The sequence below is a fragment of the Leucopleurus acutus genome (assembly GCF_964270905.1).
Source record: "Leucopleurus acutus genome assembly, chromosome: 6".
Classification (NCBI taxonomy): Eukaryota; Metazoa; Chordata; class Mammalia; order Artiodactyla; family Delphinidae; genus Leucopleurus; species Leucopleurus acutus.
In genome coordinates this window covers 979,968-1,051,500 of record NC_139149.1, presented here as the reverse complement: position 1 = coordinate 1,051,500, position 71,533 = coordinate 979,968, and positions in this window count along the sequence as shown.

Sequence of the window (71,533 nt, the reverse complement as noted above, 5' to 3'; positions counted from 1 at the left end):
CTGTAAAAACTGTTGGCTGTTTTCTTTAGAGAGAGCAATCTGGTGCCGTGGAAGAAATCTCCATTTTCTCACGTGAAAAATTTACTTGTCATGAAAAGAAGTAGAGTGATGTATGTTAACACTCTGAAGAGCGCACTGCACGGCAAAAGGCCCATTTTCTTTCGTTGTCTGGGGGCCCGGCAGCATGTCAGGACAGCTGTGGGTCCCTGATGGACTTTATCATCACACTCATGTGTGTGGTGCTGGTTAAAAGTACAGATTCCTGGGCCCAGTCCAGGGTCCTGAGTCAGGTGGTCTGCTCTGTACCTGGGCTCAGCCGCACACCGGCTGGATGACCTTGGGCAAGTCGCTTCCCCTCCTTCTTCCAACAAATGCGGACAGAACCGCCAACGTTGCGGGGCAGTTTATCGAGCGGGTGAAAGCGAAAGGATGCATGCAGTGTCTGGCACGGAGGCCCCGCAGCGCCCTTTGGAGCTCCCCGCGGTGATGAAGGGAATGAAAATAAAACCATTTTCCCAAAGGTGGCCGCTCAGCCCAGGTGCCCCTGGCTGGCTGGCAGCGGAGGGGTTAACGATGCCTGTGTCCAAGGAACAATAAGTGGCCGGTGGTGGAAACGCTGAACTGTGATGATGGGGCTGACAGGGACTATTTTCGGAGCCCAACCGCAGGGAGTAATAGGATTGGAGAGGAGGGAAGCGTGACCAGAGCTGATGTTCTCAGCTACCGAGGCAACGCCAGCCGCTGCACCAAACAAAACACTCGCAGCTTCTCCCCACCCCACTCCCAGCCCCCCATCGCGGGTTTTATCTTGACCTTCAGGCGAAGCCACCCTCGCAAGCAGCCAGAAGAGGGTTGCTTTAAGCAAAAAAAAATTTTATTATAGTTGATTTACAATGTTGTGTTAGTATCTGCTGTACAGCAAAGTGATTCAGTTATACACACACACACATTCTTTTCCATATTCTTTCCATTATGGTGTATCCCAGGATATTGAGTATAGTTCCCTGTGCTCTACAGGCAGACCTTGTTGCTTACCGTTCTGTATATGATAGTTTGCATCTGCTGACCCAAAACTCCCAATCCCTCCCCCACCCCCCTCCCCCTCGGCAACCACAAGTCTGTTCTCTATGTCCCTGAGTCTGTTTCTCTTTCGTAGATAAGTTCATTTGTATCATTTTCTAGATTCCCTATATAAGCGATATCATATGGTATTTGTCTTTCTCTGTTTGACTTACTTCACTTAGTTTGAGAATCTCTAGGTCCATCCATGTTGCTGTGAATGGCATTATTCCATTCTTTTTGATGGCTGAGTAGTATTCCATCGTACAAACGTGCCACAAGAAGAAGACTGCCTTTGGTTTCCTACCGGGGGTGCGCTGCAGACCCCCTGCTCCCCCAACCCTCTGGCCCCAGCTGGGTGTCCACCACACAGGGAGGAAGCTGAGGCGGGGGTGGGGCCCGTGCAGGGTGGCCTGGTGGCACGTGAGCACCAGTGTCTGCCTCCAGCGACTGGACTCGCGCGATTCTTCATCCTTCAAAGACTCCTGCTTTGGGAGGACTCCTTTCTGTCCTACACACCTGGGGACAGTGTCCCTCTGCCTCGGCATTGCCACCAAAGCTTACTTTCTGAGGGGCAGGCAGGGCAAACTACTGCCGTCAGGGCCCACGTGGTCTAGCTGGGCATTAAGATCCGCCCAAGGGGCAGCAAGACGAGGCGCATCTCCACGTGTGCCCAGGGGTAAGGGGGGGACACCCTCCTGAGGCCCCTAGTCTAGTTCAGGAGTTTCATCTCTCAATCCTCATACCTTGGTGACACCAGCCTTCTCATTCCCACTCGCTAAGTGGCAGGGCTCCTTTGTCCTCTAGATGCAAGGAGGTCCTTGGGCTCAGATGGGGCCACCTCCACACACTCCTGCGTCTGCCCCCTGCCCTCCCAGCCCCTCCCCCCAGGGCAGATCCACGTACATAAGGGGATCATTCGTCTAGAACAGCGGTGATGTGCAGGCTTTTTCTTCTTTGCTTCATATGAGACCTTCCCACTAGCCTGCCTGAGGCAGCCGGTGCCTCAGGGAGGACCCGGGCTGTAACAAGGCGCAGAGAGAAAGTGAGCGTGGATGCAGACTAGGATCTCCAAGCCGCAGCACGAGAGCTTCGGAAGCGGGCTCTGCAGCAGGAGAAGAGGTCTGCTGCGCTCTGAAAGCTGTCCTTCATGTACCAGGCCTGGAGGTCTGAGCCCTGAGGGCTACTCTAAGCTGGTGTGCGGCAGAGCGGACACAGAATGTGATGACAAGGTGAGCCGCAGCTGGGCAAGAGAGGAGTCAGGAGGGGGAAGACGCAGCTGAGGATGCTGCTGGGTTCCACGGGACCCGCTGCCTCTGGCAGCCCAGGCCGGATCCCAGGAGAGGGAGAAGAAAGAAAGTCCACAGGCTAAAGGGGACGCTGCACTTTCCCCTTCCCTGGCCCTGTGCTCCTGGAACCTGGGGCCAACCTTCACAGCAGGGCTTCCCTCCAGAGTGACACAGGTTCAGGAAACAAGGAAACATGAGAGGGGCTTGGACCGGCACCCCCAGGCTTCGTGGAAGGGAACCAGCAGGACGCTGACGAATGGCTGGTGAACTTGCCAAGGGGTCCGACGTCTAGCCAAGAACTGCAGAGCAGCCAGCCTTACCTAGGGTCCTTAGGGGTCATAGCTGGACCTCTGGGCAGCAGCCCCCAGAGCGGGGAACCCAGAAGCACAGCCCAGAGCAATCAATCCCCCCTGCATGGCTTAGGTGCAGCGAACAGACCCTGAGACCCCGGCCACAGGACTGCGGGGGGCTGAGAGTAAGATGGCCTGTCCCCTGCACCCCGGGGACCAGCAGCCTAGCAAAGAGGGAGAGGGAGGAGGGGTGCCCTCTGGAGAGTAGGAGACAAACTGGCAGCTGTTCTGACCTTTGAAAAGTCAGGTACTTAGCTAAAAGATGGAATGAACTTGAACCGGGGTGTTTAACTCTCCCTTGCCCTACAAGATAAGGGCTGGGGGGTGGTGTGTGTGTGTGTGTGTGTGTGTGTGTGTGTGTGTGTGTGTGTGTGTGTATCCAGCTGGGCGCTGTGTACATTTGGAGCCCCTGCCCCGCTTGTGCAAGCCAAGAGCAGCCCTGCCCCATGGGGTCTCAGGCCGCGTGGCAATCTCCACCAGCAGCTGGGCCCGAGTTTAGCCCAAAGCGATTTCCGAGGGTCAGGTTTGCTGAGCAAATGAAGAGTATAAACAGCATTGCAGGGGTATTGTTTAAGTGCTTTGGGCAAACAAAGTCCGCCCCCCCCCCCCCCCCCCCCCCCCCCCCCCCCCCCCCCCCCCGCCTTCCCAGCTCCCCTGGAAGCACCTATTGACTGGCAAACAAAGGATGCGCTAATTTATCCTTTCACAGAGGCCCCGCCCCTTGGGACACTTGTCCCTCTCCTGCGTCCTCCGCCAAGGTCACTCGGTGAGGGCGAGTTACTGAGGTGTCCACGTGACCCGCAGCCTCTTGTTTAATACACGGCAGAGGTCAGAGTCTCCGAAGAGCGGTCCGTGCCGTCTGGGCTTGTCCAGAGGGGGAAGAAGTGGCTGATGGGGGGTTTTCTGTTTCTATTAATACCCGAACACAAACGCACTGTGACTCAGCCTCGTTCTGTCCCGGTGCTCAGGAGCCTGCACCCCACCCCCGCCCAGCCTGGGATCTGGCCCGGGGGGTTGGGGGGTGGAGGGAGTCCACACAGGTCTGGCCCTGCCCACTGAGGCAGAACCTTGGGAGTGGGTCTGAAATTAGCGTTTTGACAGCATTCCAGGTGATGTTTGTGCTGGATCCTGGACTTTGGGAAACCCTGGCCCAGTTGGATATTGGGCATCTAGATTCAGTGACTGAACGTTGACTGAATAAATGGGAGAAGGAAAGACCCAGCCTACCAGTCTCGCTAAGTGGAGTCTGGAGGAGTGAGAGGACCTGTATATAAACAGCTGGGCGAATTCCCATGCAATGAAATTCACCTCCTTGAAATGTACAAGTCAAGGATGGCAATGTATTTTTGTTTATGACATACATGCAGTATTATGAGTCAGAGTAGCGTTGGTATTCATCTCCCTTCCCTCTGCTGAGGTTGTCCAAGCTGGGACCTACAGGAGCCAGGGCCCTGCTTGGCAAGGTTTGAACGCTCTTCCTAACACAAAGGACAGTGTGGCCCCCGAGTGCTGGCTTCTCCTGCCAGCCAGGTCCCTCATTCCTGCACCCTGGCCTCCCCCCAACTCCCGGCAGCCCTAGGACCACAGCAGTCAGCCAGGCACAGTGGGGACAGTGGGTCACCGTGTGCCTTTGCCCTGCGGTCCTCAGACGACTCCAGGGCTAAGTGGGCAACAGCAGGGCCCCTGAATGCTGGGCTCCCCCTACCTCCAGCTTTCCAGCCATCCCGCCCGCGCCCTGACACCGGGGCTGAGCTGGGGGCGTCCTGCCCTTTCACTGCGTCTCCTTCGCGTGGCATCTGGGCTGCATGAGCAAAGTCCTCTGAAGATCTTGGTTCGGAGGCTGGAGAGGTGGGTGTGCTGGGGTGTCGGGGCCACCGCTCTGCCCAGCGCCCCTCCGGGCAGGCCTGAGCTGGGCTATTTTTACTTTGGGATGTCCTTCAGCAGCTGGAAACATCTGCTCTTCCCTCCTTTCCTTGGGCCCTCGTCTCTGAGCTGAGCACACTCACTGGTCTGGCTCTGGGGTTTGTCAGCCTGCTTCTCTGTACCTGCATGTATGCCAGAGGCATGGGACCCCGTGTGTGCAAGTGTGTGTGTGTGTGTGTGTGTGTGTGCGTGCGCGCGCGTGGGGGCAGGGGTTTGCATGTGCATGTATACGGCCTGTGTCTGCAGGACTCTGTGTGTGCAATATACATGAGATGCGTGTGTGGCGTGGTGAATGTGTGCATGTATCTGGATGTGCAGGAGTGCATGCAAAGCCACTTCTGTAACAGAGTGTGGTTTCCGGTGTGCAGGCAGGCGTGCGCCCAGATGCAGGCTGATGCACCTGGATATGCAAGAGTGTGTGTGTGAGAGGATTCTGTTTGTGCAAATTCTTCAACCAGGACAGTAACCACAGCCATCAGATCAGTGTTCAGAAATACAGAGAGCCTATGATCCAGCAATCCCACTTCTGGGCAGATGTCTGGAAAAGATGAAAACTAGTTAGAAAAGACACATGCAACCCCCGTGTTCATTGCAGCACTATTTACAATAGCCAAGATGTGGAAACTCCCTAAATGTCCATCAATAGATGAATGGATAAAGAAGATGTGGTACATACATACAATGGAATACTATTCAGCCATAAAAAAGGATGAAATAATGCCATTTGCAGCAACATGGATGGACCTAGATATTAACATACTAAGTGAAGTAAGTCAGACAGAGAAAGAAAATACCATATGATATCACTTATATGTGGAATCTGAAAAAAATGTTACAAATGAACTTATTTACAAAACAGAAACAGACTCACAGACATAGAAAATAAACTTACAGTTACCAAAGGGGAAATGTTGGGGGGATGGATAAATTAGGAGTCTGGGATGAACATATACACGCTACTATAGATAAAGTAGATAATCAATAAGGACCTACTGTATAGCACAGGGAACTCTATTCAATATCTTTTAATAAACTATAATGGAAAAGAATCTGAAAAAGAATATATATATATATAAAACTGAATCACTTTGCTGAACACCTACAGCTAACACAATATTGTAAGTCAACTATACTTCAATTTAAAAAAAAAAAAAGGAAAAAATGCAGACTGCCAAAGGGGCCCAACTGAGTCAGTGGGACAGGCAGCTCCCACCTCCAGGGCCGCCCTATACCCTCTCGTTCCTCATGAATATGAATAAATTTATTGAGTCCAGATCAGACAGCAGACTAAGTGCTTTTCTGCACAATCTCATCTAATCATCACAACCTAAAGATGCATTGTTAGCCCATTTTACAGATGAGGAGTCCAAGGCTCGGGGAATAACTTGAAGTAACTGAACCAGATCTGACTAGTTCCAAAGCCTCTGCTTTGTGTGATGCCAGGCGGTCTGCCTATTGGAAATACACACACCCCACACACTTCACATTTTAATCGCTCAGACCCAGTGGCGGTGGGATGCTGTTGTCTGTGGGAACATCCGGAGTGAAGTCTTTGCTGGGGAGGTTGTTGAAGGACATACCTTGAGTGCAAACGCTCAACTTGGAAAACTTGTTGGAAAGAGTAGGCAGGCAGATGGGCGTCATGGCCCTGGCGGGACACCCTGTTGAGGTTCCCCAAGATGGGAATGGGCAGACATCTCCCTTCATTCACAAGCTTCTGCTTTGAGGACCCCCAATCTAGCCGGGGACCCTTGGCAAGAGAACAGCCTCACATGGGAGCCTCGCCCTGGCCTGCCAGCCTTGGAGCGGCCATGTCTTGCCCTGTCACACACTTGTTATCCAGACCCAGCAGCCGTGGGGAGGGAGGGCGGGCGGGATGGAGGGACCCTGCCTGGGAGAGCTGTGCTCTGCACCTGCCGAAGCCGAGACTTGTCAAGCCACTTCACCAAACTTCTCTCCTGCTGGTCATAAGAAGAACTAGCCCTGGAGGTGGTGGGACGATAAGCCGGCATCCAGAGACCCCGGAGAGGCCTCAGGTCACCCCAGTCATAAATCAGTGTGTGGGGAGCCGGCACGCAGGCCCCGGTGAGGCATGGTCAGAAGGTCCCAGCCCAGCCCCAGACGCCTGGCTGGGACCTCTGTACACTCCATCTCTTTGAAGACCGCCAATTCCCCTGCAAGGAAGGGGCTCTCTGCCCTCTGTGGATGAGAGAGGATGCCTCACTTGGCAAAGTCAATGCAGGGTCGGGGAGGGGCCTCCCCCTCCCACCCCCCACCTCTTGCTGCCCATCTATGCTCTGCCCCAGGAGATGCGGAGGTCTGGGGGGAGGACCTCAAAGGGTCCTTGCTGCTTCTGCCACTCAGGGGTGGGCCCGCAGCTTCCCAGCCTCCTGGTCTCCTCCCTCAGGGCTGCAGCTCCCGGTCAGTTTGGCCAGGCAGGAGGTCCAAACTCGGATGGGGCTCGGGGACCCGGGGCTGTGGCCTTGGCTCTGTCACTAAGCAGCTGGTGACCTTGGGCAAGGCCTTCACCGCTCCCATCCTCCGGCCCAGGTATCTTAGCTGCTCCCCCATCAGCCTAGGTGGAAGTGCCCCCCCACCCCCCCGCCCGGCACTCCAGGGCTCACACAGCCCAGCCCCACCTCTTGTCCTTCTGAAACCTCCAGCCTTTGCCCTCAAGGCCAAGCAGTGGTTGGAGCGGTGGCTGGAGCAGTGGTTGGAGCGATGGGTCCCTGGGGGAGGTCTTGGCTGCCCTGGGACTGGAGGCTCCTGTGTTCCCACAGCTGAACAACAGCTGAACAACAGGTTCTGAATTGAGAGCAGAGGGCAGAGGCATCTCCATGGCTGCCATGCTAGCTGTGTAACCCCTGGCCTGTACTTAACTGCTCTGAGCTCAGCCTTCTCAGTATGGACCAGGAACAGAGCCACCCTGGAAGGGTAGCTGGAAACCGTGTTTCCAAGGCCCCTAACACAGCACCTGCTACAGTATTATTATTGCCATATATATATATATATATATATATATATATATATATATATATATATATATATATATTTTTTTTTTTAATCATTATTGGTATGCTTCCTCCCCTGGCTGTTGAGATTTAAGCTCCTGGAGAGCTTTTCACTCCTGCCTTCTCTCACCCTGGACAGTTGGCCCAATAACACAGGAGTCTCACCAAGAACTCCTACTGTGGGGGAGGCTGGAGAAGGCAGTTTCCATGGCCTGGTGTCTATCTCCACCCCCAGGACCCAGCCTTGTGTGACAGAAAAGAATTCCACCAGTGTTACGAGAACCCCCCAAATTCATATGCTGAAGTCCTAACCTCTAGTACCTCAGACTGTGACTGTGTTTGGAGATAGGGCCTTTAAAAAGGTAATTAAACTAAGATGAGGTCATTAGGATGGACCCTGACCCAAGATGACTGGTGCCTGATAAGAAGAGGAAATTTGGACACAGACATGTACAGAGGGAATATGGTGTGATCACACGGGGAGAAGATGGACATCTTTAAGCCAAGGGGAGAGCCTGGAAGAGACCCTCCCCTCACCTGGCTCTCAGAAGGAACCAGTTCTGTCAAAACCTTAATCTTGAACTTCCAGCCTCCAGAACTGTGAGACAGTAAATTTCTGTTGTTTAAGCCCCCCAGTATGTGGTGCTTTGTCAATGTGACCCTAGGCAACTAACCTATGTGGTAAAGGATGTATCAGTTAGAGTGCTTTTAGCTGCAAGTGACAAGATATCCAACTAAGAATGGTTTGACCCTAGGAGACATTTAATGATCATAAGCATGGAGGTATGTGATTCTACCATGTTGTCAGGGCTTCTGCTTCTTCCCAATTCTGGGCTCTGCCTCCTGGGTTGAACTTTTGGTCTTTGGGCCACTTTAGATGGGTAGTCTGGGAGGACCTCACTGAGGCAATGACATTTGACTTTGACTTGCAGGTTGAGAAGATGCCAGCCTTGGGCGGAGCCAGAGAATGACCTGTTTTCAGGGCCAGGAAGCCAGCAACTGTGTCCCCCTCGGGGCTGGGGCTGGCGACCTATTGGCCATTGACTTTGACTCTGAGCCCAAGGCCACGTGGTCCGGTGCCTGCCTTCAGGCAGTGCCAGGCGTCCATCCAGCATAGACGCATTATTCTATTTGACTGTTTTTCATTCCTGGCAACATCCGTTGAAAGATATGCAAATAAGAAAATCAACTGAATTTCTTTCACAAAGAACGGCATTTAATCAGCACAATAAATACTTACAGACCGTCGTTGGCTGCATGAGATGACAGTTCGTGGAGAAAGAAAGGGTAGAAGGGAAATTTGAAGGGCAGAGAAATAGAAAAGAAGAAAAAGAGGGAGAGACCCTGGTGGTAATAGGGTGAATAAAGAGCCAAGGGGTCCGAAGACCTGAGGTTGTTCATCCATCCATCCATCCATCCATCCATTCATCCACCCAGCCATCCATTCATTTATCCATCCATCCAACCATCCATTCATTTAACCATCCATCCATCCATCCACCCATCCATCCATCCATCCATCCATTCATCCATCCATCCATCCAACCATCCATTCATCCACCCAGCCATCCATTCATTTATCCATCCATCCAACCATCCATTCATTTAACCATCCATCCATCCATCCATCCATCCATTCATCCATCCATCCATCCAACCATCCATCCATCCATCCATCCACTTGTTCATTCATTCAACAAATATTTATGGCGAGCCTAGTAGTTTGCAGGTACAATACTAGACACTGAAAATATGGGACTGATGAAAACAGATACTGCTTCTGCCTACAGGACACTTCCAGCGCAGTGAGAGGAAGAAGACAGACATGAAACAACCTCACAGATAAATATATAGCTACAGACTCTACTAAATGCTAGGAAGAGGGCAGGGGTGAAGAAGGGCCGAGGAAGTGGTAAGGTCAGGAGTTTGAGCAGGAATTAACGAGGCAGAGAGGTTGGAGTGGAAGGCTGATGCTTCCTACACTGGGAGCAGCCTCTGCGAAGGCCCCGAGGGAGGCCCGTGAGACAGGAGCACAGAGATGGAGCCGGAGGGAGAAGGCAGGGTGGCTGCAGAGGAGGGGCCAGATCACACCGGGTCTACTGGGCCCCGGGGAAGAGCTTGGGTCCGCACGGAAGTACAGTAGTAGGACTGATGTGTTAAAATGACTTTGGCTTCTGGGTAGAGAAGGGTCTGTCGGAGCAGACCCCAGATGGCGGCAGGAAGGCTGGTTGAGAGGCCCTTGAGCTTGTGCAGGCAAGAGGTGGTGGTGGCTTGGACCAGGGAAAGGTTTCTCAACCTCAGCATCGTTGACACTCTGGGCTGGATGTGGGGCCACCCTGTGCACTGTAGGATGCTTCCCCGCAGCCCTGGCCTCTACACGCCAGGTGCCAGTGCAACCCCCCCGACACCGTGATAACCAGAGATGTCTCCGGACATTGCCAAACGTCCTCTGCGGAAGAAAAATGCTCCTTGTTGAGCACCTTGGACCAGGAGGATGATGGAGAACTGGCTCGAGGGAAAGGTAAGGTGGAGGTGAACAGAACATAGCAATTGAATGTGCAGGGTGAGGGAGGGGAAGGTGGGGCGGGTGACTCCCAGGCAACCAGGCAGATGTCATTGTCACTCATTGATGTGGGGAACAAGGAGAGAGAATCAAGTTTGGGGTGGGCGTGGGGAGTGGGGCATACCTGGGTTTTACTATGAACTAGCAACGAGATCTCAGCATGCTCTTTTCTCCTCCTTTGGTCTGTTCTCCCACCCTCAGAATACACTGTTTGGGCTGGCTCTAGAACAGCAGACATCGAAAGAGGCCACTTGTCCTTCCTGCACCCCAGGCAGACATCACTAATCGATTGTGGTTCTCTGAGCCTGGATACTTCTTTCCATGGTGCCCTGGATGACTACCTATGGGGGCGGGGCATGAGAGAGGAAACCTGTTTGCCTTTCCTGACCTAGAGACTCACTTCAGTCCCTTCCGACTTTCCCAGTGTTGACATTCTCTTGACAAGTACCAAAGTATGCTTGGGAAATTCCAGGCAATGATGTCTGCAGCAGGAGTGGGGGCTGCCCAGCCTTCCGGCCACATCCTGTTCTTACAAAGTCACCACCCCGAGCACAGAGCAACAAAATGGGAGCTCCCCACTCATGCCCTTTGTTGCAGAGATTCAGCGGGGCTGTGGAGATCTCTAGTGGCGGGCCCATCCTCAGAGCCCTGGCCACTGTCTTCTGTCTCTTGCTCGCTGCGTCTCCATGATTATCTGTCAGCCTCGGTCTCGGGGTGGCCCACACCCCTCTTCCCCTCACCCAGGCTCTCTCTGCTACTCTCCCCCATCGGATCATAACACAGAATGGAACTATTTAATTGTTTTTTTTTCGCTTTTCTTCAAAAGCATTTCTGCTTCCTGTTAGTGCTTGAGAAAGGCAGATGCATGAAATGTGAATTTTAAAATATTTGTCTTCCTTCCAATTCTAATGATGTAGGAAACCCACCATTAGAATAATCCCATACTCCTGTTGTGGATAGAACTGTGCCCCCCCCCCCCGCCCCCAAGACCTGGTCAAGTCCTAACCGTCGGTACCTATGAATGTGACTTTATTTGGAAACAGGGTCTTTGGAGATGTAGTCAAATTGGGCTGGGTCCTGATCTGATGACTGGTGTCTTTATAAGGGGAGAGCTATTTGCATACAGATGCAGGGGGAGAGCACCACGTGACACTGAAGGCAGAGAATCCCGGAGTTGGGGGGAGGTGGTGGCGGGATGGGGGGAGGCATCCACAAGCCAAGGGTCCTCGGGGGTTGTCAGCAACCACCAGAAGCCAGGAGAGAGGCGTGGAACAGGTTCTCCCTCCCAGCCCCTAGAAGGAACCGACACCTTGATTTTGGACTTCTGGCCTCCAGAACTCTGAATGAATAAAAATTTCTGTTGTTCTAAGTGCCCCAGTTTGTGGTAATTTGTTACAGTATTGCTGGGAAACGAATACAGCTCCCAACCCCATTGGGGTTGAGGTTGCCACTTCTCTCTGAGTTGTGGGTGGAGATTTTTACTCCTTGGTTCAGTGACTCTCGGTGGAGAAACTCTTGGTGACTACAGTTTCCTTCCTCAGTCTATGGCATCCTTCCCCCTCCCTCCTGCCAGCTGCTATTGGTCCTTCAGTTTGTCTCATTTGGTGTGCCACCGCTTCCAGGAAGCCTTCCTGAATGCCCCCAACTAGGTTAAGTGCCCCTTACGCTCTGCTGTCCAGCTGCACCCATCTATCTGTCATTCCTAGAACAGGCTTTTCTCTCTCCACCAACCCTGTCACCCCTCACTGCTCTCCTTGGCTGGAATGTTGCCCCTGTTTGCTTCTCATTCTTTCAGACTCAACTCAGGTGTCACCTCCTCCAGGGAGCCTTCTCTGATTGGACCCCACAGAGAATGGGGGCTCTGATGGCCCTCGCGCCCTGAACCATCCTCCGTCTGGTCACGTCATGGTTCCCGGATGCTGCCGTGCTGCATGGTTGCCCTGGGACGTGGGAGCCTCTCCTCTTCCCCGTGCCTCACACGTGATGGTGAACAAGGGGTGGGGTGTGCTGGGGGATCAGGAGGACAGGAGGGCAGCATCTCTGCAGCAGAGATTCCCGATCCTGGGAACCAGCTGCTGCACTTCTGGAAGGTAGAGATCGCGGTCTGGGAGGGAGATGTCTTCCTGCAAGGACAGACGGCACTTAGAGTTCAGGTTCGGGTTGGCACCATGAAAAAAAGGACAGCTTCAGCAAGATGATATAGCAGACGCTGCAAACTCAGCTCAGAGAGAGATCAGGAGGGCGACACGGTTACTGATGTAGGGCAAGTGGGCCAGGTGGGGACTGCGGCAAAGTGGAGAGAGGAGCCCCTGCCAGCTCCCAGCTCAGAGGTGTGCGTGGAGCCAGATTCAACCAGGTCTCCTGTTAGAGGCTGGCTGAGCACCTAGCCCTTCTCTCTTGAAGCTCCTTCTATCATTGTAATTAGCTAATTGAGCATACGGTTCGTTTATCAGAGTTCGCCTCCCCAGCAGATGGAGACCTTCTCAAGGGCAGGACCGCGTCTGTGTTCCCAGCACCAACCCGTGTCTGGCCCTTGGAGGATGCCTTAGTATCCTATCTGCCAAGGGGATGGATCATTGAGTAAATAGTGCCTAACTTGCAGGGCTGTTTGAAGGAAGAAGGGAGGTGTAATTACGTGTGAAAATCAATGCGTGTCATACAAGTTATCAAATAAGATCACGCAGTGGAAGAAAACACCAGCAAATGAGCCCATAAGTCCGTGGCATCAGCTGCCTGCGTGGGCAGGGCTCGGGTTCTCTCCACAACAGGGGTTGCCGAGGGGTCCGCCTCTGCAGTTCCTGAGTCCTGGGGCTCTGACCTATGCATGTTTCCTATTTCTCCAGCCCCACCCCGCAGGTTAGCCAGAACCTACCATGTGCCGATTCACGCGGGTAAAGCTCACTTCCCTTCGCTGCTTCACTTACAGGCAAGGAAACGGAAGCCCAGGGAGGACGCATGTCTGAGCATCTGGCAGCCGCCTCCCTCCCCAGGCATCGCCCATGACCCACCTGTGAGGGCAGAGTCCAGGAGTGGGGAGTTGGGGGGCTCCTGGTGGCCCCCTCTTTTGTCTCCTCCTCCCGGGGGATGCTACGTGGAAGGGACTCTTCGCTACCAGAGGGTGAAGGTCAGAGTCTGGCCAAGGGCCCAGCGCTTCTGGCCCAGTTTCACCTGAGGAAGCCAACCGTGCAGAAGGTCGGGAAACGAAGCGGGGGGCAGAGTGGGAAAGTGAACATTCCCAAGGGACTCCCAGCGACAGGATTTCCTGACATGGGACGATTACCTTTCTCACATTACGTGGCCTGCTATTGGCTTCCTGCTATTTTATTCACAGGACGAACAGGACAGAGACGTCTATTCAGGGGAAACAAGGGAAGGACTCGCCTGACCCTGGACTTGGAGGATGTGGTGGGATCACGGAATTAACTCCAGTTGACCTAGTCCCCACTGTACCTGCCTTTGCCATCACCTCTGTGCCTCAGTTTCCTTTTCTGGAACAGGCAGGCGGGGCGGGTGGTGAAACACGTCGAGTCAGACCCCACAGAGCCGCGGGCAGGTGAGCGCGGTGATTGCCGTGGGGGACGCTCTGCGCACTGGCAAGTGCCCCTGGGGTTCCAGCCTCAGCTTTGCTCCTCTCCTCTGACAACCTAGCATCTCTGGTCCACCTTCCTCAGTCGGGAGGTCCTAGGCGTGCCCAGGAGAAATGTCGCCCCTCCCCGGCTGAGTCCAGGCTCCCCTCCCACTGACTGTGGTCCACCTGGGCGCCGCCCCCGCCCCCTGACTCTTCTGCTTCTTTCCACTGACTCTCTTTCCACTGCAAGCTCCTCCTCGGTCCTCTGCTTTCTCGATTCACTGAAGCAGGAAGTCTGAGGACGGGCCCCAGAAATCTGCACGTGAACAAGCCCTTCACCGGGGGTGGCACGGGGGTTCTGATGTGCACGCAAGTTGCAGAACCACTGTGATGACCTGTCTGCCCGGCTGGGCTGTGAGCTCCCTGCTGGCCGGGGCTGCGTCTCATTCAGTGGCTCCCAGAGCGTGGCCCACAGAGGCCACGAGGACCGGGAAACAGCCTCCTAGGCCGCCTGTGGGCTGATGCCTCCCACACAGGCCCAGACTATCTGCCTCCACACCTGGGCTCACAGCATCCCTGCACCGCTCCCTCCATGGCCCTTTCCCCAGACACTCACAAAACTCAAGGCCTGCTGGCTGGCCTTTTTCAGAAGGCCTCCCCGGAGTACTGCGATGGCCTGGGCAGCTCAGTCCTGCTCCACAGCTGCCGCCCCAGCCTTCTGGATGCCACGCTAGCCCCAAGGCTGGTCACATCCACATCCATAGCGGAGTCGCCCTTGAACAGCCGGTCCCTTCTGTGTGCATCCTTCACGAGATCTTTGGCCCCGCCCCCGTTCATGTTCGATGGAGCCCTTGCTCTGGAGGGGTCGGGTTAAGGTTAGGGTTAGGGCTGCCGGGCAAGGGCACCCGACATACGCAGGTCTGTGGGTCTTGGCGCCCATACTTATAGCAGGAGCAATTCACACCACTTTCCTGCTTTCCTGACCTGAAGGGTAGAGAAAGGGAGAAAGAACTTTAGGCCTTCAGCGAGCTGCAGAGTTTTGTCCTCTGGCTACTCTGAGCCTCCTGGATGGGCCTGTGGAGCCGGCAGTGCGGGGTACGCAGAAGAACTGGCCTCTGCCTGACCCGCGCGCTCTCGGGGGTTTGCTTCTCTACCCCCGCCCTTGCTGCTACAGCCTCTGTGTCCCCAGGTTCTTCTCCCAAGCCCTGGACGGGAGCCAGCCTCTGAGAGCAGCTCTGCCTGGGCTTGAATCCCGACTCTGCTGCCTGGGATGAGTCACTTAACCATTCCGTGCCTCAGTTTCCTTCGCTGTGAAGCGGGCCCAGGTAGAAACACTGTCCCCCATAATGAAGCTCTTACGTTTGCCCCCAGGGCCCCTGGTCGTCAGGTGGGTGGCTTCTCCTCCCCCAGGGAGCCTAGTGAGGGAGCTGGCGGGTGGCGGGCTGGGTGACCCCGGGACCGGCCTCCTTCCCAGCCTCCCTCTGCCCTCAGCGGTCTCCAGGTCCGGCATCACACGCGACCAGTTGGTCTGGGGACCAGAATGTCCAACCTCTCTGGCGGACGCTCTTTAGTGCCAAATAAAATTTCCGCTCCTCCTTTTTGCCTTCTCCGCAACCATTGTCTGAGAGAAAATAATTTCAGTAGTGCCTTAGAAATTGGATCCCACTGGCCACAACAGCATCTGTGTACATGAGAACGCTCTTCAGCATGTATGGCTGAGGCAGGTCTGTTCAGCCCCCAGACAATGCTTGGGGCTCTGATAGACTCGGTGGCAACCTGTGCTGGGGGCCTCCAGGCTGGGGACCTGCGTGGTCGCCAACAAATGGCGTCTCTGTTTTTTTTTTTGTTGCGCCATGTGGCTTGTGGGATCTTAGTTCCCCGACCAGAGATTGAACCTGGGCCCCTGGCAGTGAGAGCGCTGAGTCCTAACCACTGGACCACCAGGGAATTCCCAATGGAGTCTTAATATATAAACCTGCCCTTCCTCAGGCAGGAGCTCCCCTAACACACCTTGCCAGGCGGGTCGTGTGATGAGTCCATTTTATAGATAAGAACACAGAGGCCCCAAGAGCTGTATTAACTGCCCAAAACATGGAGCTAGTGATCAGTAGTGTGCAAGTTACAGCTGAGTGACCCCAAAGCCCATGACTCCCCCCTACTCCACCCTTTTCCACTTGACAGCTAATCCCGATTCACCGTCTCCACAGCTGGGAACTCCTGAAAAAGAAAAAGTGTCCACTACCAGCCATGAGTTAACATGCCCCTGGCAGCGGTGGATCAAGTGCTTTTGTATCTGTTACCGCGTTTAATCCCTCAGGAAATCAATTACTTGCCTTATATTTTAGAGGAGAAAATCAATTCTCAGAGAGGTTGAGTAACCTGCCCAAGGTCACACAGTTAGGAAATGGCAGAGCTGGGGCCAGAATCCAGGTCTGTCTGCCCCAGGGTCCCTGTTAACCCCCTGCAATGTGTGGGCTTCCCAGGGCCTAAGACGGGGAGGGTATAAATAGCTATCTTGAGCCATAAGATTCCCCTCGTGACATGCTGGGTGTTAGGAAATTTTCTTTTAATTTAAATGGTTCGCCTTCTATCTGGTCCTCCATCGGGATGAATAATCCATCTCCACCCGGAATAATTTAAGGGTCTCTGGATTGAAGGAAATTTAAGGCAGGAAAGTATGGGGTTTTTTTTTTAAATCTCAACTGAAAAATAATTTTTAATGTGCCAAATACTGCAAGCTCAATTCAATACGTGGGCTTATTATGCAAAATGTCCTAATTAAGCACTATCATCTTGAAACCAGAAGAAATACCAGCAACCCAGCAAGCGTTGCTCCCAGGAGCTAAGGATGTAATTGTCTAACGGGACTTGTCATCGGCAAAGGTCCTGTCTTGGCTGCCGCAGCCCATCAAATGCCTCCTCCCATCCCTAGAGGACCATAATCCCCGCGGAATTCCACGTAGCACAGATGGGCTATGACACAGAGAACGGGTTTTGTGGCTTGAAAGCGTTTTGCTTTCTGTTCCCAAGCTAGAGCTGGAACCGGCCCGCTTTGCATCTGTCTCTGATTCCGGATATCTCTGCGCGACTCAGAATCCGATGCCTCGGCTTGGGGGCGAGTGGAGGCTTAATGTGGGGAGGGCTTTGTATCAGGCAGAAACCCTCCACCCTCCCTGTCTGGGGTTCTGAGAAAGTCACTCAACCACTCTTAGCCTTGGCTGCCTTTTCTAGAAAATGGGGAGAGTGAGGGTTCATCCGGCTGCCTAGGATTCATCCTAGCACAGAGGCTGGCACTCAGCAGATCCTCCGTGGTTCCTATTCTTAAGAAACTGCTAGGGACTTCCCTAGTGGTCCAGTGATTGAGACTGCGCTTCCACTGCAGGGGTTTAATCCCTGGTCGGGGAACTAAGATCCTGCTTGCCGCACAGCATGGCCAAAAAATTAAAAAAAAAAAAAAAAAAAAGAAGTCGCTTAACTGAAGCCTGGCTGGAGAGAGAGTTCCTTTGTGTACGTCAGGGACCCTCGGAGGGCTGCTCAGACCACGAAGCGTTCCTTGTCACTTTGGTCAAATCACTTCCCTTCTCAAAAGAAGCTGAATGTAATCCAGCTTCTTCAACCTGGTCACCAAGACCCTCCTTTCCCAAAACGCCTTTTCAGCCAACTTTTCTACTCTCCCAAAAGCCACTTCATAATTATTTAAAGAAACAGCGAATACAGTGAATCTAGCATCATGTTGCTAAAACTCTGGCCCTGTTCCCAAGGAGCTAACTGGGGGCAAGACTTAAGATATCAGAAACAAAGGAAAAGAACCCTGTAGTTCATATTTTAATCGAGGCACCAATTCACATCCCAGGTTCTGGTCCTGATGCTGCCCCAAACCTCCCAAGGGCCTGCTCTGATGTGACATTTGGGGACGCCACTTAGATTAAACCATAAAGCAGGTGCTACAAGCTGCAAATCATGACACCCAGGCCCGGAGGCCACTCCTAAGCAAGGAAACCCTACTGTAAGTGCTTCTGTTGCCGCAAAATACACCCTGCATTTTGCCAACAAACACAGAAAATGTCAGAAATGGTGTGTTTTGCTGTGTGGCTTTTTTTGGTAAAAATAGTTGCCCATTAGTCAGCCTGATGACATGAGAAATGAGCTTTCCTTGGTGAAAATAAAGGTATTCCAGACTTGCAGACTGGCTGCATTATTTAGAGACACCCTCCAGGCTGCATGAACTGAGGGTTAGAATCCAGAGATGCCCGGAGGCTTAGCCTGTAGCATTGGTCCCTAAAGCTTGACCCCCACGACGGTCCTCCGTGCCATTGTCTGTTGGTTGGGAGAGTTTCCGGTTGCCTGGCTACAAAGACAGTGAGGACCACCGAATCCTGCCCTGGAAGGGTGTGACCATCACAGGCAACCTCGTGCAGGGGTGGGAGCTCCTCAAAGGGCAGAGAGTAGAGAGTCCCCTGATGCCACCCACTCAGGAGTCTGTACAGACCACTAGGGCCTTGAGAAGCAATGCTTGTCCACCAAAGGCCTCTGCGAGGCAGAATTTGGACAGAGACTTGCTTCCGTGGTAACCTGGTCATGAGCTCCCGGGGAAGGAGTTAAGCAGCAGCAACTCTGGGCTCGTCCACCAGAAATACCCTAGAGAGCTGTTGGTCGCGTTATTCAGGGCCCTTAATCAAGACTCACGCGCAGGACGTTTGCTGAACGCTGGTCTGTCCTAGACTCTGTGCCAGCTCCTTATGTGGGTGACCGATGTGAACAGCTCCATGGTACTTGGACACAAGAATGCCCCATTCATTGATCTACACAGGTTGAAGTCAGTTTCAAGACATCGGCTCGCAAGTCGGGCCTTCTGGGCCCCTTCCTAAGGCCTCTGGGCATTCTGGGGGAATTTGGAGGTCTCCCGAGAAGCCACAGGTGGTGGCACTGCTTGGCTGTGTGGCGGGCAGGCAGTGGCATCCCCGAGGCTGTCCTACCCCAGACAAGCAGCCAGCCGGCCTCCGGGCCACACCAGCATCGGCTGGCCTTGGAGGGCAGCTCCCGCTGCATGCCATACCTGCTCCAAGCCAGCCAGCCAGCCGGGGGCCCCATGCTTGTACCCCCGAAGTCCCAGGCACCATGGAAGCCATTTCCACAACAGGTCGGGCCACCTGAGCGTTTCCACGTTTGCGTTCCCATGTCCCCTGGTCCCTGTGTTACTGCGCCTCCCCTTCCTCATGAGCCATCTGGACGGGACCACAGCCCACTTCCCAAAGCCTCTGCCCCGTCTCTCTTTGAGACTCTACAGGCGAATTCTCCTTGTCGGATCCCAAATTCAGGTGTAAGCCGGAGCCTGGGGCTCAGGTGTGTGGCTGCCCCAGAGGCAAATTCATCAACAGTCAAAAGGCTAAGACAGCAATACATTTCTCAGAAAACCACCCATGACACAGGAATCCCTACCGAAGCTCACAGCCGAGTCCCGAGATGACGTTAGCATCACCACCCCGTTTCACAGATGGGCAAATGGACCTCAGAAGGAGCGATCGTCACTTGGCTCGTGAGTAAGGGCGGTGTCGGTTTCAGTTCCAGGTTCAAGGCCCATGCTCTTCACCGCCTTTCTCTAGTGGTGACTACTTCTGGGCCTCAGTTCCCCACCTGCAAGAGGGCAAATCCTACTTCCCAGCAGGCAAGCTGAATTCGGTGAAGCCCTGGGCCAGGGGTCAGCGTCTCCGAGGGCTGGTCAGCTCTGGGCTGCAGGCGTTTGACACATTTTTGCTCAACTCAGGTCCCTGGCATGTGAGGAAGTGATCCCAATCTGGGGGCACCTTACTTTGGGGCCCAGCAGTCGTAAATGAACCGATAGCTCCCCAGCGTCCAGTCTCAAAGCTGGCAACCCGAGTAACTCTACCTCCGGGATATCCAAGCCAGCAAATGACCCCAGGAAACAGCCAGGGACAGTGGGACGGCCAAGGAGGTCCTCCAGGCTGGTGGGGCATTCCCAGGTCCTGCTTGCCTTTGAGTGCATCCTTTGACAGCCGGACGTCATTTTTAATGGCTTCTGCGTCCCCAGCAGCCAGGGACCTTCTGAGAGAGGATGCTCTGGGCCCCACCTGACAGGAGGAGGTGGGGAGGGAAGCTCTCTCCTGTCCCAACAGGGCTGAGTTAGTTTCATTCAGTCTCCAAGCAGTTTTTTTTCTGCTGCCCCTCCCCAATCTCAGAGTTAAAACCACACAAAACAACTCTTTCTTTCTCCCTCGGACTGCTAGGCTGTCTGGGTACCACATCACCACGCAGATTCGTTTGGTCCCAGGGCCGTAAGGCAGGAAAGGCACTTAGTGGGCAGCATGAGTCAATTTCCATCAAGCCTCCGGACAGTGATGTAACCGCCACTTGTTGGCTTCCCCAGCCCAGCAGCACGGATGCCCCAGAGCTGACATCTGGAGCAAGGAACTGACAGGTGGATTCCAGAGCCAACCCGGCTCCAGGCCCGCTCCAGCCCAGCACAGGCCGCAGCTGCCCCCAGGACACACAGCATCTTTCTGCACAATTCCTACGTACACAGGCCCTCCTCCCCTCCACCCCCCGCCCAGCTCCTGCCTGCATTTCCAGGGTGGGGATTCTGACAGCTCAGGTGGGTGTCGGCCTCACCGGTACATTCCTCGCTGCCTAAAGCGCCTGGCTGTTCCAGAACCTTTCTGCCTGGCTCCCCACCTCCCCCCACCATACTGAAGGTGCAAGACACCTCCCGGTCCAGGCTGTGTCTCTGTCCCAGGGGAGCCCGGCAGAAGGGCACATCCTCACACCCTCTTGCCTAATTTACTGGCCTTTCAAACATGCTCACGTACTGTGGTATCTGCACCCCTCCAAACATCTGGAGGGAAACTGAGGGAAAAAATCCACCAAGAACTTAAGTGTATATTCTGCACTGGAACTGTGAAAACCAAATCAGGGAAACTTCACATCTTTAGCTAACTGTTTGGGGGCAGTAGCGCTAACCCAACGTATAATCTGGTAAAGGCTGTCCCTCCCTGCCTTCTTTCTAACCATGCAACTCTGCTCACGGAGGCTTGCAAACAGTTCTTTCCTTCCTTCCCAGAGACCTCCAGGGGCGATCTGAGCCAGTGTCTCAGCCACGGTCACAGGAGAGCCTCACGTCTGTGACTCTCCTGAGCCTTGCGGGAAGATGTCACCCACAAGAACAAAGACCCACCCGTGCGTCACTAGCAGGCACTCTGCCCCGGGGAAGCTCCCTTCTGTCCACCGAAGGGAAAGCCCGTTGAGATGAATGGAAAACGGGAGGACTGGGCCATTTTCAGGACGAAATTTTAATATTCGAAGGAATCAGTTACTTGGATTGAAACACTTAAAAAAGCATCGTTCCCAAGGGATAAATTAAGAGTTTGGGATTAACAGATACACACCACTATATATAAAATATATAAAAACCAACAAGGACCTACTGTACAGCACGGGAACTATATTCAATATCTTGTAATAAGATATATGTATATATATATATAAAACTAAATCACTTTGCTGTACACTTGAAACTAACACAACATTGTAATTGAACTACACTTCATTTTTTTTTAAAAAGCATAATTCCCAAGGAGTGAGGTCTCCTTTCCTCCTTCCACAACATTTTTATCGAAGTGCTAATGTCAGGCCCTAAAGGGCAGTTCTGAAATACAGTGTAACATCTACCCCTTTGTTCAGGAGCTTAGCGTTAAGTGGGGTCAGCCCCCATTTGACAATTAATGACACACAGGCGCAAAAAGCCCAGGGAGGGGAAGGTGCACTCCCCACGCCCCCACCCGCGGGGGAGGAGCTGATGCAAGACCAGAGGGATGGCTTACGAGCGCAGCATCATTCACGATCAGGGTCCAGGGCTAAGTGATATTGAAGTTTTCCAGGTCAAAGTCAAGATCGTGAATGAGCCTCGCTCCGACATCCGGCGCGCTGCCGACTGCGCAGGGCCGGCGTGCAGCCCCGCCCCTAAGCGTGCAGCCCCGCCCCTAAGCCCCGCTCTTCCGTCCTCTCCCCGACAACAGGGAGAATTGCTACCTTTGCATCCTTGCCGAAGCCGCTGCCTTCCCCCGCCTGGGATGCCCTCTCTCCGTCTCTGCCAGGACAGATTCCATTGTCCTTCCCACAGGGCCCGGCCATGGGCATCTGATCTGTGCGGTCACCCAAGGCCCCCTCACCGAAGGCTCCCACGCTTGGTTTAATGCTCTGGGCTGCCATCTGGAAGTGCTTAGTGATTTTGTCTTTGATCTTGAGTTTTGTAGGTGAAGTCTGGGGCGGGGGCAATCAGTGGGCACGTGCACAGCCCTGAAAGGCCATGCTTTCCACTTGGACCAGAACTCCCTCCCAAAGCAGAGGGAAGGCCACGGCATTCGGGAAACGGACAGCTGAGGAGCCTCGGTGTTCCCTTTCCTGTACCTGCCAACCTCGTGCGCCGGACGTGGGGCCGAAGGACAGGGAAAGATAACGCGGCCCAGGGTTCCTTTGCCTTCGGTCTTGCCTTTCCCAGCAGGAAGCTGAAGGTAGAGCATGTTGATAGAGTGTATGCATAACAAGAACTGAAATAAAAACAGTCGAGTGAGTGTCGGGCTGCATTTCTGCTGCTCTGGTAAGAACGAAATACCCATGAATGGACTAACTCTGAAGCATGAACTGTGTAATCCTGGTGATTCTGCCTCTGAGTTAAATGTTCTGTTTACGTTTCCTGGCACAGTCTAGAGATGAACAGCAAAATGCACGCTCATCATTTAAAATGTTTACTTTTTAAAAAATTGAAGTATAGTTGATTTACAATGTTAATTTCTACTGCACAGCAAAGTGATTCAGTTATCCATATATATACATCCGTTTTCATATTCTTTTCCGTTATGGTTTATCCCAGAAGATTGAATAGAGTTCCCTGTTGTGTATCCATTCTGCATATCATAGTTTGCGTCTGTGAACCCCAAACTCCCAACCCATCCCTCCCCCACGCCCCTCCCCCTTGGCAACCGCAAGTCTGTTCTCTATGTCTGTGAGTCTGTTTCTGTTTCATGGATAAGTTCATTTGTGGCATATAAAATGCTTACTTTTCATTACTTAGAATGACATTAAATGGCCAACAAGGAGATACCATCACAAGTTGAGAGAGGAAGGCACCGTGAAAGAAAGGAAAAAGCTTTAAATTTTAGTATCCTTAGTGACACTTTTTCCTGCCTTTTATTTTTTATTTTTTGGCTATGTCACACGGCATGCAGGATCTTAGTTCTCCAAGGAGGGATCGAACCCATGTCCCCTGCATTGGAAGCACGGAGTTTTAACCACTGGACTGCCAGGGAATTCCCTTTTCCTGCCTTTTATTTTTATTTATTTATTTATTTATTTTGTGGTACCCGGGCCTCTCACTGTTGTGGCCTCTCCCACTGCGGAGCACAGGCTCTGGATGCGCAGGCCCAGTGGCCATGGCTCAGGGGCCCAGCCGCTCCGCGGCATGTGGGATCTTCCCGGACTGGGGCACGAACCAGCGTCCCCTGCATCGGCAGGCGGACTCTCAACCACTGTGCCACCAGGGAAGCCCCTTCCTCCTTTTCAACAGGAGTCCCACCTTCCCATGTTGCACTGAGCCCCGTAAATGCTGTAGCCAGCCCTACCTGCAGAGCACATTCAAGTCATCCCCTCCTGTAATCACCTCACTCCACAGCCAGGGCCCTTGCCCGGGACACCAAGGACTGTCATTGCTGTATCAGCTGCCGTCCCGCCTTTCCCTCTTTTGTCCTTTTCTAGTGACATATGTCAACCCCACAGGATTGACTTTGTAACTGGAAAGCTACAACTGGAAGATGTCACTGTTGTATTTGATTTGCATCGCACACAGTAGGTGCTCAGTAAATTCTTGTTGAATGCCGCTGATTTACCCATAAGGCCCGCGAGGCCGGGGGCTGGGTCTTACACTCCGGGCATCTCTCACAGTTGGCAGCACGTGGTCTTGCGTGGAACAGGGACACAGTGACTATTTGGTTGCCGGTGAAGATCTGGTTTTCAGCATTTTGGGCAGGAAAACCCTTCTCCGTGGGTAGTGCAAGGCCGGTTCTGGCTCTTGCTCTGGTCTCAGTGATTCAATGTGGAAAATAAAGATGACTGGTAGGTCCAGAATGCTAGTGTTAGAAGGGACTTTAGACAAATTCTCTCATTTCCTAAATGAAGGAGTAGAGACAGAGAAAGGCTAAGCGACTCATCCAAAACACAAAGTGAAGAGCTGTCGCCTCTTCTCCACCCAGCACCACCTCCTCCTTCCCGACTTCTGCATGTGGTCCAGGGATCACAGGCCCCTACCTCTCAGCACGTTCCATCTCTCCGGCCATGGTGATGGATTTGGGAGCCAGCCTGACACCTAGGAGAGGCCAAGCAGTGTGAATATCAAGGCTTTTGCTAGGCATGAGGGGAGGCGGACACTCTCTGCTTGGGACCAGGGATGTGAGGACATGCAGGGTGGGATTGCTGCAGCCGTTCCTGATATCCTGCAGTGACTGAGCCTGCGGAGCAAGCCAGTGTACTGGCAATGATCATGACAGAGAATGGCACCAGAGCCTGAAGCCGTTGTTAATTGCTGGATCAACCTGTACCTGAAGCCTACAAAGCTACAGGAGTTTTCATTTATGTGGACCAACAAATTCTCTTTTTCAAAGGTGTTATTATTGAAGCCAGTTTGTTTGGGAATTTCTGTTCCTAGCAATATAGATGGTATGGACAAATTCCCAAAAAGAAAAAAACAAAGGTAAGGTAAATAATTCAAAGACGCACAGAGGCAGGTCTCTTGACTCCCTACCCAGTGGCCACAGCAATAACCCTGCCATAATGCCCCCAGATACACAGTTTTTGAAATCACTCGTCTGAAGTAACGCTGCTGGTAATAGGTATGGTGGTAAATCAATGGCAGCGACAGCAAATCGAACAGATTGTGCATTATTACTACATCGTGAATGAATCAAGCATTCCAACTGCTCCCCTGTCAGGGCCAGAAAAGGCGGGTCTGAGTCTTCCCTGTGACACTGCAGTGCTTCGCACTTAGAACAGTGACAGCAGGTAGCCTCACCCGGGCAGAGCGTCTACGGAGGACAGCACCATTGGGAGGGGACCTTGAGATTTCACAAGGCCACCGGGAGGGAGTACAGGCAGCAGTACGTGGTCAGCTCAGGGCGCTCTGCCCTCAATACACGCCAAGCGATGGGCCACAGCTGGCCACGACCGGCCTTCCGCTTGCTGCCTTAATTAATTAGCACAGTGTGGTGCAGAGCACCGGACCTCAGTCTCCCAGAGCGACGGGTTGAAGAGCTAGGCCAGCCCTCTCACCTCCCGTCCAGGCACACCAGGCAGAGGCGCCCGCGCTGCGTCAGCTCAGCTCCCCTCCAGGCCACTGGGTCACCACACCCTACAGCATCCTGTAGCTGTTGAGGATCAGGGCCCCGGGTCCCACAGTCTCCCCTCCAGGCCGGGTGCATCGGAGGGGCCAGAGGAGAGAGGAAGAGCCGCGACACCTCTCTGGTTTCTCCAGGTGCTCTGAAGGGGTCTCTTCCTGAAGCCCTGCTGACAAGGCAGCCAGATGAGATGCTTAGGAGCAAGGCCAAACCGCACGGAGCTGGGTGCAGCTCGCCACCCTTGGGGGCCACCCGGGCTCCAAGACAGTAGAAAATGGGGGGGGGGCGCACCCTGAGGACCATGGCATCCACAAAGGCCTTGGGAGTGGGCAGCACCCGGGCGGGACCGGAAGGATGGGCAGAGGGAACAGGGAGGAGGTGGAAAGACACACAGCTGGTGGAGGATGTTGGGTCAATCACACCAGCCATTCCAAAGGCACAGCCTGTGGGGCCCAAGCGTCAGCCTGGCAGGTTGCTGAGCCCCTGGCCAGGCTAATGAAGCGCGTCTCCCACCAACTGGAGACAGGGAGCTTGCAGAGCTGAGAGCCCCGTGAAAGGGCCTGGATTCTGACGACAGGCAGGCTGGCAGGGCTAAGGGCCAGGGGCAATGGCATGGAGCCCCCAGGGCCTGGTCCCGGCAGCTGCTATGGCCCCAGGAGGCCCTTCCTTGCCTTAAGCAAAGATTTCCTGAGTTTCTTTGACTAGTCCCTTGGTCAAGTTCCCTAACCTTCCTGAGCCTCAGTTTCTTCCTCTGTAAAATGGGTAGGTTACCTGATGGCGTTGCTTTGCATAACGCCTGAGGTCACGGGCCTGGCACAGGTAAATGCTCTCCAAATGCAAGTTTCCTGCCCCCTCACCCAGCTCCCCGTGGACCCCTCTGGTTTTCTCTAGTTTTTCAGCCACTCTGCAACCACGCAATGCCTGCTCTGGGCCGAACAGAGCTGCCTGGCTAAATCAACACCACACTCTATCGCCAGGCACTAAATCTCCCCAGGGGACACTGCTCACTGCAGCCGTAATGCTGCCAGCTCCAGGGAACATGACTGCACCATAGGGCAGGCTCCCCACACTGCAAGGTTTAAAGGGCCAGCTCACAGCCTCCCAGCTCCAGCTGGGCCCAGCCTTACGTAGGCACAGGGCGCTGGCGACCGCAGCTACAGCCGCAGAAACGAACAAGCAGAGGTAGATGGCAACATGCTTTAGGGGATCAGGGCTCAGGCTCAGTTCCCAGGCTGGCTGCTTCTTGGCTGAGTGACCTTGGGCAAGTTAGGTACCCCCCTGCCCCCCAGGCTTGGGGTGAGGACACTCCGGTGACGAACCATCATCGTCCACCAAGCACCCACCCCGCACATCACTTCTCTGGGTCCTCGCAGTTTCCTGGGGAAGAGTTTGTTATTACCCCTAATTCCCAGAGGAGGAATAGAGCTGGATGTCTGCTTGTTTCGGCTGCTTTATCGACAGCCACGATAGAACCTTGGGCATTTGGCCTGTGCACCGGGCAGGGCGGGGGATGGGCCGGGGCCCAAGCCTCAGAAGTCTTGGCGGCTGTGTCTGCCGTTCCCGCCCACCGGGACCTGAGGCCCCGGTCAGGTGGAGCCCCACTTGCCCACAGTGATGGTCAACTCAAGGGTGTATCTTGAGCTGGCTTTCCCTTCTCTTCTCACCTTCTGGACCCCTCAGTCTAGCCGCTGGTGACAATTCCCAAACCAACCACCACCTGCATGCTGGCTGTTGGCTGTGCATGCAGGGACCCCAGGCTAAGACCGTGAGTGATCTTACTGTATATATAATTTAAAAAAATGTTTTTAACTTGTCATATGCTTATTTAGATGCTATAGGTTTAGCTTCAGTGTCACGCCCCAGTGGCAGTAGGGTCATTATCACATTGGATTCCTCTTTATCAGTCAAGGAGAAGAAACAGTGAGGGAAAGATATATTACCATCACCAGCAAGGTGTATTCACCTTTCACTAAGATTTTCCAAAAGCTTAGCCTAGGAAAACGGTCTCAGATTTTTAGAAAACTTTTAAGCTGAAACAATTTTAGATTTACAGGAGAGTGGTAAATGTGATAATAGAGTTCTTGTTATACACAGTTTTTGGATTGCTTTTTCCCCTTCACGTGGTATCCTGATTTCCCATGTGAATGGGAGACCCCGCCAGCAGCCACCCCAGGAATTGGCCACAGCCTGTCTTGGGGAGCCCCAGACCAGACATCTACTAGTGTACACATGGGTGGGCACCTGTTTGCAGGCCGTGAAGGCAAGGAGGACGCACTGGGACCACGTGGGCTCCCTTGATCCTGGAGGACAAGGTCCTCATTCTTCCTGCGTGCATGCTTGTATCTGGATTTCATTTCTAGAACAGCCAGCGCATCTCGCCACCCAAGACCAGCAGCAGAGGATATCAGCGTGGAGAGCTGAGAGAAGGGGGTCCTCACGACCCTCCCTCTGGCTCTGTGACACAGCACACTTTCCTGCTATGTGCAGACCATTCCAGCTGACTATCGTTAGCAAGTTTTGAGAAGTATCATCTTAACGGCTGCCTGATATTTGGTCTAAGGAATGTGTCTTAGTTTATTGAACGAAACCCCTTTTAGAAGACTTGCCGGTTTCTTCTGTGCTTCACGATTATAAGTGATGCTCTGGGAAGCAGCTCTGTGTATGAAGCTTTTCCTGTATTTCAGATGCAAACCAGGAAGCTCTCGCCCCCCACCTTCAGCTCCCAACCCACCGCCCTAGACCAGAGATGCTAGAGTTGGAGGGGCTCTGGAATCCATCCTGACCACCTCTGCAGTCACAGCTGGTGAAACTGGGGCACAGAAGGGGGAGATCACATGGACGGTTAGCCGCAAGCACCCCAGCTCCCCCCCAGAGCTGCCCCCGCTGTCTGGCGGCCGTCTGAGTTGGCCCACAGGGGTGAGAGCCCATCTCGAAGCAGGTGGGTGATGTGGGGAGGGGCAGCAGACAGAGAGGGTCGGAGGGAGAGCGAGGGCGGAGGAGGGGGTTACAGCTCCCAGTAGCAGCCGTGGGACGCTCACTGCCAGGACCTCAGGAGGGAGCCAGGCCCTGCTCTCCACGGCTCTCTGGGGAGCCCGACCTGCGAGGGCCCTCAGGACCCACCTTGGACTCCCAAGGGCAGAAGCAGCCATATCACAGGCCCTGTCCCTGGGATGCGGGGAGGATGAATCCCAGCCACTGCGCCCGGCTTTCCCTATGATGGAGAAGGGGCCCCAGCCTTAGAAAATCCCAAGGTCAGCTGGGGGTCTTAAAGCTTCAGGATGACCTGGGGTAGGAGTCTTCTGGCCTCCAGCCAGCGACACCCTTCTTACAGGGGCAGAGGGAGGGACAGCTCGCCGCACACCACTGCTGCAGGGCCCAGGGGTGAGGGATGAGCCACGCCCCTCCCTGTACCCGCCCAACCCCCCCGCGTCTTCATCTTGTCATCAGCGTCATTACCAGCGGCGGCAGCAGAGTGAACTCAGCCAGTGAAAGTGCTGCCCGGCCAAACGGCCGCCCAGAAGGCAGTGCAACAAGTCCAAGACACTTCCCTCCTGTGGGGGCTCAGTGGGAGCCCTGCCCCCCACGTGGACCCCTACTCCCTTGCTCCCCAAACTGAGGTCCGGGGACTTACAGCATAAGCGTCACCTGCGGATGTCTGAGCAACGCAAATACTTAGGCTCCGCGCAGACCAGCTGAACCACTAACGAGATCTGTGCCCATGAAGTATGCTTTTTATGTCAGAGCAGCGTTCGAGTTTCAGAAAAGTGTACGGGATTTTCAGAGCAGAGTGTGAGGGTTCCCATGTACTCCACAGCCCGTCTCCACTACGGTGATTCTGAGCACGTTAGGACTTGAGGCCCCCCTTTCTTGTCCCTCCCCATCCCCCATCTATCCCTCTCCGAATCCCAAGGCTGAAGGACAGTAGCCTGTCAAGTCTCCTCCACTCCCTGGGACTCCGTGACCTCGCAGGGCGCTCCGAGAGCCCAGCCCCATTCAGGGAGTGTCTGCTCTGTCCCCGAGACGCAGTGACACGCCTCACACACGCTGTCCTGTAATTCTCAAGCATCTTTACGGGGCAGCACTGTTAACCCAGCAGAGACGCAGAGGTTAAAGCAAAGCTGGGATTTGAACTCAGATCCACTCCCCCACCATCTAAGCTGGGGGACTTCCCTGGTCCGCAACGTCTCAGCCTGGTTCTGGGAGCTCTGGTCCAGCCCGCGGTGAGTTTCCCAGTCGGCCCTCCCCGGGGACTTTCTGGTCTGCAGGGCTTTGAGGGAGAGGCTGACCCTCCCCACAGGACACTCAGGGTCAGGGAGTGGCCTCAGCTGCCCCTGTCCAGCGCGGCTGCCCAAACTCAGGTGCCCACAGGTGCCAGATGCTCGTCTGAGCTGGTAGGCAGGCCTTCCACGGCCGGGTGGACAGAATATCCTGGTGGGGGCAGACTCTCGGGGCAGGGGGGCTTCACCACCGCTCAGCTGACTGAGTAGTGTTCCCTCTGGGGCAGGGCAGGGGGACGGCTGGGGAGCGTGGGACACCAAGTCAATGGGAGAGAGGACCCTCTGAAGCAGGCTTCTGGCCGTTTGAGGACTTTACCAAGAAATAGGTGCCCTTCCTGTTGGGAAGCTTTCCTGAGCGGAGGCCCACCCACGCTGTTCACAGATCCGTCTATGAATGACCATCAGTGACTGTCATTCTTAGTCTTCCCATGTGATTGGCAAAGAGGCCTCCGGTGGGTGGCAACACGTGGACTGGAACATCCTGGATTGGAACTGTGGCCCCTCCACCCCCGCCAGGCCCACGGTCTGGACCACATTACATCATCTTGCTGACTCAGTTTCTACATCTGTGAGATGGGCTTACAGCATCTGCTTACTTGCCATGGCTCACACCCCCTGACTTTGTGACACTTCGTGCCATAAATAAGACCACAACAGTAGCCACTAAAACTCATGCTTACAAATCGTTTAAGAGCTGATAAGGACACAGAGAGGGGAAATATCTAAGAATGCGGATTTCTGACAACATGGCAGACTGAGTGAATGTGGACTCCCCTGCCCACCACCTTCTGATGCAAGCATAGGGAAATGCGCACACAAGCCAACGTGACATTTAAGAAAGACTTCAAGTGCAGAGCCGACCTTAAAGGAAAGGGAGCTTCCAGGGCCGGTAACAAAGAGAGACCACAGCTGCTTCAGCTGCCCGTGGGGTTAGAGGCGGGGGGCAGGGTGCAGTGCTGGGGCTGGGCTTTAATATCCAGGTTGGGGCAGGAGATATGGCCTGGGGCCTGAGCAGGTGGGAGGCTGGAGAGGGGACCTTTGCAGAAAGCTAGACCACTGGAAAGGCAGCCGCTATCTCTGAAAACGAGACTAACCCAGAAAAGGGGGTGCATTCCCTTTGCTCAGGGCTCTGAATGGGATTTTTAAAGCCTCCGGGAGAAGTTGAAAGCTCAAGCTTGTGCCAGGTGGAAGTGTGGGCCTTAAAGGCATGCCAGCGGCGGGCCTCAAGCAGGAACCCTAAGCGGAGAAATTAACATAAAAGCCGGTCCTCGAAATTAAAAACCATTGAATGGCCACAGCTGAAAAGAGAATTGGTGAACTGGAAGAAAAAAGTGTGATAGGTAGAAAAATGTTGATTGCATGGAAGCCTGATCAGACATGGGGAATCCATGTGTTTCAGAATATTAGGCTAAGAAAGAAAAATGTAGGTCTTTGTGTGAGCGTGTATGTGAGTGTGAGAGTGTGTGTGTGTGTGTGTGTGTGTGTGTGTGTTGGGGGTGGCACAGGTAACGTGGATACCGTGGTGGGCATCTGACAGATGACAGTCGTGACCTTGCTTTGAGATGATTTCTTATACGGTAGGACGTTTTTCCAGCATGTTTCACAATTTAGGTAGCTGACTTGATGTATTTTTGATAATTCTATCAAATCTCCAGCAATTATATTTCCCCCCTCCTGGGAGGTCAGGACCTGATGGTGGGACATTGGGGGTATTCAGGGCCCCCATTAGTGGCCTGCCCTATTCTCACATCCAAGGGAGGGAGCCTGGACTAGGGCACTGCTGGCTGATGGGAAAATGAGCCCATCAGAAAGGCACCCCTGCGGCTCCCGCTTCACATGCTTCCCCAACACTCCAACCTCCCGATTTTCATCTTTCTGTCATCATCTTAACAGCCGTGAAGAGGCACCACTTTGGAAGGTTGCTGGGCGAGGGGTAGCAACTGTGCCCCCATCTCGTCAGTCATGATTCTGCCCCACCCTGGACCACACCCCCAAAAAAGTCCATATATTTTTCTGAACTAAGCAAACGCTATGGCAAAGTTATTGTGCCTTTTAAAAAGGTTTGAGACCAAGCTTTGTAACACATCCAAGGAAAAGTTCTCACCAGGAGCAAAATCCATCCCTTTCTGGAGATCGAGGGTAGGCACCCCAACTCTGCAGCGGTGTATGCCCTTGTGTTCGGTGCCCAAAAGCCTGGGTGGCCTTGGGCGAGTTTCCTAACTTCTCTGAGTCTCATCTCTGCATCTGGCAAATGGAGATACAAAATAATGCCTAGCTCCTGGGGGCGAGGATTAAATGAGATGATGCCCACAAACGAGAAGCTGTCTTGTTGCTGTTCTTGTTGTATTAGTAATTTTTTTTCAGCCGCACCACACGGCATGCGGGATCTTAGTTCCCTGATCAGGAATTGAGCCCGTGCCCTCTGCCGTGGAAGCGCAGAGTCCTAACCACTGGACCGCCAGGGGCGTGCCTGTATTGGTATTAATAGCTGATGGCTGGGGGAGGGCTCCAACCATCAGCACTGCTCTGCTGGGCTGAGCCCAGGATTTGAGATGATGCCTGCCCTCTGCCTGCTCTGTGGTTGCCCAGAGGGCTTTTGCTCTTTTAGATATCACGGCTGCCAGATCACTCTTTAAAACTCATGAGTCTTGTCACTACCCTCTCCCCAAACTTTCAAGGCTCCCCAGCCCAGTTCAGTTGGAAGCCAGTCTACTCTCTGTGTCCTGTGAGGGATGAGCCAGCTTTTCTCTCCAAACTCAATCCTTGCTTCTCTCCTCTCACTCACCACATTCCAGCCACACTCAACCTCAGGGCCTTTCCACATGCTATTTCCCACCCCAGAACGCTCTTTCCCTTGTTTCTGCAAGACTGACCCTCATCCTTCTGATTTCTCACTGGATAGATCTTCACTGACTGCTCTGTGTAAACCCTCCCTGACCAAACCAGTATTGTCTGCCTCTGCAGTCTGTTCCTTTCCTTTAAAGCCCTGGCCACTGGGTCATTACGCCCTAGGTGTCCATTTATATGGGTGCAGCCCTCCTCCGTGGACTGTGCATTCCATGAGGGCAGAGACCACATCTGCATTATCGTCTATGTGTCCCCAGGACCTGAGGCAACCCCTGGCACAAAATGGGGGATCAGGAATCTGGGGTTAGAGGAGACTGAATTTAAAAAAAAAATACTGTGTACTTTCAAGTTTGGGACTAACTGGGAGGTTAAAATTATGGCAGATGGAGATAAAACCACCAGTTTTAATGAGAAGAGGTGGACCGGAGTTTGTGGTTAGGTATGTGACAGACTCTAATTGGACTTGCCCCGGTCGCTGGCAGCTCTGAAAAGCTTAGCCGTGTGTGCCCTCCCTGTGGCTGGGCTGTCCTCATGCTGAGTCCCCCAGGCAGGTGGCCCGTGCCCCCTCTGGGGTGAGAAGTGGGGCAGCAGGCCAGGGATGCTGGGGAAAATTCCACCTCCTGGGACCTGAGGAAAGGGGAATGCATTCTACCCTCATGATACATGAGAAACGGATGCTGGACGAAACCCATGTAGACTGAGGAAGGGAAAGACATGAGCTGATAGAGCCGTGGGTCAATTCAGGTCGGGGGTGGGGGGTGCCTGGTGCGTCGTGAGGGAAGCAGCACAGCTCCGGAGAGGTGGCCAAGGTGAGCCCAGCTAGAAGCACCTGGACACCCTGGGCCTGGCCCTTGGGCGCCTCCCCCAGGTCCTAGGCGTCTAGGGGTGGGGACGGGGGAAGGAGTGGCAGTGTTTGGAAGTGAGTCCCCTCCCTGTTCACCACAGCCACGGGACCAGCCACATGCCCCTGCTTTCCAGGCGGATATTCCGGAGAGACCAGACCCTGTGATTAGGGGAGTGAGTCACAGGAGGTTTAGGAGTGCTAATGACAGAGGGAAGGTGCCAGGACTGTCTGCAAACAGTGAAAGGAGGGAGCTGGGCACCAAGGAGGTGGCAGCTGACTCAGCAGACAGAGATGGCACTTGGGTGTCCATAGAGCCCCACGAACCCACGTGCTTGTGTGGCCACGCCCATAAGTGGTCTGATCACAGAGGGGTTCAGAGTAAACGTACTGCGTGTTTATGGGAACACACACACACACACACACACACACAGCAGGTACACACATACGGGCTCCCCAGTGTACATTTCCAGACAAATTTCGTACAGTACACATGAACACGCGCTATGCATGTGTGGGTGTGGGTGAAGTACACGTGGGTACACAAGTCCAAAGATGACACATCTAGTTATGTACACAGCACATCACTGTTGTGGGTGTGTGTCTATAACCAGATCCACACACGAGATGAGCGTGCATGTGTGGTGCTTAGAAACAGACTTCACAGCAAGGTACCCACGTACTAGACGTCACTGTAAGCAGTGTTTACCCTGCAAATCGGATGCCCACATAGCAGGTGTGTACATGTGCACCCACTCCAGTGTGACGTATGTGTTCTCAGATATTGGTGACCTAACATCCTTTCAGAAAGGACGATAGAGCAGAACACACTCTGTTCCCTGGGAAGTGTCGCGGGAGCGTGTTCTCCCCTCCCGCAAAGCGGGCACACACGTTATTTACATGAACAGTTGTAAACACTGGATCTTCCCTCTTCAGCAGCCGCTGCGTGAATGGGCAGGTGATGGCGTCACAGCCAGAAGGAACAATGCGTCCCCGAGGAGACCCTGGACGAGGCGGGAGCCCAGGTCTATAGTAGGAAGCAGCGTCTGGTTCGGGAGGGGACTTCCTGAGGCCGGTGACGGCACAAGGCCAGCTAGAGCCCACGCTGCTGGAACACAACCTGTGGGAAAACCAGGCCACGGGGTCTCGGCCGCTGAGGCTGGGGAATCCCTGCCCTTCTCCCCGTCTCTGTGGCCTCAGCCTGAGCTTCAGAGTCCTCTTAGTCAGCCAGCAGCAGCTCGACATACTGCAGGTGGGCACCCATCAGCGTCCCCGGGAGCGGCCCCCAGGGCAGCAGCGACCATCACGCCCCTCACCCCCTCTTCAGGGCTGTTGGAAAAACTGACCGCTGCCCCTGGTCTTTCTAAAATGGTTTCTAGAGCTGCCTGGTCCAGGGAGAGACCCTCTGCTGGGCTGAGCCCTGCCGCTGGGAAGAACCCAAGGGGGATGGCTCAGAGGGACAGACGTGGCCCTCACGTAGGGCTGCGGGCACTGTGCGGCCTGGGTCGCACCTCCCTCACCACCTCTTAGCCTCTTGCTTTTCTGAATCCCCCTTCTCTAAGGACACCTGTCTCAGAGGGTTGGTGGAGAAATCAATCAGCATCACTATGTTGAAAGTGATTTTTTCCTAAATTGTAAAGCCCTACGTGATTGCTGTGTGATGTCAGACAAAGAGAACTGACCACCTGATCTTCTAGGTACGGTTTTCTGGCTTTAAAATGTTTTAATTTAGGACACAGAGGATGTGGCAAACGATTACGCAAATGCCCCCATCGACCCCACTTCCTGCTCTACCTGCCCTTGTGGGTCCCCGCCCACCTTGACCCTGGACTTGGCCACGTGCCCTGTTTGGTAAGGGAGGCAACAGAGGGCCGCTGAGCGCCTGCAGAGCGGGCCTTGCCCTCTTCAGGTGCTGCTGCCGCCCCGTGAGAGACATGGCTATCCTGCTGGGGAGGCGTGGGGGGGAAGCCAGCTGCTCCAGCCGCCAGCCTTAGCTGCGCGCCGGACAGGCGAGTAGCCACTGAGGACCCCGAGCCCAGCTGAGCCTCCCTCAACAGCAGAATCACGAGCAGACCAAAGCTCTGAAGTCATGAAGTTTGGGACAGTTGGCAGTAGGTAACTGATACATAGGGCGTTCAAGGCACAAGAAGGTCCTGTATGCTGCCCAGAATGAGAAAGTTAACGGTTTCGTCAAGTGTAGGACTCAAGCCCCCAGGGTCCCTCCCACCTTCCCCAGGCCCTGTGTCTGTTCGTTCTGTAGAGCTTGAAATTTCAAGGGCCCAGGAGGAAAATGTTGATCCGGGAGGAGAGTCAGAATGGTACCTATAAGGGATAGTTAATGGCATTGGTATTCCAGGGTACGGGACAAGGGAAGGGCTTACAGCGTGGGTGGAAATTTTCAGAAGAGCCAGAGGGGAAATTTTCCTGCTTAAAAAAGGAAACAGCACACGGAGGGCTCGAGCTGTGGGGCCCGAGGGACTGGGTCAGAGCCTAACGCCCCTTTGCTCAGTGCGTAGCTTTGGGCCAGGTGCGTGAGCAGCTGAGCTTCAGTCTCCATATCTGTAGGACGGTGTGCTTGTGCCCTCCCGGCAGAGATGCCCACCCCCAGCCTGGGAGCATGTGGGAGATTCTCCTTCTCTCCTGGGACCCCAGCACCTCCCCCTCGGGGCTCCCAGGACAGGCAGCATGGCAGCCCCGTCTCCGAGGGTCTCGCAAAGTTTCGAGGTGTCGCAGGGGCACAGGGGCTCCTGTGAGGGTGAGTCTGGGAGAGGAGGAGGGAGCCCCGCCCCAGGGCCTGTTTTCTGTCTGTCCGTCCAGAGTGCCTGGTTCAAAGGCAGCTGCAACCCGTCGAAGGTGTCACTGACCCCGGGAACCTTGACTCTGCCAGCAAAACTCCGCAGCCACACCCTCTTCACCTCTGACGGCTGACCTGTGGCCAAGAGGTCAGGCACCCACAGCAAAAAGCCGTGCTTCCTCCCGACCAGCAGCCCTGAGGGCCCCGGTCAGCCACCCCAAAGCCCGTGCGGATCAGCCGGCCTGATGGGCACCTACCGTCTGCTGGGCCTCCGGGGTCCACCATCAGCCCTCTGGGTATTCCAACAGCCTCCAGGGGCTGCTCTAACAAAGTACCACCAACGGGTGGCTGAAGACAGAAGGGTATTCTCTCACAGTGCTGGAGGCCAGAAGTCCCAAAGCAAGGTGTCCGCAGGGCCCTGCTCCTCTGAGGCTCCAGGCAGAACCCTTCTTCACCTCTTCCCAGCTTCAGTGTGGCCTTGGGGCTCCTTGGCTGTAGCTGCATCTCCCCGATCTCTGCCCCTGTCCCCACAGGGCTTCCCCCCTGTGCCTGTCTGTCTGTCGCCCTCCAGTCATACTGGAAAAGGGCCTACCCTACTCCAGTGGGATTTTGTCTTAACTTGATTACATCTGCAAAGACCCTATTTCCAAAAAAGATCGCATTCACAGGTTTCAGGGGTTAGGACTTCAACACATCTTTTTAGAGGACACCATTCAACCCACAGCAGTTAAAAGAAAATATGGGTCTAGCCCTACAGATAACAAATGCTGGAGAGGGTGTGGAGAAAAGGGAACCCTCCTACACAGTTGATGGGAATGTAGACTGGTGCAGCCACTGTGCAGAACAGTATGGAGGTTCCGTAAAAAACTAAAAACAAAGCTACCATATGACCCAGCAATCCCACTCCTGGGCACATATCTGGAGAAAACCATAATTCAAAAAGACACATGCACCCCAGTGTTCACTGCAGAACTATTTACAATAGCCAAGACATGGAAGCAACCAAAATGTCCAACAACAGATGAATGGATAAAGAAGATGTGGTACATATATACAATGGAATATTACTCAGCCATAAAAAAGAATGAAATAATGCCGCTTGCAGCAACATGGATGCAACTAGAGATTATCATATTAAGTGAAGTAAGTCAGACAGAGAAAGACAAATACCATATAATATCACTTATATGTGGAATCTAAAATATGACACAAATGAACCTATCTATGAAACAGAAACAGGCTCACAGACGTAGAGAACAGACTAGTGGTTGCCAAGGGGTGGGGGAGGGATGGAGCGGGAGTTTGGGATTCGCAGATGCAAACTATTACATATGGAATAGATAACAACAAGGTCCCACTGTAGAGCACAGGGAACTATATTCAATATCTTGTGATAAACCATAGTGGAAAAGAATATTAAAAAGAATGTGTGTGTGTGTGTGTGTGTGTGTGTGTGTGTATATATATATATAAAATATGTATAACTGAATCACTTTGCTGTACAGCAGAAATCAACACAACACTGTAAATCAACTATACTTCAATTAAAAAAATATTGAAAGAAATGGGCTGAGCACTTCTCTGTGACAATAACAATATAATAATAGTTGTAATCATAAAGCACTTACTCATCCCAGGGACCAGTCTAAGAATTTTACACATATTCGTAGATCAAAATCCTCACAACAAGCCTATGATTAAGAGTTGCTGTATCTCTACTTCACAGTTGAGGAAACTGAGGCACAGAGAAGTTACCAATGGTCCAAGGTCACTCAGCCCCGTGGTGTAGTTGGACCAACCTTCCTCCACCCCCTCAGCCACAGACACCTAGTGGGGGTCTTGACGGGTGGGTGCCAGCGCGTGCATTAAAGAGCTGCCCCTCCCCCTGGTCCTCGGACCTGTTTATCTCGTGGTCTGGCCACCGGTTTGGGACATTGTGAATCACGCAGCAGCCCCGGATTCCACACTGCTTCCTCTAAGGTTTTTCTTCACGGTCTTAATAACTATATCAGTGACACGTCCCCTCAAAACGTGTCGCCAGTTGCACCTGAGCCCCTTTGAGGAATGTTCTGGAGCGGAGGGCTGCTCCCCTGGTCCCCCAGCTGTGTTTCTTCCATCATACACACCCAGGTATGGGGATGTGAGGTGTAGACCCCACACCTGACCTCAGAGTCCGTTTATGGTTACGTCAGGGGGAAACTGAGTCGCAGAAGTTGGGGTGTGTCCAGAGTCACAGAGAAGCTGGCGCAGGGCCAGGGCGGGGTCCCAGGTGGCCTTCCGGGGGGCCAGGTTCCTGCCAGTGCCCCACTCCCATCCCCACGCTGCTCTCTCCTGAAGGGGACAGTCACTGCCTGGCAGACACGTACCGTTCTGAAAAAGCCCCTTGAATGGAGACAGGGAAAGGCAGTTTGGAGACAGCCCACTCTGGGGGGCAGGGTCATACTTGGGGTAGAATTGCCCGAGCTGTACCCGTCTCCGCCCCCGTGCCAGATGTCTCTGGGAATCGGCCCTGCGGTCAGCCTCCAGGCCAGGGCGGGCTGATCTGCTGCCATCCCTCCTGCCCCTGCCCGGGCCAGGGATTTCACACCCAGGAAAATAATTTCCTGGTAAGGAGATTAGGAAGCATCGGCCGCTCTCGGGAACAGGATGGGGCCCGGGTGAGGCAGGAGAGGAACAGCGGGAGAGGCTGGGGGGGCAGCTGGGGGCACGGGAGGAAGTGTCACTGTCAATCAGGGCGCTGACCCATCTAATCCGACCTCCTGGCTCTCCTGATCCCAGGGACAGATGCCGGGTAAAAGGTGCAAACTCGGCAGGCCTGGCCCTCCCCGCAGGCCTGCAGGACGGGCCCCTCTGTGGAGAGCCGGCTTAATCTTGCCAAGAGGTAAGCTGTCCAAAAGGCGCTCGCTCTCCGAGTCTCCCGTGCGCTTCCGCCTGCCTCACGTGCAGGGCTGTGGCCAGGAATGCCGGGCACAGCGGTGTCCCCTTCGTCAGGGGACAGGATCGCTTGGTGCGGCTGCGATGGGACCAGGGCAAGAACCCGAGGGCCCGCTGGAGTTCCTGGTGAGTCTTGCCCAGACCTTGTGCTGGCCTCTGGCCTCGCTCATTCACTCATTCATTCATTCCACAAGCGTGTACTGATCTGACATGTGCCAGGATCACACAGGCTCACAGTCCTGAAAAGACTTGGTAGGAAACTGCATAGGATTACGGCCCCACCATCCATCCGTCCAACCGTCCGTCCATCCATGCATTTGTTCATCTCTCCATCTGGCTGTCCGTGCATCCATCCATCCGTCCATGCATCATTCATCCCTCCAACCATCTGTCCGTCCATCTATCCGTCTGTCCGTCTACCACAGAGTAGGTTTCCAAACTGACCAGCCACCGATGTCAAGAGGGAGAAAGCCTCGCCCACATCCACCAGATCGTGCTGAGCACCCATCCCTGGGGGAAACTGACATCCACACGAGAGCTCTTCCTCATTCAATCCTCTTCACGTCACCTCCACGGCAAGCCTCGCCCACATCCACCAGATCGTGCTGAGCACCCATCCCTGGGGGAAACTGACATCCACACGAGAGCTCTTCCTCATTCAATCCTCTTCACGTCACCTCCACGGCAAGCCTCGCCCACATCCACCCAGATCGTGCTGAGCACCCATCCCTGGGGGAAACTGACATCCACACGAGAGCTCTTCCTCATTCAATCCTCTTCACGTCACCTCCACGCACACTTTTAATGAAATTCACTTCCACCATGGAGATGCTTGGACCCCTGCAGGCGCCAGCAAAGGAATGTCCGGGGTCATCTTGAGCACTAGGGACCCGTCCAAAGAAGAAGCCGCCAAGAAGATCAGCAGAATGTTGAGGGCAGCAATGCCAAGCTGCAAGGGGCAGGGGGGCGGGGAGAGAGGACCTGGCAACCAGGGCCCAGCCCTTCCGTGTTCACGCAGATTTGCCTGGAGGTTCATTCTTGGTGCCAATGGATAGAAGGACGTGCCAGGCATCTCAAGGACCCTGGAGTGGAGCGACGGAGTCTTCCGTGTCAAGGGCTGTGGGGCACTTGTGGGAACAGAGGTGTGCTTGAATTTGCGACTGGATGGGCAACTCCAGATGCTTAGGTGTTGCATGTATCAGGGCTGGCCTGTGGCAAAACTATGAGATGAGTGGCTCGTCTTCAGTCCATTTGGGTCCAGTCCAATGAATCACATGCTTCCTGTGTTGCTCTGGCGGACAGTGGCAGCTCCACGGTGGGAGAGGTTACAGGGCAAGTGGTGTGTGAATCTGGCCTTCTCCTGGGCTTCTCTTAGGGCCCATGGAATATGGCCTGGCCTTCCTCTAGGACAGCACAGGAGATGTGGAGCAGCGTTAGGCTCACTCAGCTTACTAGCTGAGTGACCATGGGCAAAGTTTCTTAACTTCTCTTTGCCTCAGCTTACCTATCTATAAAACGGGGGTAAGATTACAGGGGTCATTTGGGCTGTTCACAAATACTCTAGTTCTCCTTCTGGACACATGGTAGGACTGTACTTCTCTACTTTTTTTTCTTCAAAAGACAATATATTCTTTTAGACAGTCTTGGAACACTCAGAACAGTAGTTTTGTTTCCCTACCTACTTTGAACCTAGAAATAGCTTTGCGAATTCCTTTAGCCAATGAAGTGCTAAGTGATTTGCCACACCCTCCCCCATCACCACTCTCTTGGTGACCAATGAAATGACCATGAAAAGCAGAGGCCCCTTGATGACCTGCACTGGACATGTAGCAAATGCAAGAAATCAACTTCTGTTGCTCTCAGCCACTGAGATGTTGGGATGGTTTGTTGCCATGGCATAACCCAGCCTAAACTGATGGACACACTTAGCAGCGTTATGGGCTGAATTATATGCCCTCAGAATTCATATGTTGAAGCCCTTCCCCACAACGTGATGGTATTTGGAGGTGGAACTTTTGGCAGATAATTCAGTTTAGATGAGGTCATGAGGGTGGGGTCCCCCATGATGGGATTAGTGCCCTTACAAGGAGAGACACCAGAGCACATGCTCTCCCTCCCTCTCTGTGTCTCACAAAGAGGTTACATGAGCACACAGCAAGATGGCGGCAGTCTACATGCCAGGAAGAGTCCTCACCAGTGCCTGACTCTGCTGGCACCCTGAACGTGGACACCCAGCCTCCAGAACTGGGAGAAAATAAATCTCTGTTGTTTAAGCACCCCCATGTACGGCATTTGGTTACGGCAGACCAAGCGGACTCACACAAGCAGCTTTCTCATAATGGTGTTGTGAGGATTAAATAGGTTGCATACCAAGTGCTGAGAGTGATGCCTGGTACAGAGCAGGCAATACATGAGCATCCACAGTTATTTTCACTTACTGTGGACAATAGGGCGGTCCCAGATAAAACTGGAACGAAGGTGAGGTTTGTGCATCTCCCACCCCCATTTCCCAGAAACTTCATTCATTTCTACAATCACTCATTCAGGCTTCCAGCCAGCATTTGCTAAGGATCAACTTTGTTCCAGGCCTGAGAAGTCCATTCACTCATTTGGCAGAGTTTTCCAGAACCCCCAGGGGTGAACCAAGCCTGGTCCCTGTTCCCAAGGTGCTCATGGGCAGGAGGGACCCGAACAATGACAGCTCAGATGATGGGTATTTTTCTGATGAAGCGGGGAGGGCCCCTTTGGGGGTGTCTAATCACCTGGGGATTGGGGGATTCCCTGAAAGAGGTAGCACTTGCTCTAAACTGTGAGGACAGGTAGGATTCATCTGGACAAAAGCGGTCACGAAGGGCACTCCAGGCAGAGGGAAGGGAGGGAGCAAAGAAGGGAGGGGAAGTGTCCTCGAGCCCACAGGAGAATCCCCAGCAGGGGCCTGGCAGGCAGCATGCCCTCTTCTGACACAGAGCCCTGCCCTGCGGCCCAGGGCAGTGGCCGTGATTGCCCCTGCACCAGCCCCTGGAGGTGACATTCGTATGGTATCAGGGCTTTGGGGGGGTCTCATCACAGAGCACACCCACCAGGCGCCCCAGAGAGCCGGGGGAGCCATCTGGGGCCAGGCCCTCGAGGGCCACCGGGGGACCCTGCTGGACAGCCCACCCCCCCAGGCAGCCATCTGCCAGCCTGGGGGCTTCTCGAGGCCTCCCAGGATGCACTCCCCTCAGCATGGCCAGTGTCGGGCACAGGGGTGCTGAGAAAGGGGGTGCGAGCGGCAGGGAGAAAGCCAATGGTAAGACGGGCTCTCCAGGACATTCCCGGCCTGTCTCTAGGGCACAGCAGACAAAGGAGAGGACAGCAGGCCCCGGAGGCATCGTCAGACCCGGGCCTGGGCTGAAGGGGGAGGGGAGGGGACGGGGGGCTCCCACTGACCTTCTCTTCCCTGCAGTGCCGCAAGGCCGGTACCGTTGGGCCCAGTTTACAGATGAGCCTGCTGAGCCCAGAGAGGCTGCCTGTCCAAAGTGCCTGGAATGTTTCTGGGCTCAGTCATCGTCCCTTGGCCGACTAGACGGAGGGGGGCTGCGGTTTGCACATACTCCTGTGTGGCCAGGACCACGGAGAGCAGGCAGCATGGGGATGTGCGTGGGAGGGGGCGGAAGGGACTCAGAGAGGAGAAGCCTGGCCCTGTCCGGAGGCACGTGACCCACGCTGGACACCGCTGCTTCCTCCCGTGTGCCCCACAAGAGGGCCACTCAGACCCGGGGACAAGGGTGGCTTGGGGGTGACAGAGTGGCTTCTAGGTGCAGCAGAAAGATGAGACAGACCCAAGTAACGCCGCCCCCCACCCCATCAGCCCTGCTGCTCAGCAGCTGTGACCTTGGGCAAAGACCTTAGCCTCCCCAAGACTCAGTTTCCCCGTCTGTAAATCAGTAGTCCTTATCTCCTTACCGATTGTTGGAGTTTTTAACTAAGGTGATGGATGTAAAACGTCTAGGCTGCTGTCTGGCCTCTGACAGGGTCTCAGGAGCCCTTCCCCAATTCCTCACTGCCACCAGACCCTCTTCTGCTGAACTGCCTTCTCTGTCACACAGGGGCTGTGGCCGGGAGCCAGGACACAAGGGCACCTGGGGGCAGAGAGTGAGGCATGTCATCTGTGAGGGTCACTTCCCTTTTCTTGGCCTAGTTTTAGCATTTGTGAAACAGTAGGGAAGGGGATTGAACTGGCCAGTTCCGGAGCTCTCTTCTGGCTGCAGAGAAGTGAATACTGGCTGTGGATCCTTTCACCAGGCCAAAAAGTGACCTAGCTGCACAGGATGGAACCCTGATTCGATGTACCCGTTCTTCTTTCTTCCATTGCAAGGGGTCACCTGGACTGAGGACGTTTCCCAGGTTCCCTTACAGCAAAAGGTGATAACAGAACTAACTTCTGGCTAAGGGATGTGTCATGTGACAGCTTCTGGGAACTTAAGAGAGAGCTGTGACTGTTTACAATAGCTAAGACATAGAAACAACCTAAGTGTCCATCGACAGCGGAATGGATAAAGAAGATGTGGTACATATATATAATGGAATATTACTCAGCCGTAAAAAAAGAAATGTGGCCATTTGTAGCAACATGGATGGACCTAGAAATTATCATAGCAAGTGAAGTAAGTCAGAAAGAGAGAGACAAATACCATATGATATCACCTATATGTGGAGTCTAAAATACGATGCAAATCAACTTATCTACGAAACAGAAACAGACTCGCAGACATAGAGAACAGACTTGTGGTTGCCAAGGGTGGGGGGTGCGGGAGGGATGGATTGGGAGTTGGGGGTTACTAGATACAAATTGTTATCTATAGAATGGATACACAACAAGGTCCTACACTGTAGAGCACAGGGAACTTTATTCCATATTCTGTGACAAACCCTAATGGAAAAGAATATGAAAAAGAATATATATGTATAACTGAGTCACTTTGCTGTGCAGAAGAAATCAACACAACACTGTAAATCAAATATACTTCAATAAAACTTTTTTAAAAAGAGACAGCTGTGGACCCTTACTCCCTTCCCCTCCATCCCTTCCTTTATCCAGTGGGTTGGACTGTGGGGTTGATGGTTGGAATAGCCGTTTGGCCATGAAGGTGTCCTTGGGGACGGAGGCCACGCGTGGTCGAGCAAAACGCTAGAAGGAACCTGGGCCCCTGAGGACTTCACAGAGAGGGCCGCCAAGCCAGCCTACAGTGCGGCCCTTTGGACTTCTCTCTGAGACAGAAATCATATCCTATCTTGCTTAAGCGTGGTAATTTTGGTCTCTGTTACTTTACAACCAAAACTAAAAAAAAGGCCTGATGGAAGCCTGCACGTGGTGTGTGAAAACAGGAGGCTTCCAGAGTCTTCTAATCACTTCACACAACTGGATGGGGTCCCTGGAAAAACACACGTGGGCCCCGCACAGGTGTGCGTGTGCGGCTGTGTGCTGGTCTTCTGAGGGCCCATCTGTCCTGAACTAAACAGAGAAAGCTTTCTCCCGGGCTGCGAGTACAGACCAGATTCCCTGACCGCTGGTCTTCAGAGCAACCCAGCAAGTCAGCTCGGTCATCCCACAGGACGGTGTTGGGGGCTGAGGGAATGCGGCCCCTCTCTTCTGATTTGCATTTTGGGTGGCCCCAAGCCCTAGCTGGTCCCGCCCAGCCAATGCAAGCATCATCCTTGAACCGCACGTGTGTATGACAAAGACAGTGTTTATCAACAGGGCTGATGATTGGCGATTCATGTATTAAGGTCATGTTTATACTTCCATTGTCAACAGTGGTCATTGTTGATTTGAAAGAGGTCTTTCTCATTTCCTGGGCATCCCCGCAATGAGTTAGAGCATGTTGAAGGCTTAATCGTGTTCATATGGTGGGGATGAAAGGCAGAGAAGGCTGAGGCTCCCTGTGTCAGCCAGAAGAAAGGTCGTCCCTCGGGGGGGCGGGCCCCGCATCCCAGAGAGGGAAGGCAGCCCCAGGACAGGCGAGGGGACGGCCAGAGAGCAGCTGGTGGCCCCAAACAAAGCCCCAGCTTCTTGACTCAGACAGATGAGCTCCCAGTCTACCAGGGCGGTTTGCAGATGTGAACTCAGACCTTCCTTTCAGGACTCTTGCGGAAGTCGTGTTCGCAGGACACAGGACCAAATCTGTCATCTCCCAGGTGGGAAGCAAGTACATTTATAGCAACTCCAGCTGGTGGGATGCAGCGTGGCGTCGGGGAAAGGGGACGGGGTTTGGATCTAGAGAGAGCCGGTGTGTGTGAGCTTGAACACGTGGTGACGCCTGACTTTCCTCATCTGTGAAATAGGATGATCACACGTTGCCTGCAGGGTGATACTGACAGGTGCAGGAGAGAGCTGCATGTGACTTTCCAAGAAGGCTGATGAATACGTCACTTTCCTTCCCCTGCCCCTGTAAACCAGCCACATCATAGGGAAGAACAAACCTGACTCCATATTAGATCAGTTTCTTTTACCGTACCCTTTGTATTCTATTGCTTTTGCTTCGAGTTAAGAATGTAGCCTCTAGCCTGAAATACACAGGAGAGCCCATTCTCAAGGCCCTGACCTTTAAGGGGATAAGGTCCATTCCTACAGAGATAAACAGTTGCAGAACAGGGAATGACATTTGTTTTGTTGGAGGTTTACAGGAACACCGTGACCTGACCTTCGTGGACAAAGGATTCCTGCACCAAGAAGTCTGCAGCAACCAACCACACCCCCTCCCTCACCTGGCTTTAAAAAATGCTTTGATGAAACCCTTCGGGGAGCCCGGGGATTTCGGAGGCACGAGCCACCTGTCACCTTGTCTGACCCTGTAATAAACCTTTCTCTGCTCCAGATTCCAACGTTTCAGTATTGTTTGGCCTCACTGTCTGTCAGGCACATAGACTTGCATTCGATGACAGCTACGTTCTTCTGAAACTTGGAGGAGGGTTTGGAAAGAATTGGGAAGGAATGTGTCCCTCCAGAGAAAAGGCTATGACAGGCTCATCTCTTCCTCTCTCTCGGACCTGTGGGCTTCAGAGGTCAGAGGAAGTGGCCCCTGAAACAAACAAAAAGTGTGTTTGTTTTAAGAAAGTATTTGCAAGCATCTCTAGCGTTCGGGGTGCTGGAATCAGTGACACCCCACCTGGATGGTTCACGGCTCTGCCGACATGTTCAGGATGTCGGGGATGCTGAGGCCATGTTACAACAGGTTGCTGGACTCTCAACTGGGTAAACGATTGTGTTCCCAAGGGAGTGACCGCTGGTCTCAGATCATCCAGGTGGAGGTCTCTGGCAGAGTGACACAGGGCGCGGTTACCGTGGCCCGCTCCGCCCTGGAGCACGGTTATCCGTGCATTCAGTCGAGACCTGGAAAAGGTGTTCATCAAGTATTCAGGTGACAGAAAGCCTCCAAGCAGGAGGCAAAAATGATGAGGTCCTTTTATAACCCTATTGTTGTCTAATCCTCACAGCCACCCCCTGAGGTTGGGACGGTTTAATTATCCTCATCATACATTTGAGGAAGCCGGGGCTTGGACGGGCTCGGTGACTCGCCCAAGGACACGAGGCTGGGAAGTAGTGGGACCCAAATTTGAACAGAGGCCCCACGGAGCTCATCCTCAAACCACCCGTGAAACATCAGCTCCTCTGGGTGCATCTGAAACTCAGGGAGGTGGAGAAGAAGGCAAGGCAGGGGTCGTATTCAGGTTTTGTTCATCCTTTTGTCCAAACGATATTCAGCGAATGCCTAGTATGCACCAGGCACGTTCTGGGTCCTGCTGATACAGCGGAGGCAAGAGCATCCAGAGGCACCCTGCTCTCACAGTCCAGGGAGAGGAGGGGGCTGGCGGAGGAGAGCAGCTAAAAAATACACACGAAGATGAATTAGGCAATTGTAGAAGATGATAATAGAACTAAAACTTTTATTAAATGCCAGGCAGTGTTCTAAACTCAATGATCCTCTGAGGTCTGTGCTGTCACTGTTCCCATTTTACGGATGAGGAAAACTGAGGCACAGAGAGCTCGAGTGCCTGAGGTCACAGGGCTCTCACCTTTGGAGCCTGCACGGCGTGCTGCTCGGCCATCCCACGACACAGCAGGGCCGAGGACGCCGGCTGGAGGGATGTCGGGGAGACACAGATAACGCTAGCAGGGTGATCAGGGAAGGCCGTTAAGTGGGGGTGACGTCAGAGCCAGAAGGAGGAGCCCAGAGCCATGTGAGGCTCAGGGGGACCAGCAGGGGTGCAGCAGAGGCAGAAATCTGCAGGGTGACACGCAGAAAGACGCCTGGCTGGCCCACCCTGAGGGGCCAGGGGTCCTAGGGATGCGAAGGGCAGGTGGACAGGCGGGGTTTGTAGGTTGTGGCAAAGAGCTTGGACTCTTTTCCTGACTGTGAAGAAAAGTCCAAGTGGGTTTATGCAGGAGAGGAAAGCAATCGGGGTCCATTTCCTACGGAGTCCTGGGCCACACGGCTTGGAAACGGTGCCACGGGACTTGAGCACAGCCTTGGGCCAGCCCACAGCCCAGAGCTGCTGCATCTCCCTGACCCTTCTCCGCTTTTCCTACTCAGCTTTCCAAAGCTCAGAACCCTACCCTAGTCTGCTGGGGTCTGAGGCCTGATCTGAGTGCCCAGGTGGGGACGACCCGGGGCCGAGCCTGGCCCTCCCCGAGTTTAGGGTACGCTGGCGAGTCTCCCTGGTGCCGGGGCGGGGCAGCCGGGGGACAAACAGTCAGGGGCACCAGTCAAGACCCAGAGGCCTTGCTGGACCCATCAGCACAAGGAGTCGGACCCACCAAGATGGGATTTCCCAACAAAATGTGAGGCACTGCCCTTGGATTCCGAAAAGCGGTCAAAAGAGTCAGAGGGGCAGGGAGGGGGGAGAGGAAAGAGGGGGTGGCCCAGGGAGGGTTGGTAACCAGAGAGCAGGGCCCGGGAAGGGGGAGCCGGGAAGGTGGGTGAGCAGAGGCGAGGGGGCTGGCCCAGCAGTGCAGTTCAAGGAAAAGGCCTGAGGAGGTAGGAGGGGCGACAGGGTGGCCAGGCCGGGCTACTGCTTGTTCCCGATTGTCCCCACGACCTGGGGCTCGGCTGGCCTTCCCGCCCGGCGGCCTCGAGAAGCCCAGCTCGGACCCGGTACAGATGTGTGTTTGCTGGCAGAGCCGATGTCCCACTGCGCTCCGCTCCCACCTGGTCCCCGAGGAGGCGGGGGCAGCTCCCCCAGGAGCAGCATCCCGAGGGTGGCGTCCGAGGGCTCTGGGCTGAGCAAGGTTGAGGCTCAGGACGTCTGCCGGGGGAGCTGCAGCGCTGGGGCAGGAAGTGGGCAGAGGGCAGGGGGCAGCGTGCTCTGACAGTCATGCACATGGCAACAGGCTGGCTGGTGAAGCAGGGAGCCTGTGAGCTGGGGCTGCTGGGGTGGAGGAGGAGAGATCACAGAGAGCCCGGGCAGGAGCTTTCTGCCTTCCTCAAGCGCTAAGCCCCAGCCGTGGGCCGGGCGGGGCAGTGTGCCCGGGGCACCAAGGGGAATCAGAGCCAGCCCCGCCCTCAGGATGCTGAGCTTCCACGGCAGACAGAGACCAGGACAGGGGAAACGCCACGGAGTGTGACCTGTGCTCCCAGCGTTGGGGAAGAGATGGGCCAAATCACCGAGGACTTCCTGAAGGAGGTGTCGAGAAACAGTAGGAGCCGCCCGGCAGCTGCAGAAGGCATGGCCGGAGGGGCTCGGGCTCCTGCTGCTTGAGATACAGGCAGGAATGCGGGAGAAGGAACACAGCCCCGCAGCAGCCCTCAGACCCCACTTCGCACGCCTGAAGTAGGGGGGGCCTCTCTGTCGATCCCCCACCACTGCAGATGACTGAGCCAACCACAAAAGCCAGAGCTGCTTAATCACGATGGAAAGACCCTTTGCAGGAAAAAAATTCAATAGGGTACGACCTCTGCTTGTATAATCACAAGGCATTTCAACGTCACAGCTGTCCATGAAAGAAAGAGAAAAACAGTTGTTAGATTTTTAAAATATAGTTTCAATTGTTGTAAGGTAGTTTTAAACTTTCGTCTCCTATTTGTGTGAAGATTGTTTCTTGTCAAGGGGGTTATCGCAAGTTGGAGGATATCGATCGTTGTTATGAAGACCTGGTTTCCTGGTTTGGACGATGCGCTGTGGTTACATAAGCCGTCACCATGGCTTGAAGCTGGGTGATGGGTGGACAGGACCTCTCCCTACTCTGTTCCCAACATTATGTGAGTTACAATGATTTCAAAATAAAAATTAACAAACAAACAAAAACCCTCTTGTTCTGGAATCCTGTACAGCCACCTCGAGCATTAAATCTGACACAAACAACTTTTGTTATGGGAGCAGCTGTTTCTCATTTAATTAATTTTTTAAAGATTGCTGTTTGGGGCTTCCCTGGTGGCGCAGTGGTTGAGAGTCCGCCTGCCGATACAGGGGACACGGGTTCGTGCCCCGGTCCGGGAAGATCCCACGTGCCGCGGAGCGGCTGGGCCCGTGAGCCATGGCCGCTGAGCCTGCGCGTCCGGAGCCTGTGCTCCGCAACGGGAGAGGCCACGACGGTGAGAGGCCCGCGTACCGCAAAAAAAAAAAAAAAAAAAGATTGCTTTTTGAATGCTTATTTAAATTTAGTGCATTACCTTACGAGTTTTATTTTTATTTTCTTAGCATAATTTTATCAATTAGAGTGAAAATGTAATTTTTTTTTTTTTTTTACCTCTACTGTACTTAATATCCCTTTGCTCCAAAGTGCATTCAGTGATTTGCTAACTTTCTACGTGGGCTCTAACTTGGAAAAGGGTGGGAGTCGCTGTCTGGGAGGTGGGACTATTTGGACTCGGGGAGCCCTCAGCCAGCTCAGGGGATGACAGGACCTCTCGGAGGCTCCCGGCAGGGGTTCCAAGGAGCCCAAGGGCAGGGCAGCCTGCAGAGGAGGGGCTCAGTGGGCCTGGACGTGAAAGGTGGGTGGCATTTGGGTAACACTGAGAACATATAGTCATGGGGTGGGGGGGTGCCACCAGGAGGAAAGATTTGCCGCTTGCGGCTGCAAGAAGGCGAGCTTGGCCAGGGGGCTGCACGTCGGAGGAGCCCTTGGACACTCCTCTGACCAGCGAAGTGCCTTGGCCAAAAAAAGAGGTCTCAGGCCAAGAAGGCAAGGCTTTCCTGCCCTGGACAAATGTGCGCAGCTTCCCGGGGTAGGGTCTGCAGGGTCTGGGGCCCATCCTTCCACCTCCTTGCCTCTGACACCCACGCCGATCCACTGCCACAGCCCCGGCCGCAGACGGTGTCACCCTGAGGGGGTGACAAGGACCTTGAGGGCACGGCCAGCCCCCGCCGGTGGGGATGTGGGCCCACCGAGGACACGGTGGCCCCCGGCAGGGCTCTCGCCAGGCTGGTGCACAGCGAGGACACGCCTGTGTGATGAGTCTCCAGCCTCCTCCGGAGCCGTGTCCGAATGGAAACATTATCACAATTTAATTACCTTTCAGAAACGCAGCCTGAGAAACCCCAGTCCTCAGCCCCAATGCCAACCTCGCAGGAGCCAGGGGTGAGCGGAAGTCATGCTCCGTCGGGGCAGGGGGACAGCACACACCAAAACCAAGTCGAGAAAGTGACCCAGGGCCCCAGCCCACAGGGGGCTGAAGGGCTCCCCCAGCTAGGGCAGCAGCGCCAGGGCCAGGAGCACAGGTTGTGTTTGGATGGTCCCAAGGACGGGGTGGGGAGTTCCTCCTTCCTTCCTTTGTTTCTTTCCTCTTTTTTTTTTTTTTTTTTTTTAATAAAAGGGGTGATAAAGGGTCCTGCCAGGAAGCATTGTCTTCCAAAGTCTAAAGTGTTCGAAATTAATTTATCCGCTTAGGATGGTGTATAAATTTCTCATTACCAGTGTCAGTGATGAACAGGAACCCATTCCAAGAAATGTCTCGGGCCCTTGCCAAGCCGTGGGCCCTGGGTCCCTGGCGGAGCGGGGCCGCGACAAAGGCTTTCACACAGACAGGAGCGTTAGCTATGCATGCTTTCGCGTTGCCCGGGCTCGGCCCAATGCCCTGTGAGAACCACACGTCCACACCCGCTTTATTATTCCGCACAGATGCCGCTCGCTGTTGTGTGTTTGCAGCTTTGTGGAACGCAATGTGGGGTGTCGGGGGTTTTGTTCTCATCGGGCATGTGCTTTTCTACTTTGCCCCTCCCGGCCCCCTCCTTCTGTGACACCCCTACAAATGGCTGGCCCGGGGGAAGTGGGGGACAGAGCCGGGCACTTTCTGGGAAGGGCTGGGCTGGGCTGGGGGAGGGGCCCACATGAATTGAGCCTCTTTGAGGGGTGTGTGTGGGGGGAGGGTGTGGAAGCCCCAGGGAGGGGAGGGGAGGGGAGGGAGGGGGAGGTTAAGCCCTGGGAAGAAAGTGGCACCCCTCCGCCCCTCCCCGGCTGGGCCCGGCTGCCAGCCGTGCTTGCGGCTGCCCTGGAGCCCCTGGGAGACTCAGCTTCAGACGGAGGGGTCCTTGGGGCGCTCCTGTCGTGGGTTACCCAGTAATTCCTCAAGGCCCAGGGCCCCTAAGAGCTGAAGAGGTGGCAGGGCCGGGACTCAGATCCAGGCCTCTGCCCCGGCAGCCGGGGAGGTGTTCCCTCTTCTCCCGCCAATGCCCACGCAGGAGCCCAGAGTCCATGCCCCTCTGCCTGCTTTGGGTGGCTTTTGCAGGGGTCACCCCAGTGGTGACAAAGCTCAGACCTTACAGGGCAGGACAGGAGGGCTGTCCTGGAAGTCCGGAGAGCCCACGGGAATCTTGCCTTTGTCACCATCTCCCCGTGTGACCCAGGCCCGGTCTCCCCACCCAACCTCTGTGCTCTCTTTCTTCTGTACCTAAAGGGCCATGGGCTCCAGGACAGAGGAAGGCATCAAGGCTGTGCTGCCCAGAGATGCTGCTGACATTGACTGTGGACTCCGCAGCTCAGGAGAAGGGGGCCCTTGGGGGTCTAGAAGGAGAGGGAGCCTGCAGGTGACCCCCGCCAACCTCTGAGACAGGCCCTGGACAGCGCCCTCTTCCCTGGGGATCCTGGCCAGAGGGCCGGGCATGCTTGGACCCAGGGGCCGCCACGCAGAAACGCCAGTCTCGGCTGACGCGCTCACTGCCGGTCTCAGTGAGCCTGGCGGCCAAGGGCAGGGCCTTTCAGAACGGCTGATTGGGACGCCTGGCAAGTCACCGGCCCTGGGCGGTGGGCCAGCTCACAGCCCCTGCGGAGGTGGCCTCATTAAAGGCCTCATGGTCCAGTGGGCAGGGCATCAGACTGGACATCTGGAGGCTTGGGGCCTGGTCCAGCTTGCCGCTGCTTTGCTGGGTGACCTTAAGCAGATTACTTGGCCTCTCAGTGCCCCATCTGCCCCCTGGCTCCCCCCTGTCTGGCAAGGCTTATTGTGAAGGAATATTAATGGGGTGGCTCACAGAAGCCCGGATTCTACGGCACCTCGGTTTTAGCCTTTCCAGCCATGCCAGGGGCTGGCAGGGACACGCAGGAGCCCTTCCTTCTGAAAGCCTCTGAGAATTCCATTCCGCCATCGCTTGCTTGGGCTGCCGCAGGCCTGGCCTGGCACACAAAGCTGAGAGGGCCAGCGAGCAGCTCCACGGCGTCTCACAGCGGGAAGTCACCATTAGCATCCTTCGGCGCAATCTCTCTTCTTTGCAGATGGGGAAACTCAGGCCAGGACGCACAACCAGGTGGTGGCTTTCCTGGGCTGGGAACCTGGGCATCCGTTCTCTGGGCCCTTCTAATTCTCCCCTGACATAGTCCCCGGGCTGATGTTTCCATGACAAGGATCTCACCCTGTCCATTCCTGTGTCAGCCTCTTCCATGGCCTCCCATATAGTCCAGGTGATCAGACCCCTCAGCCGGTACCCCGGATGCTCTTCTCTGGCCATGCACAACTCAGGTCATGGCATCACCAAGGCCGAGCTCCAGCCCTCCAAGCCCATGTGGGACCCCAAGCCCTGCACCTGCCGCTCCTGCCACCTGGGGGAACCTTCTCCACTTGCCTCCTGGATGAACTGATGGCCCTTTGTGACTACAGTGAAACATCCCCGGTGTGTGACACCCATCACACAAGCCGTCCCCAAGGACACAGCCTGGGTCAGTCCACTTGGGTCTTGCAGCATTCAGGCCCCTCTCCATAGGAGCACTGCCTACTGGGCAGAGGGGGCCTTGAAGGGCAGGGCCTGCCTCTCAGCCATGTTGGGGCCTCAGAGAAGGCCCAGGGCTTGGCAGGTAGTGGGTGCTCAGTAGATGGGAGTTGAATGAAGGTTTAGGAGGTCAAAGCCGGCATCCTGACCCCATAAGCCCCCTGCTCTCTTCTTTCAAGTACCCTTGAACAAAGCATTTAAAAGCTTCATCCAGGGAGCCATGACTCACCAGGGCCCTTCTGCTTCTCCGTGGCCGCGCCCCAGCAGAGTGGACCTGCCTAGGCCCATACACCCCAAGCTCCTTTTTTTTCAGATGTCTGTGTCCCAGGCCCGTCATCATAATAATCCTCCAAGGTTGTTGCAGCTCAGTGTATAGCTGAGTGAACCGAGGCTCAAAGATATGTGATGCCCTGCCCGGGGTCGCACAGTGAATAGAGGCCAAGCTGGCATCTGAGCCCAGAACTGCAGGATCCAAAACCCATGGTCCTGCCCCAACCAACACCTGCTCTCCTCTGAGCCCTGCTAGGGAGCTGCTTAGAGGCATGGAGGTGGCTGAGTTGCTAAAAGCTAGGAAAGAATTTGCTGCGTGATCCTTTCCCCTTGGCACTGGTAAATATATCAACAAACTGGACAACCTAGAAGAAATGGAAAAATTTTTAGAAACGTACAACTTACCAAGGCTGAATCAGGAAGAAATAGAAAATCTGAATAGGCCAGTTACTAGTAGTAACATTGAATCAGTAACCAAAAATCTCCCAAAGAAAAGCCCAGGACTTGGTGGCTTCATTGGGAATTTTACCAAACATTTCAAAAAAGAATTAACACCAATTCTTCTCAAACCCTTTCTAACAAGTCGAAGATGAGGGAGTACTCCCAAACTCATTTGATGAGGCCAGCATTATACTAATACCAAAACCAGAAAAGGGCACAACTAGAAAAGAAAACCACACGCCAATATGCCTGATGAGTATAGATGCAAAAATTCTTAACAAAATACTAGCAAACCAAAATCAGCAGCACATTGAAAGGATCATTCACCATGATCAGGTGGAATTTATCCCTGGGATGCAAGGATGGTTCAACATTCACAAATCAATCAGTGTGATACACCACATTAATAGAATAAAAGAAAAGAATTATATGATCATTTCAATAGACACGGAAAAAGCAATTTCCAAAATTCAACACCCATTCACAATGAAAACTCTTAACAAATTAGGCATAGAAGGAACATATCTCAACATAACAAGGCCATATATGACAACCCACATCACACTCAGTGGTGAAAGGTTGAAAACATTTCCTTTATGATCAGGAACAAGACAAGGGTGACCATTCTCACCACTCCAATACAACATAGTACTAGAAGTCCCAGCTAGAGCAATCAGGCAAGAAAAAGAAGCAAAGGGCATTAGACTTGGAAAGGAAGAGACAAAATTGTCTCTCTTTGCAGATGACAGGGTTTTATATATAGAAAATCCTAAAGACTCAACTAGAGGACTGTTAGATCTTATCAATGAATACAGTGAAGTTGCAGCATACAAAATTAACATCCAAAAATCAGTAGCATATCTATACACTAACAACAATTTTAAAAAAATAAAGAAATTGATTTTTAAGAGCATCAAAATCAATAAAATACTTAGGAATAAATTTAACTAAGGAAATGAAAGATCTCTACTTTGAAAACTACAAGACACGGATGAAAGAAATCAAAGAAATGGAAAAGTATCTCATGTTCATGGATTGGAAGAATTAACACTGTTAAAATATCAATACTACCAAAGCCATCTATAGATTCAATGCAATCCCTATTGCATCAAGATTCCAATTGCGTTTTTAACAGATACAGAAAAACAACTCCTAAATTTATTTGGAACCACAGAACACCCTGAATAGCCAAAACAATCTTGAGAAAGAAGAACAAAGCAGGAAGCATCACACTTCCTGATTTCTAGCTATACTATAAAGCTACAGTTATCAAAACAGTTTGGTATTGGCATAAAAACAGACAAATAGACCAATAGAACAGAATCAAGAGCCCAGAAATAAACCCAAGCAAATATAGTCAGCTAATATTTGACAAGGGAGCCAAGAATACTCAATGGAGAAAAGACAGTCTCTTCAATACAAGGTGTTGGGATAATGTAGTCAGTTGTAAAAGCAGGAGACTGGACCCATATCTTACACCACACACAAAAATTAACTTAAAATGTATTAATGACTTAAATTAAGACCTGATACCATGAAACACCTAAAAAAAACCCCACAGGAGTAAAAGAAAACCCCTTGACATGGGTTTTGGTAATGAATTTTTTGAAATGACACCTGAAGCACAAGCAACAAAATAAATAATGAACAAGTGGGGCTATGGTAAACTGAAAAGCTTCTGCAAAAGAAACCATCAACAAAGTGGAAAAACCTACAGAAAGGGAAAAAAATCTTTGCAAACCATATATCTGACAAGGAGCTAATATCCAAAATATGTAAAGAACTCATACAACTCAATAGCATAATAACATGGGCAAAGGACAAAGAAAACAGTATGGACGTTCCTCAAAAGACTAAAAATAGAGCTGCCATATGATCCAGCAATCCCACTCCTGGGCATATATCCAGACAAAACTCTAATTCAACCAGATACATGCTCCCCAATGTTCATAGTGGCACTATTCACAATAGCCAAGACATGGAAACAACCTAAATGTCCATCGACAGATGAATGGATAAAGAAGATGTGGTACATATATACAGTGGAATACCACTCAGCCATAAAAAAAAAATGGAATAATGCCATTTGCAGCAGCATGGATGGACCTAGAGATTATCATACTAAGTGAGGTAAGTCAGAAAGTGAAAGATAAATACCATATAACATCACTTAAATGTGGAATCTAAAATATGACACAAATGAACTTATCTACGAAAGAGAAACAGACTCACAGGCGTAGAGAACAGACTTGTGGTTGCCGGGGGACAGGGGGCAGGCGTGGAGGAGGGAAGGTCCTACTGTAGAGCACAGGAACTATATTCAATATCCTGTGATAAACCATAATGGAAAAGAATATAAAAAAGAATGTATATAAATGTATAACTGAATTACTTTGTTGTACAGCAGAAATTAACACATTGTAAATCAACTAGACTCCAATAAAATAAATTTTAAAAAATAAATTAAAAAATAAAAACGGGCAAGACATTTCTCCAAAGAAGATATACAAGTGGCCTACAGGTACATGAAGAGGTGCTTAAAATTACTAGTCACTAAGGGAAATGTAAATTAAAACCAGAATGAGCTAGCACCTCACACCTTTTAGACTAGCCGTCATCAAAGAGACAAGAGATAATAGGTGAAGGCAAAGATGTGGAGACAAGGGAACCCTCGTGCACTGTTGGTGGGAAATTAAATTGGTACAACAACTATGGAAGACAGTATTGAGGGTCTTCAAAAAATCAAAAATAGAACTACAATATGATCCAGCAATTCCACTTCTGGTACTATATCCAAAGGAAATGATGACATTAACTCAAAAAGATACCTGCACTTCCATCTTCATTGCAGCTCTATTTACAATGGCCAAGACATGGAAGCAACCTAAATGTCAATCGACAGATGAATGGATAAAGAAGATGTGGTATATATATATACAATGGAATATTACTCAGCCATAAAAAAGAATGAAATAACGCCATTTGCATCAACATGGATGGACCTAGAGAATATCATACTAAGTGAAGTAAGTCAGACAGAGAAAGACAAATACCATATGATATCACTTATATGTGGAATTTAAACAACAACAACCCAAACAAAAAAACCCCAAACTCAGACGAAAACGATTAGATTTGTGGTTACCAGAGGTATCGGGTGGGGGGAGGGAGAACTGGATGAAGGTGGTCAAAAGGTACAAACATCCAGTTACAAGATAAATAAATAAGTCCCCAGGATGTACTGTACAGCATGGTGGCTATAGCTAACACTTCTGGATGATATGTAGGAAAGCTAAGAGTGTAAATCCTGAGTTCTCATCACAACGAGAAATTTTTTTTCTTTCTTTTCTTTATTGTATCTATATGAGAAGCTGGGTTTTAGCCAAACTTGTGTTAATAATTCCACAATATATGTAAATCAAACTATCATGCTGTGTGCTTTACATTTATACATAGATGTATGTCAATTATTCTTCAGTAAAATTGGGGGAAAAAGACAGGATGTTCTTGATAAAATGATAAACACGTATCAATTGAAAGAGAAAAATAGTTCAGAGGGAGTAACACAGAGATATGGTCAATTGTTTTTTGACGAAGTGTAGGCAATTCAATCTTTGACAAACGGTGTTGAGACAGTTGGATATCCATATTCAAAGAAATCTTTATTCACATCTTACACAAAAATTAACTGAAAATAGATCACAGGTCTAAATGTAAAACCTAAGCCTAAAAGACTTCCAGAAGAAAACATAAGAGAAAATCTGTGTCATTTCTTAGATATAACACAAGAGCACAGTCCATAAAAGAAAAAAAAAAAAAACGGTACATTGGATCTCGTCAAAGTTTAAAACCTCTGCCTTTGGAAAAATTCCCAGGGCTCAAATAGCCACAACAGGAGCCGAGCCTTCTGCCCTGATGGGATGGGGGGATGGGGCCGGGAGCCAGTGAGTCAGAGACGGTGGAAGCAACCAGTGGAGGGCCAGAAAGACGGTAGGCGGTCATGTGGGCTGCGACTGGTTACACATCCTTTCCAGCGGTGATGTGCGAAGCAAGTATCCTTTAGTATCACTTAACTTCTCCAAGCCTCAGCTTTCTCATCCGTCAAATAGCGCCATCTGGAAAAGTTGCTTTGAGCAGTAAGTGAAACGGGAAAGTACACGCTCAATAGTTGTGAATTCCTTTCACTTTTCCTTCCTCTCCTTGGAGAGGATATAGACCAACTAAGGAAGCAAGAGGCAGGATGTGAAAGCACTAGAAACATTTCTACTGAGTAAATTCCCAGGAAAGTGAGCCTCTGAGCTAGTTCTCAGCTGTTGGATGTCCTCTTACAAGAAGCCCTGATCCAACCCAAGGGTCTGAACCCTGGATGGTCCAGGGAGACATAGGGTGATTTGCCATCTCTCAGGGCTGGTGGTGGTTCTAGAGGCCAAGACTAAGAAGTGTGTAAAGAAGAAGCAGGTGAAAGAGGACCAGAGGGAGGAGAGGAGGTGTGGGAGAGGGTAGAAAGGGGAGTGAGCGGTAGCATAAGACCAAACCAGGGCAGGGGCAGTGGGGAGATGACTGCAAAGAAGACCCTCAAACATAATCACTTGCGTGACTAATTTAGGTGCATCTCAAACCTCAACACCCACCCATTAGCTGTGGCCGCCTGAGCTGTGAAGCCGAGCCCAGACTCAGCAGGAAAGAGGCCGGTCATTGATTAGCAATGTCTGCCACCGGTGAGGGACTGAGGCATGGGGGCATCTGTGCCATATCTTTGCTGAGTTGCAACAGGAACACTGTGACTCTAAGGGGTATATTCAGTTCAGGTTCAGTTCAACAGCTTCCTTGACTCTCAGCAATGAAGTCTTTGTTCAGTTCAATAACTGATACTAAAATGACATACAGTTCATAGGTCTGGTTCCATTACCTTTAGGCCAGGAAATTGTATATTTTAGAAAGTGTTTGGTACAAAACAGATACGAGAAAAACTTCTGGCTTTAGAGGGTCAATTATCCATTATATATAAGTGTCAGTTACCCAGATCACTTTACCCTCCACGCGTCCCGGGAGGTTGGGGTGCTACAGCTCCCTGAGTGAAGATGTCAGGAGCATCGTGGAGGGGTCCCAGGGGTAGGGAGTCTGGCACGTTTTGACAGTGGCCAGGAGCATGGATTGGAAGACAGGAGAGGAGAGAAAGCAATGTCGTCAGAGATCTTACAGCTGCATGGTGTACGGAAAGTGCAGGGGTCTCCAGAACGGTTCCCTTCAACTCGGCAAGCATGGATGGAGCGCCTTCTCTGTTCCAGGTTCTGAGCCAGACACTGGGAATAAACAGGGACCTAACCAAGGCTGGGGGACTCCGGAGGATCTCCCCAGAATAGGCCTGTGGAAGGGGGCTTCCCACCTGGTCAGCCCATCCTGTTGCTGGGATCCCAGCCGTGATGGACCTCATCAGTCGGTGTCTGTAAAAGTACCGAGACCTGACCATGTCACTCCCCTGCAGTGGTGCCCTGTTACTACTTCATTCCTGGAACAAAACCCAAGTGCCTATCAGAGCTGACAAGCCCCCGACCACATCCTCTCTTCTAACCCAATCTCCCCCTCAAGTTCAGCTCTGGTCCAACTGGATTTTTCCAGTTCCCCCGACATTCTGATCTCTCTCCGGCCTTAGAGTCACTACCCCCCACCATCACCTGCGAATCCAGGTCATCCTTCCCATCTCAGCTGCATCCTGGCTTCCCCAGCAAGCCTCCTGCGCTCCCTGGGTGACGTGAGCCCCCCTGTCCCCGCCTTACCACGCACACTGTATCGCCAACCTCTTCGCGGCACTTGGCACGATTGTCATCAGGTGTAATCAGGTGTGTAGCCCTAGGTCTCATTTCTACGTCCTCCACCAAATGGAAGGCCCCATGAACGTAGGGAACAGGTCCAAGGCCTCCTTTGCTGCTCTAGCCTCGATAGTCACTCAGCCTGGCCAAGAGAAGGCCGCGATATCTATGGAGGTGTCGGCCGAAAAATATGCACAGACTCAAAGCTGAGAATTATGTTTTGTTTAGCGGACAAAACTAAGGACTTAAGCCCAGGAGACAGCATCTCAGATCGCTTGGAGGGACAGCTCCAAAGAGGCAAGGGAGGGGCCAGGATCTATAGGAGCTTTTGCAACAAAGACCAGGTGGTCAGAACATCAAAAGATTACTGTTAATCAAAGTAAACCAGACATCTCAGGTTAAGGACTTCAGCACTTTTCTAGGTATGGGAAGACGCAAGAGTCTGGGCTCACTGAAATCGTTCCTTTGACCTGCACCTCAGCTACATGGGGCCAGCATCCTGTGCTTTCTCATCCTGAGGCCCCTCGGGGTGCACAGACTGGTGGCCGCAGCGGCTGACTGCTGGGAGTGGGGGGCCTCCTGTTTCCATCCTGGGTTCCCTCGGGGCCCACCGTTGGGGAGGCTGTAATGTGACGGCTTGATGGCTGCAACATCCTTTGTTTACTGATACGGCAGCAACACTTTTTCATTGACAAGTGAATGAGTGTGTCAATAAAGGAAGGCTCTTTCATCAAGACCCTCTGGAGGCCACAGAGGCGAAGGATTAGCATGGCTGGACCTCCACTGCCTCAGGCCTGGCCGCACACCGTGAGGAACCGCCACGTCTGGCGTAGACGTGCCTGGACTCTTCTCGTTCCGGGATGGGGAGCCCTTAGTCCCCAGCCTCCGCTGGCCCCGTTTCCCTCCTCCTCAGCTCTGCCCCCTCCCCGCAAGGCCTGGAAGGTCACGACTGCAGGGTCTGTCCCTGAGCTCGCTCTCATCTCCCTTTGTTGGGTTTCTCACCCCACCTCCTTGAGCAGTTCTGCTTTCCCAACCCGTTCAGCGCGACGGTGTAGCCTGCGCCCACGACGACGCTGCTGTCTGTGCACCGCCTAGGCCTTTCCTTGCATACCCTCGAGTCACTCGGTAGTTCCAGGAGGGGCCAGTGGGTCAACATCCTGCCTGGGGTCTGGGTGGGAGGCCCTGTCTCCGTGTCCTGAGAGCAGGGCGGTGGGAAAAGTGTCTTCCAACCTCTGCAGCCTGAATCCTCACTGAGGACCCGCAGGCCGATCACTCAATACGGCCACAGCCCCTGTATCTATTCAAAAGGGGGTGACAAGAACGGCCACCTCTGGGGGCGGGCGTAAGGCCTAAAGGGAGCCCCTAGCACAGTGCCTGGCACTTCACGAGAGGCAGGTGGCCCTGCCCCTGCCCCGTCCTTTGAACACCCTGGTGGTGTGGGCAGGCGGGCATTAGGTTCTCAGGTTGCAGGCCCGGGGGTTAAAGCATGACCCACGGCCTTCTGAGTCCCAGCAGCGGGTCCTCAGCAGGGCGGCACCCCTCCCTGCCGCCAACGGGGTGAAGTGGGGCAGGGGCTACCCACTGCAGGGAGATGGTCGGACGGGATTGCTGGAGGGCAACAGTCCAGGCCAAGAGGGCCGGAGCGCCGACGCCACCATGGGGACGGACTCCGGGAGAAAGTCCTCCGCGGGCCGAGGCCGCTCTGACCCCCGGCCGCTGGCAGAGGAAGATCTGGCCCCCGCACGGCTCCGGGCACCACGGAGGCCCCATCAAGTCCCAGCACGTCCGCCTGATTTGCCAATCTGTTGACTGTGCCCCCTGGCCCTCAAGTCCCTATTCACCGGGCAGTAAACATGTTACCTAGCAACCGAGTGTCAATATCAACAAAGGCTCGGATGAAGTCGTTAATCCGGCAAGACTGACAGCTCTGCGCTCGCCCCTCCGCGTATTGTGTGACACTCAGACGCGCCCACGAGGACAGCTACGCTCAAAAGACCCCGCGCCTCCCTGCACTATGAAAATTAAATGAAGTGTGCGTCGCGGGCAGGGAAAAGGCACCGGCCCTGGCCTGCCCGGGGATCTCGCTTTTCTTTTCTCTCCCCACTCCTCCACCCCCCGCCCAGGGGCCGCAGCCTGCGGGGTGGAGCGCTTCCCCCGACGGCAGCGACGGCTGCCAATTTCTGGGAACAATGTGGGACCCTCCAGGGCCGGTCCGTGGCACCCGAGGAGACATGCCCGTCATTTGTCCCGTGCGCGGGGCTCCAGGTGGGGTCCGGAGAGCACAGCGGGCTCGGGGACCCAGCCCTGGGCCAGGCTCAGGCCGCGATTGACAGTACGGCCTGGGATGCCGCCGAGCACGTGGCGACCGCTGCTGGGGGCTCCTCCCCAGAGTTCATATTTCAGTGGAAACGGGCCCTAAACAAATAAAGGAATGGGTCCATCGTGCAGTTTTCTGGGGAAAGATGCTGCAGGAAGTCCCGAGTGTCTGCTCAGAGGGATGGGGTGGGATGAGGAAGGACGGGTCTGGGAGGCCCCAGGGAGCTGGACAGGCAGATAGGAGCTGGAGTGCTCATGGGCGGCGGTCGGGGTAGGGGGTCACATGAGGGACAATACCAGGGTCAGACCAGGTGTCCCCGGAAGTCAGGGCAGGGAGATGGGGCTGAAGCCCAGCCTCCCAGCAACTTCTCCTGGACCTTCCCCGCACCGCACTCTGCCCTGCTCTGTTATATAGAGCCCACTGCTTACACACATTGGAGAGAACTCTTTCACTCCTAAAGATGCCAGAGAAAAAAGTGAAGCATGATGTGGAGCTTTCCGAGGGAAACTAAACGAGTGCATCTGGAGGGGTGGGATGTGTCTTCCAGGTTAAATCAGAGGTGCCCAAGTGTCTCCTCTGAGGCAGGTATTTCAAAGTAAAATAGAACCTGCCTGAAGAAAGGGCCATTCTAGAAGGTGTATATACATTGTATCCTGTGGTTTAGGTTGTGTTTTCTTAGTGACTAATGAAATTACACATCTTTTCACGTGCTGATTTCCCATACACAGACCTTCTTTGGCGACGTGTTTGTTGGAATCTTTGGCCCATCTGGCAAAAGATGTGTTTCCTTATTATTCCTTATTCATTTGTTTCCTTATTTTTCATCTTAGGGGGCAACAGCATTTAGTCTTTTGCCTTTGAGTATGATGTTAGCCGTAGGTTTTCTGCACATGCCTTTATGTCAGATTGAGGACATCCCCTTCTGTTCCTAGTCTGCTGAGTCTATGTCACAAATGGGTGTTGGGTTTCATCACATGTGTTCTGCATCTATCAAGATGATCGTATGAGTTTCTTGTTTCGTCAGCTAATATGGTGAATTTCCCTGATTGATTTTTCTAAGGTTAAACCACCACACATTCCTGTGATCAAGCCCATTTGCTCTTTTTCTATATTGTTGGATTCAATCTGATTCAAAAATGTTAAGAATTTTTGCATTGATGTTCTCGAGGGAGAAGTCTTCTTTTCTTGGAATATGTCTGTCTAGCTTTGATATCAGAGTAAGGCTGGCCTCCTAGAGTGGGTTGCAAAATGGGTTCTTTAATTTTCTGGAAGAGTTTGCATAGAATTGGCATTATTTCATCCTTAAATTTCAGTCGTTGATCGCTTGCTCATCACCACTACGACCACCATGGCTTTTGCCAGAGTTCACATCCTCTGTCCACGTCCACGTGTTTCTCTTTAAATAGACTCACTATTTAAAAACTCCAATAGAGGTGTGAGGAAACTTTATATCCCCACCATAAATAGAAGCCAGTGGCATTTGCACCTCTCACCCCGACAGACCAGGAGCATCAGTTAGAGCTGCTTCACCCCAGACCCGAGTTCCCTGGGCCTTGGCCCCACAGAGGACCCTCCGTCCCCATCAGCTGTCAGGTCCAGCTTCAAGTGTGCCATGGGCTGGACCACACGGTGGAGAGATGTGGAGAGAGAACTCCCATCTGCTGATGGTGTTGGCTCTCATGCAGGAGGGAGGGCTGGCTATCCAGGCAGAAGTCGTGTGCTGCAAAAATTATCCCGTGGACACAAGCAATAGGTGAGGCGAGCTCCGAGAAACGCTGACTGCACCACCATCTCCATGCCCCCGAGGAGGAAGCTGAGACAGAGCGTGGCGAAGCAACTGCTCAAATCACGAGGGGAATCTGTGGCTGAGCTGGAGTTGGACCCCTGTCCCCCAGGCTGGCCCAGAGCTTTGTGTGCTCCTTGGATCCCTGTTTGCCTTTCTTGCCCTGCTCTGTGCTCCAGGAAGACACTCTCTATCTACACATCTAGCCCTCAGCCTAAGCCTGCTGGATGGGAAGCCCTGGCAGGACACTGGGTGGTGGAGGAGAGAGACGTCAGGGGATCCTGCGTGCCCTCCTTTGTCTTGTTCTGGGACTGGCTGTGCCCTTCTGAGCTCTTCATCCTCCCGTATCTCCAGCTCTGAAGCCGGCTTCCTCCCCTGCCCCTTGAGGTCCTGGGGTGGGAACAGCTCCCGTGGTGGCCAGGGTGCCTTACGTCCCTTTCGTTCCCTGACCTCAGTGGCATCTCTGCAAATTCTCTTCCATTACAAGTCTCCTTTTCCTCCAAATTCTCTTCCATTACCAGTGGAAGAGAATTTCCACTTGTAGTCAACAGGGGAGGGGATGAGGTCACTCCTCCTCCAAGCCAAGTGTCTCCTCCTGATACACGCAGGCGTGTCCTCCTGACCCTGCCCTACCAACTCCCCTCGAACGTGAAGCCTCGGGCCCCAGAGAAAACCCCGGAAGTCCCTGCTCACCCCTCGTGTATGCGAGGCAGAGATGTATGCAACCCCTCTGGTTGGCGCTATGGCCTCCGAGTGAAGTCACGGCCCCTCTGCACGTGGCTGACTCGGGCAGACCCAGGAGATGCTCCTTGGACGGAGCCCTTGCCTTTGCTTCCTCCAGGGGCCCAGCCCAGGCTGGCTGACCTCACAGGTGCAGGGGGTCACATGGTATCGAGAGCAATGGCACTCAGGTGGCTTAGAGCACCTCTTTCCCGTTAAGGGCAAAATTAATGACAATTCCAAAAACAGTGCTCGGGGACTTGCAAACACACAGGTTCCAAGAACAGGAAGGCATGTGCTGGCCATGGCACACACACATGCAAACCAAACAGCCAGCAGTCCATGGTGCCTGTGTGTAAACTTCTATCTTTCCATCTTAGAAGGAATTCTTGATCTTACAAGAAAGCTACACACACACAAACACACACACACACACACACACACACACACACACACACACACACACACAGCCGGAACCTGAATTTCAATTTAGCTCATGGTTCATGATGATATTTGTATGAGGAGTCAGAGAAAAAGAAAGGGAAATAAAAACACAAGTCTTCAGAAAGATGTGGAGAGCAAACAGCAGCCTTGCCAGGTGTGCCCGTTTGTTTGGGGACCCGGGGTTCGTCCCCTAGGGTGACACTGTGTGTCAGCAGGCATCATTGCGCCAGAGGCCCCAGGGGCAGAACTGGGCCTGGTGACCAACACGGTGACCTGAGCTCACCTCCGGACCCGGCAGTGCATGCCCTGGTAGAGGACACCCTGCTGGATCACGACCCGGTATACAAACCCGGCTGACGAGTAGGAATGTTTCTGGGAGTCCAGCTGGATCTCCAAGCCCAGGAACATCATGTTATGTATTGATTTCTCTTTCGGGGGTCACCGGGAAGGTATTTGCTTACCCACCAGCTTGAGAAGGTTTTGAACGGGTAAGAAGGGAAGAGAACCAATGCTTTCTTTTTTAAAATTTATTTATTTATTTATTTGGCTGTGCCAGGTCTTAGTTGCAGCAGTCGGGCTGCTTTGTTGCAGCACATGGGCTCCTTTGTTGAGGCCGGCGGGCTCCTTAGTTGCGGCACGTGGGCTCCTCAGTTGTGGCATGCAGACTCTTAGTTGCGGCATGCATGTGGGATCTAGTTCCCCGACCAGGGATCGAACCCGGGCCCCCTGCATTGGGAGCGCGGAGTCTTGACCACTGCGCCACCAGGGAAGTCCCAAGAAGCAATGTATTCTGAGGTCCGGCCGTGAGGCTGGCTGCACCGGAGCCTTCACGCCTTTGTTAATTTCACTTCGGGTCCTTGGGCTCTGGCCGTGGATGCTGTGGGTGACGATGAGGGTGGGATCTCTCACTGCACTTTTTAAACCTTTTCAAGGGCCTCCACGTAGCATATTACTGTATCTCATCTGGCATTCACAAGAACCTCTGCTGTGGGAATGGCAGCCTTGTGGTCACCCCTTTCCCTGATGAGACGATAGAGGCCCGGGGGGATGAAGAGATTTGCCCACATAGACTTAAATGCTGAGTGTCAGAGCTCAAGATTTAAAAGCTCATCAGCTCCCAGCGCTAGCAAGGGCTTATCACAGAGCCAGCTGATCTGCAGGAGCAGCACAGAGCATCGGGGGCAGAAGGCCAAGGGCACTGGTGTACGCTGAGAGCCATCCAGGGCCCTGGGCTTGGGCCCCACAGCCTGGAGCCGGCGAGTGGCGGCTGCAGGGTTGGCGGGGGTAGGGGCGGGAATCAGGGAGAAATGGGACCCTCTTCCACCAGGCGGCGCCCCTGAGCGCTGCACCTTAGCGATGGGGGGGTTCCCTGGGCTCCCTGCCGGTGGTCTTGGAGAGGAACCCCTCCCCACCTGACAGGCAGCAGGGCCAAGCCCTCAAGACAGCCTTCTCCACCCACAGTTCAGGGAGTGGCCTGGAAGGGGTGCCGGGCCAAGCCTGGGGAAGGGGAGGGGACTGCCCCCAAAGCCCTTTGGGTCCCTGGCTCCCACCAGGCCCAGAGCAAGAGAGCCAGGGGGTGGCCAGGGCCTCACTCTGGGCTCCAGGGGCTGGCTCAGTTCCTGGCCTTCTGGCTGGGAAGAAAACTGTCCGGGGAGGTGAGAGGGCCTGAAGGAGGATGGAAGCCCCCATTGAGGACTCAAGCCAAAGGCCAGAATAAAGTCAGCAGGGGCGGGGATGAGGTCATGGACGGGGCAGTAGGCCCGCGTGGCGCCGCGTCCCAGCGCCTGCACACCCCCCCACCCCCACCCGCTGCTCCTCTTGTGGGAGATGCTGAGGTCAGGAGGCCTCCTCAGGCCAATCGACAGGGCTCCCTCGGGGGATGCAGGGGAAGTTTCGGGTCCACAGGAGGGGAGGGGCTCCAGGCCGAGAGAACGGCTGGTGAGTTCAAGGCCGTGAGGAGGCAGGAGAGGGAAGTGCAGGCCCGTGCAGAGGGATGTCCGCTGATCTGGGCTTTTATTTTTTATTTTATTTGTGTGTGTGTGTGTGTGTGTGTGTGTGTGGTTTTTTTTTTGCGGTACACAGGCCTCTCACTGTTGTGGCCCCTCCTGTTGCGGAGCACAGGCTCCGGACATGCAGGCTCAGCGGCCATGACGCACGGGCCCAGCCACTCCGTGGCATGTGGGACCTTCCCGGACCCGGGCACGAACCCGCATCCCCTGCATCGGCAGGCGGGCTCTCAACCACTGCGCCTGCTCTGAGAACAAGGAAGACCAAGTCCCTTGTCTGTATGCGACTGTGTGAAGGCTCAGTGTGTCCAAGGCCACAGAACTGGCTCTCACCTCCAGGGAGCCAGAGCCATCCAGGGGCCCCTCCCTGGGTCACGTGGTGTTCACCAACCCGCCCCCTCGGCATGTGGAAAGCAGGTTCCCCAAAGAAGTCAGGTCCAGGTTCACATCTGGAGCAAGTGACCGTGCTGGGATTCAGATCCCCAGAACCCGCCTTAGGGGCCTCATCTCTCCCACCGTCTCTCAGGATGCCTTGGGAACCTCCACCTGGCTCTGGGGACCTGATGTCAATGGACCAGGTGACACTGTACAAGCTCTCCTGGACACAACAGACAAGTGTTTATTGAGCAGCTTCCGTGGGCCAAGTTGGGGCTGGGAGCTGCAGGAAGGGGATCAGGAAAAGAGTGACCCCAGGCCTGCTTTCAACAGGCTTCGAGCTGGAGAAATGAGACACGGAATGTACAAAAGGTCGACGCCAGGACAGGGCGCAATCTGTCAGTGGACACAAAAGCTCAATGCATGGCACAAAGGGACTCGGGGTGTGGGGAGAGAGGGGCAGGCGGGCAGGACACGGCGACCGCGGGCGTCTCTGTTTTCTCTGTGCTTAGTTCTGGGCTTCTCACTGTGGGAATCGGGGCTGCAGCTGACCCATGTTACTCTCACTCTGAGTCAGCTGTTCCAGGTGGTATTGACCCGCCTCGCCTGACCCTGGGCTGTCCAGACCCCTGGGACCTATTCCTCTGCCCCTCTTTGGCTAAGTTGCCACGGCCAGGGTTTTCCAAACCCTGCAGCCACTTCCTGGATTCCAGAGCGTGGCTCTACCCTGCCCTTACCCCAAGGGTCTGGAATTTTAAACCTCGGAATGCAAATCAGGGGTTGCTGGCCCCCACCTCCCCATTTGCCCAGCTCCTTCCTGTTCCCAGCCTCAGCTTGGGGACTGCTGTGTGGAGAGAAGCATGGTGGTGATTAGAAAGCGCGGGGCTTGGGCTCCGTCCTGGGTCTAAGACAGGTTCTGACACCCTCAGCAGGCCACTCGCTCTCTCAGAGCGGCAGTTCCTGCCTCGAGGGGCTGAGACGGTTGAGACCTCACCCCCACCCCAGGGGGACAAAGAGAGGGTGCGTGCCTGCGTCTCTCAGGCGCCCACGCCGTGCACAGTTCCGTGTGCCGTATTCCCCACAGAACGGTGTGTCACAGAGTTTATGCAGCATGGTCTCTGCACCAGCTCTGGCTGTTCTTTGCTACAATGAACTAGAAGAAGTAAAGACACCCTTAGTCAAAATGGACCTTCAAGCTTGGGCGGGTGGCCTCGGTGCCGTCCCGCCAGCCTTGCTTCAGCAGGAGAACCATGGCCGGCCCCTCCGAGGTGCAGCAGGTGAACACGCAGCCTGCAGTCGGGAGACAGGACGCACGGAGACCTGCGCCTCGAACTGAGAGACGCAGGAGCCTGGACACCCCCTGGAGGAGCAAGTGGGGACCGACAGACGGACGGGCGCTGGGAAGAGCAACCCGCCCGTCTGGGGCAGGTTGAGTCTCCTGACCCCACGCATCACCTTCCTTACGTTCAGAGCACATTCAGTTCTTCTCTGAATAGCTTGGAGACTTGAGAGTGCAAGGAATCCAGGGTTTATTAATCTGCTCCAAATTAAACGTAATATCCCAATAAAGGAAACGTAACTGCCGATCCACTCCGGTTGAAGAGTTAAGCCATGGGGGGATCTCGGGTTGCTGCCCACTGGCCCTTTCCCTCCCCTCACCCCGAGGCCTACCCCGCTGAACTCCCAGGCTCTGGGAAGTGAGGCCTGGAAACCACTGAACTACTCCGGCCCTCTAATAGCTGAACAAGCAAAGACCCTCGATTTGCGGCTCAGAAGCACATGAAGTTTATAATGGAAGATGATCTGGGTCTCTCCTGGCTTCCCGTGTGCTAAGCCCATCAGGAAGTGGCAAAGTGGCGGCCGACTCCCTGTTCCCTCTTCCTCTGGGCTCCTCTGGGCCCCGGTCAGACTTTGCCAGAATTCTTGGTTACACTGTCATGAACCAGAGTGCTGGGACCAGCGTCTGCCCGGCTCAGGCAAATTGTGATCTCCTGCCCAGCGGGTGGAGCACGGTGGGTGGACATGCTCCAGGTCTGTTCCGAAGCTGCCCTAGGGATCTCCGGCTGCCCGGGCAATAGCCCCTCCAGGGGAAGCTCGGCAGTGGGGTGTGGTGCCCATGTCTGCTTCCAGCTGACTGCAGACCTAGAATAGGGGCACCATGTGTGGGCACACCTGGTCTGTGGCCGGGTGGGTGCCTGACACACTGGGGCTTTGGCGTGGTCCAGTGACGGGGCGCATGCAGGGAACCGGCACCTGTGGAGTCCAGACCCAAGCTGGGTGAAGGCTCTCACAACTTAACCCATTCGGCCCCCTTTTCAGCCCACAGCCTGGCCATTTTTATTACCCCCGTTTACAAACACAATGTCTGCAAACATCTTCTTGCCTGATAGCAAACAACTAGTAAGTGAGGGGACCTCCATCTGAGCCCCGTTCCTGAGACCCTGCAGTTCCTTGTTCCCCACTGTACAGATGGCCTGAGACAGAGACAGAGCCTCATGGGGCAGGGCTGGGGAAGGGGGGGCCAGAAAGGATGTTTTTAAGGTGACTTTGGAAAGCAAACTGGTACTCCTGAACCAGACATGCCTCGTGTGTGCCGCTCACAAGTCCCCGAGCGCATCACTGACCTCAGAAAAGTCTCAGAAACCATCAGCAGAACCAGGCTCTAGCAGCTGCGGAGCAAATCTGGTTACGTTAGAAAACTGGCCCTCATCCTACCGGATTTGCCAATAGAAGACAGGGCAGGGCTGTAAGAAAGAAATGCTTAATTGTGCTTCCCCGTAGCAGCTCTGTGGGTCCCTTCCGGCAGAACAAAGAGCAAATTCCTCCTCTGGGTCCTGTTTGCCCTGCTGCTCTTAAGGTCAATGGCTTGTTTGTTGAAACTCAATTTAGTCACTTTCATTCCTCATTAGAGGCGCTCAGGAGCTGATAATCTGCTCCATGGCTCGGTCAACACGGGCCCACGTGGACACCAGGGTCTTGGATGGACCCTCGACATTTCTTTTTTTTTTTTTGCAGTACGCGGGCCTCTCACTGTTGTGACCTCTCCCGTTGCGGAGCACAGGCTCCGGACGCGCAGGCTCAGCGGCCGGCCATGGCTCACGGGCCCAGCCACTCCACGGCACGTGGGATCTTCCCGGACTGGGGCACGAACCCGCATCCCCTGCATCGGCAGGTGGACTCCCAACCACTGCGCACCCAGGGAAGCCCCTTCTCTGGCCTTTTTTGCACGGTGGGCATTGTTTGTCCTTCTGCCTTCTGCGTGGCTCCTGCGTGTCCGAGTAGGCTCCCACGCGAGTGCTGTGCCGGGGGTCGTGGAGAGGCTGTCCTCCCCCTCCCCACGCCACGGGTCCCGTCGTGGATGGCACAAGGCGTCAGGTGGTCTGTGGCGAGTCCGTCTGTCCTGCGCCCTCAGGCTGGTCAGGTGAGCGGCTGAGCCCGAGGTTCAGCCCTGGGCCTCCCTCCGCTTGCCTCCTGCGGCCTCTCGGGGCACCAGCATCTCCTGAGTCCCCACGGGTTCCTCACCCCCGCCTCCTGGCCGCAGGACAGCCACCCTACTAAGCCCATCTTGGTGTTCCCTGTCATTGGGGGTCTTCAAATGCGGATGGTCCCCTGGCAGAAATGTGGGAGAGAGAACCTCAGTGGCCAGTGGAACAGGGGTAAACGAGACACTGAGCTCAGGGCAAAGTCATTCACGACTCTGATGCTCTCTGAGAGGGCCCGGAGGTTTAATCTACCACTTGCCCAAGAAGCCGGCTGCAAGTTAAGGAGAAAGGAAGAATTAGCGGTCAGTTCCAGCCTCGTACAGGCTGTTGACAGCAAGAAGGCCTCAGGGTAGCCGTATGGCCCTTTGCCGTTGGTCTTTCTCCCCAGAGCACCCACGTGGGCAGCTCAGATCTGTCAGCTCTGTAGCCACGTGGGTCCAAGGAGAGCAGAGAGACAGGCAGAGCTCCTCTGATGGTGCAGAGACCCCCGCTCCAGGGCTCCCACGAGGGGTGGGGCCTGCAGGCAGCACGGCTCCCCTGCAGACACGCACCAAGCCCTTCCTGCCACTGCATCACCTCCCGCGAGCCTCACACCAGCTCTGCAGGCCAGCACCTGGCATCTGGCCGGAGCTTGATAAATATTCGTTAAATGAACGGAATCACCACCAAGGGTACATGCCCACGAAGGCTTCAACCCAAACTCTGCTGGACTTGGAGGGTCCCCTTCCACACAGATCAGACCTCCCAGGGGGCCCACCTAGGGCCAGAGCTCCATCCACGCCTGGTTCTCAGCCCACCTGTCCTGCAGCGGCGGGAGCAGGTCCCACCTGCCTGAGGCCATCACCCCCACAGTCC